The 60,948-nt window shown below is 36.2% G+C and overlaps 2 protein-coding genes across 4 annotated transcripts in view; both read right to left on the bottom strand.

Annotated features, from left to right (window-relative positions):
• Nucleotides 1-3,659: 3,659 nt before the first annotated feature.
• Nucleotides 3,660-37,234, bottom strand: LOC106051360 (beta-1,4-galactosyltransferase 4-like). Its single transcript, XM_056036075.1, has 8 exons — nt 36,506-37,234; nt 16,258-16,497; nt 14,884-15,116; nt 13,227-13,414; nt 10,067-10,189; nt 9,402-9,506; nt 6,268-6,415; nt 3,660-4,916 (listed from the first exon to the last, which is right to left on the bottom strand). The coding sequence occupies exons 1-8, from the start codon at nt 36,783-36,785 to the stop codon at nt 4,854-4,856; spliced, it is 1,380 nt and encodes a 459-aa protein (XP_055892050.1). The 5' UTR covers nt 36,786-37,234; the 3' UTR covers nt 3,660-4,853.
• Nucleotides 37,235-54,852: 17,618 nt separating this feature from the next.
• The window catches only part of LOC106068703 (beta-1,4-galactosyltransferase 2-like), a 24,604-nt gene continuing 18,508 nt past the window's right edge, over nt 54,853-60,948 (bottom strand). For 2 of the 3 annotated variants that reach the window (XM_013228166.2, XM_056036958.1), the window contains one exon: nt 54,853-54,991. In XM_013228166.2, coding sequence (XP_013083620.2) covers nt 54,935-54,991 — 57 coding nt within the window. In that variant the 3' untranslated portion in view covers nt 54,853-54,934. Of the gene's footprint in view, nt 54,992-60,547 lie in introns of those variants that run through there. The other variant, XM_013228176.2, reaches the window with a different exon arrangement.

The following is a 60,948-nucleotide window of genomic DNA, read 5'->3' as shown; positions in this document are numbered from 1 at the left end:
CTGTTGTATTGGTGTAGGCACTGAGTGACTTTGTTGTATTGGTGTAGGCACTGAGTGACTCTGTTGTATTGGTGTAGGCACTGAGTGACTCTGTTGTATTGGTGTAGGCACTGAGTGACTCTGTTGTATTGGTGTAGGCACTGAGTGACTCTGTTGTATTGGTGTAGGCACTGAGTGACTCTGTTGTATTGGTGTAGGCACTGAGTGACTCTGTTGTATTGGTGTAGGCACTGAGTGACTCTATTGTATTGGTGTAGGCACTGAGTGACTCTGTTGTATTGGTGTAGGCACTGAGTGACTCTATTGTATTGGTGTAGGCACTGAGTGACTCTGTTGTATTGGTGTAGGCACTGAGGGACTCTATTGTATTGGTGTAGGCACTGAGTGACTCTGTTGTATTGGTGTAGGCACTGAGTGACTCTGTTGTATTGTTGTAGGCACTGAGTGACTCTGTTGTATTGTTGTAGGCACTGAGTGACTGTTGTATTGGTGTAGGCACTGAGTGACTTTGTTGTATTGGTGTAGGCACTGAGTGACTCTGTTGTATTGGTGTAGGCACTGAGTGACTCTATTGTATTGGTGTAGGCACTGAGTGACTCTGTTGTATTGGTGTAGGCACTGAGTGACTCTATTGTATTGGTGTAGGCACTGAGTGACTCTGTTGTATTGGTGTAGGCACTGAGTGACTCTGTTGTATTGGTGTAGGCACTGAGTGACTCTGTTGTATTGGTGTAGGCACTGAGTGACTCTATTGTATTGGTGTAGGCACTGAGTGACTCTATTGTATTGGTGTAGGCACTGAGTGACTCTGTTGTATTGGTGTAGGCACTGAGTGACTCTGTTGTATTGGTGTAGGCACTGAGTGACTCTGTTGTATTGGTGTAGGCACTGAGTGACTCTGATAAAGAAGTTGTTATTGTATTTGTGTGGGCACTAAATGACTCTATTTTGTTTCTGTGGGCACTATATGACTATTTTGTATGTGTGGCCACTGAATGACTAACAAGAAAATAATTATTGTATTTGTGTGGGCATTGACGGACTTTATTGTCCATTAAACACATTCAGTCAGTATAATTTTGTAATTAAATAATAGACAAAAATATAATACCACATATTAATAACATATAGATGGTTTTGATGATAATACTTTGTTTACATAAAATATCATAGGTTAGAATTCAGACAATTCATGAAGACCAGATAGAAGGCAACTCAATTGATATGAGGCGTATCTTGGGTAAAACAAAATAAAAAAGTACACAAAGTCAAATTTAAACGTGGTTTTTTGTTTTTTTTTTTGATCAACTCTTCGGATTCATTTTGAACTTGGGTTTAGGAGACGCATCTCTCCACGCCACCATCTTGTTATGGTCATATATAGATTTATTTGTTTGGCCTTTAGGGATACTGTTATAAAAAAATAATCATCTTGAAACACGCGACCGTAATTATTGTATGCAGTCAAATGTAGGTCAGGTCAAGTAGGTCAGGCGAAGAGGCGGACATGTTTATTTTAACAAAATACAAAATTGTAAATTTATCTTTGAGCTCATGGCTGGAATGTGTCGTTTCAAACTGTAGCAGAAGATATACTGAAAAAGATTTTTTATTACTCTTTTCAAAGCAAAATTGAATTAAAAAATATAACTAATTTGCATTTAAATGTGATGTAGGCCCTAGCCGATTAGATAAAATATTCACTATAATTTTTTTTATTATGCCAAAGGAGAAGCGATACGCATTCCAATAATAATAATAATAATAATAATAATAATAATAATAGCAGATGAACAACAAGGTTGCATTGAAGAGTCGATGGGCTGTAAAGTACAGCTAACTATAGATGGTATTATATTGCATCAAGCTAATAGAAGAAAGAGAAATTTACACATGTGTTACATCGACTACAAAAAAGCTTTCGATTCAGTTCCGCATGATTGGCTATTAAAAACCCTGGACATCAATAGAATCAACCCAAGAATAAAACAACTATTGAAAGTCTGTATGGATAATTGGAAGATAAACCTGCACCTAAATCGTGATAAACTAGGTTCTGTGCACATAAGAAGAGGTATATACCAGGGTGACTCACTATCTCCACTCTGGTTCTGCCTAGCGATTAATCCTCTATCTACATTACTCCAAGACTCTACAAACGGTTTTAGGGTTGACACTAAATGTACAAAATGTGTGTCCCACTTATTATACATGGATGATCTAAAGCTATATGGAGAAACCGAGCAAAAATTACACACCTTAATCAAAACGGTAAAATGCTTTAGTGACGATATCTGTATGTCTTTTGGCCATGATAAGTGTGGCATCATAAGCATTAAAAAGGGCAAGGCAACGAACACCAACATTGAATTTGAAGGCATCGAGGAATTGAACTCCGCCTCTATTTATAAATATCTTGGAATAAACCAGAATGCCAAGATAAACCATAAGAAATTAAAAGAGGACTTTCTTGGCAAATATAGGCAAAGAGTTAATAAAATCCTCAACACCAAACTGTCTGGCAGTAATCTCATCACTGCAATTAACAGCTGGGCCGTCCCTGTGCTCCTTTACACGTTCGGTGTGATCAAATGGACTGACACCGACCTACATGACATTGACAGACTCACTAGAAAATTACTAACCAAGTTTCGATGTCTACACCCCAAGTCCTCCACCATAAGGTTATACCTGCCCAGGAAGGATGGGGGTCGTGGATTGCAGAACATCTTCAAATTGTGTAAGATGCAAGTTTTAAAAATACGATCAAAACTGCTCGCCTCCAGCAATAAATTAGTTTCCTTCCTACGGAAATACGACTCCGATGCAACCCCTCTGAACCTACACAATGCTGATGACAATATCGGTTTGGACGACGTAGGGCATGAGATTCGCCAATGGGAAGAAAAAACACTCCAAATTTCCGGCTTCATTACATGGGGACAACATCGACAAGGCTGCTTCCTTAACATGGCTCAAAGCAGGTCATCTCTACCCTGAAACAGAAGGCTTTGTTACAGCAATACAGGACAGAGTAATCAGGACAAAAAATTACGAGAAGCATATCCTGAAACTCAATGTTGTCGACAAATGCCGAAAATGTGGAAATGTGGGCGAGTCGATTGAACACATTATGGCAGGATGTCCAGCCCTATCAGAATCAGCCTACCTAGGTCGCCATAACCAAGTTGCAAAGTTAATACACCAACACCTGGCTTTGACGTACAAATTGATCGGTAAGGACACTCCCCCTTATTATAAATACTCTCCGCAAGAGGTTCTCGAGTCTACTGAACATCTGCTGTACTGGGATAGGCCTATTCTGACCGACAAAACGGTAGATTTCAATCGCCCGGACCTGCTGTTCATCGATAAAAAAGAAAAAACCGCTACCATTATCGATATCGCCGTACCACTGTCTCATAATTTAAGAAAAACTGAGATAGAAAAACAAAGAAAATATGGGAACCTAGGCTTGGAGATTAAGCGTCTATGGAAATTGTCCAAAATAACAATATACCCCATTGTTATATCAACCGAGGGGATAATAACAACTGACCTCACAGACACCTTCAAGGCCCTTAACATTCCTAGGAACATCTTCGTTGCCTGTCAGAAGGCGGTACTGCTGCAGACCTGCCACATCACCAGAAAATTCCTCAGTGGAAACTGTTAAAGGGACTACGATGAATTTTGTTTCTCTTTAGCGAAACTCGACCCTGGCAGCGCCAGAGAATGACTACTCGTTCATTTCTAACATAATAATAATAATAATTTTATAAAGCGCTGTTAACAAACAAAATGTAGGCTCAAGGCGCTGTGATAACATTACAAACATAACAGAGATGAGAAATGAAATTTTGTTATGAAAATAGATTTAAAAAAAAAACACTCAGCGTTCGTTAAAAACTTAAGCTTTTTTCTTTTTTACAAAGCTTATATTAACTCACTCTGTCTGTCTGTATGTCTGTCTGTCTCTCTATGTCCGTCTTCCTAGCCAAATGTTTGTACACGTTAATTAATAAATAAATACAAAATCAATGTTAGTCATACAAGGTCTACACTTAACCAATGTTTGCCTCAAGTCTCACTGGGGTTTCAGGGAAAGAGTCTTAGAAAGTAGACAGTTAAAATAAAATGAAGTACATTAGCAGGGTTGAATTTAGTTTTTTTGTTTTAGCTATAAGTCCCTCTTAAATTCAACATAAAGCCGTTTATCTTTTGCTCTTTTTTTCAGCATAATTGAATTAAAATATCGCTTGAACCTTTTGTTGGGGCCACCAAGCAAGTGGGAGCTCTAAGCTATAGTTTGTTATCTATAGATAAATCCAGCATTGTATATTATAAATTAAACTTATTAGCTCATAAACCAGATTTTCTCTATTAAGTGTATGTGAAGTCATGAGATAACAACTGACTTCACGTGGACTGAAATATGTGATCTGCAAAAAACTTTTCATAGTTGTCACAAGGTTTACACGAAAAATGACACGACTTTTGCAAAACGGGAATTACAGATTAAAAAAAAAACTATTTCTCGAGATTGTCACTCAGAAGTCCGGCGTTCTAAAGTGTGATAGTCGAAACCCCGTAGTACTTTAATAAAATAACATGAACAGTCTAGACATATTTGAACAGAATTTGATGGCAATTTGTTGGCATTGAAAAGGAAGTCACACATATCATTTACACTTTAGATCTACATGGAAGGTTGTAAGTATTGCAAATGGCTGAATGGTTAATTAACCATAGGAAAACAGGAACAAACACTTCTCCCTCGCAGCTCATTTAAGACTAATGATCGTTTAGCTCTTGCTCTCGGTCAGCTCTCACTCTCTAGAGTGTCTAGACGGTCAGCTCTCACTCTCTAGAGTGTCTATACTTGACAGAATGTCTTGGATAAAATCTGGGGCTTCCTGAAAGAAAAAAAGAAAACATGACTGCTAAAAGAGTCACCATGGTAACTGTGCTTTAGATATGTGCAGTGCTACCTGACACAAAGTATGAGAAGAGGACTGCTTACACGAATGAAGGGGGAAATGTTTCAATATACAATTCAGGAATGGAATTTAAAGCAGAAATGAATAAATCTCTAATTCTAATATTCAGACTGAAAAATATTTAAAAAAAAAGGAAAGTGAAAATAAGAAGAGCAGGAAGAGAGAAAAAGAATTAGGAGAGAAACATATAAGAAGAGAAAGGAGTAAGATGAAAGAAATTTAAAGAGAGTGTATGTGTGTATGTGTGACACAGAGAGAGAGAGAGAGAGAGACAGAGAGAGAGACTATTTAGAAAACATAAATATTAAACATTTTGTGCCACTAAATATAAGTATTTCGGCTTAACAAAAAGAACATGATAATTTTGGTTAGTTCACTTATTAGTTATTGCAACTGTATCCGAGAATGTATTTTTTAAGGACTACAACTGATCCTTTCCTTTTCATAAAGCCAACATACTCATGTTTAATAACACAAATACCACTGCTGATTACACTTAGTTGTTCTAGGTAAAAGTAAGTAATAACAAGTTTCACTTTTAGTCATTTTTCGTCTACCCCATGGGAACATTAGTGCGCCAAATTTCAAATACAACACATTTCTCGCCTTTACTACTACTACTACTACTACTACTACTACTACTACTACTACTACTACTACTACTACTACTACTACTACCGCTACCGCTACCGCTACCGCTACCGCTACCGCTACCGCTACCACTACCACTACCACTACCACTACCACTACCACTACCACTACCACTACTACTACTACTACTACTACCACTACCACTACTACTACTACTACCACTACTACTACCACTACTACTACCACTACCACTACTACTACTACTACTACTACTACTACTACTACTACTACTACTACTACTACTACTCTCTAATAATAATCTTTACTGTCTGTAAGAAAATTTGTCTTACAATTAGTGCATGACACCAAACAAAACATTATAACTATAAAAAAACAATATGTACATTCACTCCAGACTCACTCATAATTTACATGTGAAAAGTTCATATCAGATTGTTAATCATTGTTTTTATTTAATGATTTGATTGCTAGGGGAACAAAAGAGTTTTTGTGTATGTTTGTCTTTGATAAAAACAAACAAACAAACAAACAAAACTCCTCACAGCTCAGAACTTTCTTGAGGGAGTTGAGAAACGCTTCGATAAATATAGTAGGGCATATCTCTTTGTACTCATTGCTAGAAACCTACAGACATTTTTGTACAGTGCTTTCTTACCGACAATAGCCTGTCATTGTCAATGTCGACTGTAATAAGTGTGAAGAGAGCCATGTCTTTGATTGTTCTGTTATAGTGAATGCTATAGTGAATGCTGTTCAGTCCGTCCACTTCCTGGCGTACCCTTGCCAACTCGAGTAATTTGACTCTGCCAGTTAAAAATAAGTTGAAAAAAAGAAAACAAAGTAATTCACATAAACAAAGAAATACAAAAAAGTTGCATAAAAATATTAAACTTATTCAAGTTCAAAAATAGCAATAAAAAAAAAATAAAAAAAAATAGTAAATTGAATATTCATATTTTATTTATAATTGAAAAAAAAAAAACAACCTATATAGGAATCGAATCCAAAATATTTGCGTTAATAGCGCCTATAATGGATATCACACTTTTATCAACTCACTCTGTCTGTCTGTTTGTCTGTCTAGTGAAAATCTTGTACACGTTATTTCTCCCACTTCCCATTCTCGAATCAAAGTTGACACTTTGCACACTTATTCATTGAAGATGACATCAAATGAATCTCCGGGATACTCTAGTAACTTGTTTGACAGTTAAAAATGTTTCAAACTATTGAAAAAAATAACCAATTAATTAATCAATAAGTCATAATTAATTAATTTGGTTTTATATGGAAAATGTACTAAGCTAACGGGAGGTAAGTCTTGCAATAATGAGAAATATGGCAATGATTGAACAGTGCTCTCACCCACATTATAGCGCGAATGGAATTCTCCTCAACATGCATGGTAGCAGACGCATATAGGTCACATGACCAAGAGAGTAACTTGCGCAACTGTGTACAGTCATAAGTATGCCGATGTCAACTAGTTCCATTCCAAATAAAAGTCTACCAAGATGGCCAATAAAGCAATAAAACTACGTACATTGACTTGACAAAAGTTGCACTTTAAAAGATCAGGTCCACTGATAAGGTGTACAGTTTATCCTTTTTGGGCTGCAAACTTCTATTGAATTGCAAATTAATGGTTATATTTTGAGTCATTAGAAATTGATTGCACAATTGACTAGTGAAAATTGATGCAGTTACACTCAATATAAGCGAGGTTGTTGAAAAGTATTTTTTTTTTACAAAGCTTATATCAACTCAGTCTGTCTGTCTATCTGTCTGGTAAAAAGTTTGAATATATTGTTTTCTCCCATTTCCCATTCTCGGATCAAGTTAAAACTGCACAATTATTTATTGAACCTGACAAGACATGAATCAATAATTAAAAAAACAACAACTATTAGTTAATTAATTGTTGGTGATTAATTACTTTGTTTGATTTCGAAATGAGGGGAATAAATGCTAAATGAGAGTTGTTGATATATATAAATATGGATTTACTCCCGTTACTACGTTTCAATATTTTTTTTCTCCCATTTCCCATTCTCGTATCAAGTTGAAATTTTGCATAAATATTCATAGTTCAAACATTAACCAATAAGTTAATAATTTAGTAGGCTACTAATTATATATATATATATATATATATATATATATATATATATATATATATATATATATATATATATATATATATCAGAAACCATATACTTTTCTGATAAATGGTACTAATTAGCTGTTATTTTCTCTTAGATAAGCTTTTGTTTTAAAAAAGTATTATTTTTTCTATTGCTTGTAAAAAAAAAAGTTGTTAGTATTTAACTTGTAAATATAGCAAATGTATTAGTCTTTTGATTTAGTGGACATTTTTGAAGCCCCGAACATTCATATTGTTACGACTTTGCCATGCGCACCACCATCCAGGCTAGTGCAGAGATGCGCACTTCTAGTAACCAAACTAGAACAGGATGTTGACATGAAGAGACTAACGATTTCCGCCCAAGTAGAGAGCCAATATGGAGATGCTGTACTCAAGGCAGATGCCCCTTTGTGTTTGTCATGTCTCGGTGTAAATAAACGTCAATGTCCTCGTTGAGTTGCCTTACTTAAGTTATTACAATATGAAGATTTTTACGTGTCAGAATCTGGTGCTACCATCCTAAGAAAACTGAAAGTGGACTTTGCAAGGGGACTACAATGGATTTTGTTAGTATTTTACCCACGAAAAGACGTCAATAATTTAAATAATGATAAATAACTATATAGATCTATAACAAACAAACTATTCAAATGGCCTATAATTTATTTTTGCCTCTCTTCAAAGCCTCCACCCTAATAAAAACTCATCTGGCAACATTCGTTTGTGTTCATTTATTAACCCTCCCGTTTCCGCCCCGCCCCCCTGGCCAAAATGATATGAAAGTTGAATTTACAGCAATAAATATATGAATAGCTCTATAACAGTGGTTCCCAAACGTTATTTGCATGTTTTCCTGTATTCGGTAGACCCCCTGCTTAGCTACTATTTCATTTTTGCTGAAACATAAACTTCAAATGAGTTTTTACAATTGCTATATTTAACTCCTATCTTCCTGGAACCTGAAACCTACAAAGTGGTCGGAACCTGCATATACCGAGCTTGAAAAGGGAAGTAATGATTTTCCTAGAAATGTATATTGCTTAGAAAAGAATTTTTAGTAGCTCGTTGGTCACACTGGAAAACTCTAGTTTAACCGTTAAAATATTTTAAAATAAAAAAAAATTAAGCTTGTCTAAAGAACAGGAAAATATTTGACTATGCGTCTTCGTGTATTTCGCATCTAGGCATTATTCATTCAGGCGTTCAATAAATGTATGTTCAGATACATTCACTCTCATAGACCCATGTTAATATCTCATAGACTCCAATGGTCCATTGTACTCTCCTAGATTGATTATCAGTTGTCATAAACCCCTAGGAATCACTGCTCTATAAGCTCTGACTCGTAAATGTTTCCCAGTATGGTGCAACCTTCTTGCACGGACAAACAAAAGCAATAAACAAAAAGCCCTACCCCCCGGCACCATTCCCAGTACCAACAGACTTTCTGTCAAAATCACATGTCAGTTTATTTAATCGAGCATTACAGATGGTGTCACTTCTCATGTCACTTGTTATGTCCCTTGATAATGCCATTGTTCTCTACCTTGTTTTATTGTTTCCACCCTGCACAAGAAAATAGATTGAAAAAACAGTGAAGACAAAATGGTGAAGAGCAATGCAGGTCGTTATCGAAGACTTACCTGAAAGGATTGGGTTCGTTACCCTTGTCCCTGCTGTGGTTGACCATGTCGTATTTTGACAACTCGCCACTGTATCGGCTGATAAAGTAACCCTTGTTAGTGACCCTAGGATGAGATTACTGCATTATAAAACAGATAACATAACCCATCATAAGAATCTTTTTTGTTTTTAAAGGAAAGCGTGCACTTACAAGCTATGATTTAAGGAAAATATAACATAAAGGCAACGAAAGGTTATAGAGACTTAAATTTGCATATTATAAGAAATGTGAAAAGGGAAATAATAGATGTCCAGAAATTAATATTATTATTATAGAGTTAAGTACCCTTTTCAGACATTGTGATCTATAGGGCAGATGATGAAAAGGTCATCTGTTTCTATGAATGACTGTTAACGAAAGTGCCAGCACAACGACCAACGCCTTTACTTTCCAGAAGTAATGAAGTCTAACCCATCAAAGTTGGGTGCACCCAAGGACGTCCTTAAAGTCCCAAAGTTCAAGAACCCTTTCTTCACCGAGATTTGAACCTAATACTCCTCAGTTCACATACAATATAATTAGATTATCTATATAAATAATTATATTCCTAAAACAACGGAATGAAAAAATGCAATGTTTTTCTATCCAGTTGTTGCTGTAGGAACACTAAACATACAGACTTACCGCTCCAAGAGATCGTCATCCTCTCCGCCCCAACCAATGTAAAGGTTTGAGTTTCCGTTCACCTCAGAGTATTGTTTCATTGACAATCCAACAACACCTCCGAAATTTCCTTTATATGCCAAACTTGAGAAATAAATGGATTCATACATTGATGAAAAGAGATAATATTCATTGAGTAGATAAACATATTGCTATAGAGTGTACGCATGTTTATTATGTAACCACGAATAAAGGTGGGCGGATAGTTTGGTTGTGTAAGTTGAAGAGATTCTGATGAAATCACAGGGTGGTCTGTGAGTAGTTCAGCATAAAAATAAAGGTGTTAAAAGTTGAAGTGGAGAACAAGCGAAAAACAAGAGACAAAAAGACGTGAGACAGAAAGACATGAGACAAAAAGAGTGAGACAGAAAGACGTGAGACAGAGAGACGTGAGACAGAGAGACGTGAGGAAGAGAGACGTGAGACAGAGAGACGTGAGACAGAAAGACATGAGACAAAAAGAGTGAGACAGAGAGACGTGAGACAGAAAGACGTGAGACGTGAGACAGAAAGACATGAGACAAAAAGAGTGAGACAGAGAGACATGAGACAGAAATACGTGAGACAGAAGGACGTAAGATAGAAAGATGTGAGACAGAGAGACATTACACAGATAGACGTGAGATAGAGAGACATTAGACAGATAGACGTGAGACAGAGAGACATGAGACAGAGAGACGTGAGACAGAAAGACGTAAGACATAAAGACGTGAGACAGAAAGACGTGAGACAGAAATACGTGAGACAGAAGAACGTAAGATAGAAAGACGTGAGACAGAGAGACGTGAGACAGAAAGACGTGAGACAGAAAGACGTGAGACAGAAAGACGTGAGACAGAAAGACGTGAGACAGAGAGACGTGAGACAGAAAGACGTGAGACAGAAATACGTGAGACAGAAGAACGTAAGATAGAAAGACGTGAGACAGAGAGACATGAGACAGATAGACGTGAGACAGAAGGACTTGAGACAGAAAGACATGTGAGAAAAAGACGTGAGACAGAAAGACGTGAGACAGAAAGACGTGAGACAGAAGAACGTAAGATAGAAAGACGTGAGACAGAGAGACGTGAGACAGAAAGACGTGAGACAGAGAGACGTGAGACAGAAAGACGTGAGACAGAGAGACGTGAGACAGAAAGACGTGAGACAGAGAGACGTGAGATAGAAAGACGTGAGACAGAAGAACGTGAGTCAGAAAGACGTGAGACAGAAAGACGTGAGACAGAAAGACGTGAGACAGAAAGACGTGAGACAGAAATACGTGAGACAGAAGAACGTTAGATAGAAAGACGTGAGACAGAGAGACGTGAGACAGAAAGACGTGAGACAGAGAGACGTGAGACAGAACGACGTGAGACAGAGAGACGTGAGACAGAAAGACGTGAGACAGAGAGGCGTGAGACAGAAAGACGTGAGACAGAAGAACGTGAGACAGAAAGACGTGAGACAGAAAGACGTGAGACAGAAATACGTGAGACAGAAGAACGTAAGATAGAAAGACGTGAGACAGAGAGACGTGAGACAGAAAGACGTGAGACAGAGAGACGTGAGACAGAAAGACGTGAGACAGAGAGAGGTGAGACAGAAAGACGTGAGACAGAGAGGCGTGAGACAGAAAGACGTGAGACAGAGAGACATGAGACAGATAGACGCGAGACAGAAGGACGTGAGACAGAAAGACGTGTAGTTTTAATGAGTTAGAACATTTTTTAAGTATCACTTTAAACTTGTGTTTCTACATATCTGTATTGAAGTATATTTATAAATAAAAAGTTATATTCTAATTTCTTGAAAAAGAAGAGAAAGAGAGGGAGAGAGAGAGAGAAATGCAACAAAAAAAAAAAACAAACAGAAACAGTGAGAGATAGAGAGAGAGATTTAAAAAAAAAAATCTAACCAAATGCCATATTGCATTTTTATTTTAAAAGTCTTTTTTTTTCCCGAAGCCAATATCTTTTTTGTATCTTTTATTTTTTTTATGTATCGTTGCAAACTTTTTTTAAAAAAAGAGAACACTTTTTTTTACTGAACCCTCTAAATTCTGTTAATCTTGAAACACAAGAGAGCCCCAAGTTTACATTTTTTTAAAACATAGTCTGACTAACATTACACACTGGCTACGTCCGTTGATTTGTTTTCAGGTTTTGATTTATTATGGTCAGTGCATCTCCTCCTTTAAAAAAATAAATCAATGAACGGGCTACATTTTAATGATCCTTTAACATAATTTTTAGCCCGTGAACTATTGCATCTACTAGCTTTCTTAATCTTCTCTTTCACTCTCTGGAAGGCTTTTTTAGTTTTTATTATCCCTGCGCATCCAATGGTCTCTGACACAGACTTTTGACTTCATTTTGGAACAACCCGCACCATAATGCCCCTCCCAACAACACATACACACACACGCTTTTGGCCCATGAATTCTAGTATAACTTTTACTTATCCCCCCTCCCCTCCCGCCCTTCAACAACCACAAAAGTTAGTGCTACGTACAGTCTTTGACTTTACTTCGGGTTCTCAATTCAATCATTTTGAATAAGTCCTCTGATGCTTTCGACTGTAACCCCCACCCCCATCTGGGTTAAAGTCTTATAGTTGAATTTCTCTATCTGGGTTTAAGTCTTATAGTTGAATTTCTCTATCTGGGTTTAAGTCTTATAGTGTTATTTTTCTATCTGGGTTTGAGTCTTATAGTGTAATTTCTCTATCTGGGTGTTAAATCTTACAATGTAATTCCTCTAAAAGGGTTAAAATCTTACAGTGTAATTTCTCTATCCGGGTTAAGGTCTTACAGTGTCATTTCTTTATCTTTGTGTTAAGTCTTATAATAAAATTACTCTATCTGGGTTTGAGTTTTATATTACTGCTCTTAACGTTAAGTAAAGACTGTTTCAAACTAAATTAAGCTTACTACAGAGCTCCAACAAAAATCAATCGATACAGAAATGGGGTGAGACAGTTGACTTTTAAAATTTCGAGAGGAAGCCGTAGCTGCAAAACAAAGCTATCAATGAATATAAAGGCGATTGTTGAGAAGAATGACAATACCTTCTCTATTCATTAAAAAAAATCCCCAAGAAAACATAAAATCTTCAACATTTGATGTAATGGTTTTTACCTGTACGAAAATTTGTTGATGGCAACAGAGAAATGTCTGGGATTGTCTCCACACCTGTACAGATTCTTGTCATTCAATGGGACCAGGTCAACATCGTGGAAGATAAAACAGTCAAACTGACCTAACTTTAGGGCTTCTAAATAACCAATGTTTAGTAAAGCACCTTTATTAAAAATGGCTCCAGGAAGCTTGAAATATAATGTAAAAAAAATAAAGAATTAGAGATTTTCATCTTTGAAGGGAAGAAAATAATAATTTAACTTTATGTTGTGTATCAGTTTTACAGAAAGAAAAGACTTGCTGATAGGCATGTTTTGTCCAAGTGTCACGTGTTTATTATGTTTGTTTGGCTTGAAGATCTGATGATATAAACTTGTGACATATGCAGGTTCGGAGGTGCCTTAATTATAGTTCAAACACTTTAATATATAATGAAGTAACAAAGTGCTGATATGCTTTTATAGAGTTTAATTCTTTTAAACTCAAACTTGAAACAATAAATATATGTACAGTAGATATATGGTAGATAGATATAGGATACGGTAATAATGAATAACTATTTACTTTAAAATTAGTGACTTCTAAGTCTAACTTTCTAGCTCTCTCTCTCTCTCTCTCTCTCTCTCTCTCGTCCCAAGCTACTACTCCTCCTTCGATATCTTTCCTTAGAATAAAGAACTGTGACATCTCAATACCCATCCCTGACTCCTTGATCCGTTTACATTTATTTTCCTTATAATGTATTTTTTAAAATTTTAACCTACATTAATTATGTTTCCCTGCTGTAGCCTTGAACTAAGTATTAATCGGCGTCTTTCTGGCATCTAAGCAAGCGTGGGTATGCGTGACCTAGTTTGAGATAGGTACACTGTCCTCATTTTGTGAACAATAAGTTTTATAATTTTTTTGTACAGAATCAAATGATTTTTCGTTTATAGTTCAATTTTGTGTAATCTATCACGTCCCACAAGCCTTGTAATCTCTGATGGAATTTTACCAATATCTAGGTGAAGAACTGGCAAATGAGCCACGTTTACACTGAGATGTCTTTACGGAGACCAAGCCCTAAGTTTCTATAAAGTCCATTGGTTAAAGTGAATTTTTTAAAAATTCTATATCGCTTTTTGTTATTTGCCGATTTACCCATAGACTATATATTTATAGCCATTCATAAGCTTGGAAGACTTATCTTGTGTTTTTCATGAAAAAGGAAAACTTTTTTGGAGTCGTTACTAGAAGAGCAGAGCATTTTTTGCACTTAGTCACGAGCAAAACAGACCATTCTGTGACTGTTTTGGAAGTAAGGCTGTTAAAGATATAAGATCTGTGGCGTCCAACAATCTCCTTAAAGGATAAGTGCGTAGTTTGCCAGATCGGTTCTTCATTATTACATATTTTATGCTTTCTGTTATTGTTAATTGTTATTTTTTTCCATATTAATCCACCGTCTACTTCCTGGTAATGAAAATAAAAAACTAATAGAACTAGACGCCAAATAACAAAAGAAAAATAAAATATCCAATTATGAGGGACTAAAAAAAGTAATAATAAGATAAATAATGGTGTCTAGACTGACTTTATTAGTCTCCCACCCGTTATTGAGAAGAACGTTTTTTGAAATATTTCAGTCCTAAAAAAATGTATATTTATAATCCACCTGTTCAATTAGAAAGAATGTGACGTCAGCTTGTTGTCTGCTCAGAAATGGAATGAGATTGTTTAAGAGGAGCAACAAATGAGACTTGCGGTTTCTGAACGGGATTATGACAGCCAATCGTTGATGAGCTTGACAATCACGTGGACGGAAGCGGCCATTTTGGTGAAGATGTTTGAACGTCTGCACCATATGTCTGAAGGAGACTAAAGATGTGTCTGTTTGCGAAGGTCCAGCTGTGTGGAGGAGAAAATGTTGAGCTATAATTAAAACGGTAGACAAATGAAATGTGAGTTAGCTAGTAACAAACTATGGGAGTCAAATGTTATAGATGAAAGCATATAATATACAACATATACTCTAATGTTATATTGACTTTTCATTGACTTCATAAATCTATTAACGTTGTCTTCTTGCCTACCTAATTACCTACATAATTCGAATATATCAAACTCAATGTAAGAAAAGGTGAGTAGACATACGCGCATGCAGCCTTACAAGAAATGAATATAATGAAAAATCATAGACCATCATAAGATTCATATAGCACGAAATGATTCTAAACACTTTTTTAATTGTTTATTTATCAAATTTTTAGACAGTCGTCTATTTACAAAATAACGACAGTCGTCTATTTACAAAATAACGACTTCACGCGCATGCCTACTCACCACCCTCCATGTGGTGTCCCCACAGCTTGAGAAAAGCTGCAGTAGATCATGCACATTTGTAATGGGCTTGTTGTCCTAAGATCATCCTTGTAGTTAGCAAGGCGACTTATAGCCGGAAAAAAAAGTCAATTGTACGTTAGTCAGAAGAAATCGGTCCGTTCTGCCATAAAAAAAATAAGGTAGATTATAGAACCGCGTTGGTAAAGAGGTGTTAAATATTTACTATTTAAATCGATTGAGTTGCTAGAGTAGAAAGGTTCTGATTAGAAAATGAAGCAACGTCCCTTAAATTAATTCAATTTCTTAATTATAATATGTCATTTTCACCTTTTAATACTAAAATATAAGATTTGTACATAAAATAAAACCGATTTTTTGTTTTTTAAAGAACGACCACTTTTGCATTCCTCTTGTAAGCTCGTAGGTAACGTTTTAGACTTCTGTACCTACAACAAAAGAATAACAATAAGGCCCAAAATAAAATATGTAGATCTAGATGATTACATTAGATGTGCCCAGACATGTTTGGATATATGTATCTAGAGATAGGTTTTGATGTGTCAGATTTTGCCAAAATATATTTTTTTCCCACTAAGGTGTCACGTCAAAATTGGTGTGGACCGCAACCCCCCCCCAGTGACGCCACTGGATAGTGTAAAGCATATAAAACACTATTTAATGTCATGAATATAAAGCTATAGCCTACCTAATGTTGGAGGCAGCTTTGCACATGGCGAATGACCTCCACTCTCCTCCAGCTCTGGTAAGACAAACAAATCCATCATACTTTTATACTTTTTATGCTTTGTGGAAAGAAGTTTTTTCATTTGTTGTTTGCTCTGGTTCCGCAATGACATGACATCTAGGCTGACTTCGTCATAGTCCGTGCTCAATCTGGGCACTCGTAACACAGTCATGTCAACATCTCTATCACTTTTATTCACAACTGGAAAGAGACAAATAAAAAAAGATATTTGACAACTTAGCACCAAGAAATTTAGCTGAAAAATCTCAACGTAAAACACAAACATTGGGGAGGGTTAGGAAGAGAAATGGAAAATATTGCAACACATTTCAATGAGATAAACATAAGCAAAGTTTTACTTTCGACAATCGATTTCTAACGGCCTTCTCACTGATAGCTCAAGAAACTGGAATCCCCGGTCAAGGAATACACTGGAGAATAACCTGCTTCTGAGTAGTGGTGAGACCTGTATGACATTTGCTAAGTCTTCTGAACAGTAACAGCTTCCTGAAACCTATTAATGTGTTACATACGTATAGTATACTTTTATTACAAAGAGATTATAAATAAAATGACAATTATAGAAAGTAACTAATGGTAACAAAATATAATTGTACCCTAGAGACAAATTGGCAGCTACTATTTAAAACTCAAAAGCAATTCAATTTTTTTCAACATTCCTTTCATTCGAAAGCATTGCACCTGTGATTGAGAATAAATTTGAGACATGTTGGGCCAAGAAAAAGGGAGGAAATTTAATTTCGGTATATAATAAAAGCAAAGTTTAATATCGATATTCATAGAGCATTTTCATTAATTGAGTTAATTGTATGTCCATGTACGTAATATAAGGAATGTCAATAATCTATGAATTTTAAAAGGTTTAGGTAATTTTGTGTGAGCACGTTTTAGAATTGAAAATCAAATTTCTGAGCTCTTATGCCCATAGCACAAACTAATCTTTATTATTTAATTAACAAAAATGATCTTTCGATTTTTATTTTTATTTGATAAAGATGTCCAACAGTTTTTAACGTGATCTTGGTGATTAAGATTTCCACTTCGTTTATTTCTTTCATAAGAGTCAGGGCGCCATGAATTAATGGACAAGGAATATAAATAATTATGCAGTGATATGGATTGTTAAGTATATAAAGAACAGAGAGTGATGTAAATTTGGACTTAAAGGGAAACTCCGATGGTTTTGACATTTTTTGATATAATATATGTTTTGATTTACAGATAATGCATATATTTTTTTATATTTGCAATAATAACTTAGTAATTGATGTTTTTCCAACGTAATTTTCCTGCGCATCCAAAACAGTCAGACTTTCACCGGGTTTCTATGTGACGTCACATATACGTTTAATTTAATCTATTGACTTCTGTATAACGGGAAACCATACAGCAGCGTTTCTCAACCTTTTTAGCTTGACGACCACTTTTTACTATTCTCAACTATGCGGCGACCCCCAACAGTAAAATTATCCTCGTTTTTATATGCCTAAGTAACTGTGCTATTGCTAATGGTATAAAACGTAACGCAAATGTGAATGTGTTTTCACCATTTTAGGTTTAATTTCAAAACAATATGTCATTGCCGTCTATTCTTGAAATATATTTCTTCATATAATTGAATTCCAAAAAAAATACAATTTTATGGCGTGCATTTATTAACTTTTCTATTTCCCATTCACCATAGTAATGCTCCATACGTGTGTGACAGTTTCAAAAGTATGGAGGAGCGTGGACAGTGATCAGGGTAAGAGTAAACTACATAGCTACAATTGTTGCGACAGTTTGACATTGTTTCTGTTTCACCAGAGGAGGAATGCTTGTGACGGTCTTTGCAAGATCACAAAGAATGTCTTCTGCATCAAGTCTTTTTCTGTATTTAGCTCTACTTGAGAACTAACTGGCTGGTAAACCCACAAGTTACCCAAAAATAGAGTATTGACAATGAAAGAGAAGGGTGCAATACAGACAAATCGGGTGCAAACACCAAATCCAGATTTGTGTTACTGACATTAAAGTGAAATCATTTTTGGCTACAACTCTATTAATGAGTTCAATAAACTTTCTGTCTCCAGAACATCTTCAACTTTGACTGTGAATGGACATCTGACAAGTGCAATCGGTGTCAGATTTGGAAAATAAGATGAAATTTCGTCCGCAAGCATATTTCACATATTTATCATTTGGTTCCTTTATCAGGTTCAATGTGATGTTTCTCATAGAGAGTTGATACATTTGGCAACATGGACATAGTATTTTCGTGACAGTTTGTTTGTCAATGTGAAGTTTTATTCTGAAGGACCGGATTATTATCAAACAACTCGAGAGACATGTTTGTTGGAGTGAAGTTTTTCATTCATTCTTGTAATTCTTGTGGCTGTGTCTTCGTAACTAATATTTAATATTCGTCGATTTCGTGAGCTTTTGCGACTAATTCAGTAGCAGACGTTGAAATCTAAAACGTTATACTGGCAAACTTCATAAACCATCTGTTCAAACATCAGTAATAGTTTTCAACTTTTCCAAAAAATCATTTTTCTGATGTACATCTCGTGTTGTTCTCCTTTCAATTGGTTTGCAGATGACTCGTCATTTAGATCGTCACCATCTCTCTACCTAAGCGTACCTCTACATCACTTAGCCTCCATGTCTGCTTAGATGTTGAATATCAATAGAACGTTGAAGGTATTTAGGTTGCAGAGTACGTTACAAATAAAGCACAGGAATTTTTAAATTTCTGCTTATACTATAGAAGTAGAACCAAACCGTAAATAAATCAACGCAATATTTTCTGCCCTTAATGTTTCGTTTTCATGGGCTCTTCACATATGAAAATATTTCATTTCTTTTTCAACGAGAACCTATTGCTAGCTTAAATCTCTTTTCGCTATCGTCCTGACGTTAACATACAAATAATAACTACGATTCCACAGCGTAGCGCTCTGCTATTAATAAACTAGTACAAATTATGCATGCTTTGACAATTGATATGTTAAAGATCATTCTGATTTAGTTGTCTTTCTTCAACATCAACAGCAAAAAAATATATTAACTGCCATTGGAAAAACTTTGTACAGAGTAAAGTTTTAAAAGTTAGATAGAATAGATAGAGACAAAAAAATCCATATTTTCGATGTTCTTAGGCGACCCCTGGCAAATTGTCATTCGACCCCCAAGGGGATCGCGACCTACAGGTTGAGAACCCCTGCCATACAGCAAAGTTAACATTCTCGTAAAAGAAATATATCTTCGTCTATGCAGTTAGATCTAGGATCTTGTGTGCAAAGAAAAAAATGCGTATTAAAAGTAGATTTACATGCTTGACTAACCACGGCAGTGCCGGGCAGTCTGTATTTTCTCGCCAGACCACTCAACACACAACAAACACTATCGCTTGGTTGTCTTGTCATGACCGACTACACATAGTCTCGACTAGCCTTACACTGACCAGTTTGTTCGAATCAGTCAGACACACGATCTATTTACTTCTTGGGACAGGGAAAGGCTTAGATGAAAATGTTACTTTTTTTCTCGAGTTGGTTATCCAATGCTTTTTGGATCTATTTATACAAGTATATATATATAAATATATATCATGGACGTAGCCAGGATTTTTTTCTCCCCCCCCCCGCACCCCCCGCGAAAAAAAATGTTTTGTATGTATGTATGTATGTGTGTGTGTACATAATCTTTATTACATTCTGACCCTTCATTCTTTCGGAAGACGTTTATTGTGCCCTAGAATGGGTTCTTCCTGTAGTTAGTGAAAAAATTGTTGACTCCCCGCCATTGCCAGCAAGGGGGTCTGGGGGAGCGCTAGGAGCTCCCCCAGCGCGGGGCGGAGCCCTGCCTCCAAACACTATTTCTGGTATTGAATGCCAATAAAATGCATATTCTGAGGTATCTACAGTGCATTTTCCTGCTATTAAAAAGTCTTATTTCAAAAACCTATTGTGCTATTCTTACTGACTTATATCCTCCCGCGCCGTTCGGCACTTTTGCCGTCAAGCTGTTTCCACAAAAATCTGTCACTGGTAATGTCTGAAGCCTCTTCCCACCTGCTCTGAGGACCTCCATGAATGTGTGGCGACAAGTTGTACTAGGATGTCATCGCAACTCTTATTATGCGTAATTCATTTTGTCGGAGAACATGTCCCGCAAACCTCATGCGACGCTCTGTCACAATCTTACTAAGGGGTCGACTCCCAGTTCGGCATAGGATGTCCTTGATTTAGACCCGATCTCTATAATTGACTCCTAAAATCTCATCTTTGTTGAGCCACATTTAGTGTTTTTCAATTTCAGCAGATGATTATTCACTGCACTTTATTAATGGAGCCCCGCCACTGGTAGACATGTGTAACCTCTCTTGAATACGCTCTTGGAATTGACTGTAGTTTGCTTTAGATGTTATATCTAAAAGGGAAGTTTTATCGTCAGAATCATCTGTTGGGGGTTTTAAACTAAAACATCTCAGGACTTAGTTGTTGTTTTTTTTTATTCAAAACCCCATTTAGCTACGATCATAGAATTTGGTAACTGTAGTTCGCTTTAAAATAATATTAAAGATTGAGGTTTTCCACCTCAAAACGCTATGTAGGGGGATTTTAAACTCAAAACCATCTGGAGGAGAGAGTTATAACTCAAAACCCCCAATTGGCTTGGCTACGCTCAAATAATTTTAATGTGTAATTTGCTTTTTTTTACATTGAAGATGTATTTTTTAGCTTCAAACCCCGCTGGCGGGTGGTTTAAACTCAAAACCCCTTTGGCTAAGCTAATAGATTTATTTTAGAGTGTGTAATTTGTTTTTTTTTTTATGTATGAAGATGTATATTTTAGCTTTAAACTCCACTGGAGGGGATTTTAAACTTAAAACTGAGTCAAAACCCATTTAGCTACGCTCATAACATTTTGAGTGCATAATTTGTTGTTTTTTTTTCATATTGAAAAGGGGTTTATCGTAAATTTTGGAGGGGGTTTTAAAATCAAAATCTTCCTTAACTGTGCACTTGGAATTTGGGGATTGTCGTTTACATTTTCTTTGTTTTTGTTTTATGGAAGTGGGGGATTTAACTGCAAAAACCCCTGGTAGGGGTTTGAAACTCAAAATCCCCCGGTAGGGGGTTTTAAACTCAAAGCCCCCTTGGCTGCGCTGGGGCAAGTGATGGTTTAGTATTAAAATCTCACCTAAAATAAACAAAATCAAAGCAAAAAATCAGTCACTAAAGTTCGTCTCCCCCCCCCCTGGGGGATTTCATTTCGGGGGGGGGACTTAAACCCCCCGCCCCTGGCTACGCCCATGATATATATATATATATATATATATATATATATATATATATATATATATATATATATATATATATATATAATAGATCTGGACTAGGCCGTCACTAAGCCTAACAGCTACTGTAAGAATGAAGCGATACGATTGGTTAAATGTCGTTTCTCTTTCAGTATTGTTGAGGGAAGTGACGTATGAAATAGCTTAAAACAAAATTTCAAAGAATCCCGTTTTTTTTTAGATGTCAAGAATTTACTGACTAATTCATTAAATATAAATTTTTCTAAGCATTTAAATACAAAATGGTAAAATGTTTACTATTACAACTTTTCACGCAGAATTTAAATATGTCAATAACTTATATTTGAAAAATCTTCGGAGTTTCCTTTTAAACTTTAAACTAATAGGTCCTTATTCTGAGTAACTGTCTAGCAGCAGTTGAAACAAAGCTGGTATTCATAGCCAAGTGAATAGTTACCAGGAAGACTAAATATATTATGACAATGTCTTCGATTCTGAACATTAAGGATGAGTGCAGTTTTTCACATAACTACGCAAACCCAATAGCGACCTGCATATTTTTCCAGCATTTTTATGCAGACGAAACCGTTGTCCGCTGGCGGTAATCGTTCATGTCATTATCCAGCATTTTGCGGACATTCCTGCATGCAATTTTATCCGCATTTTTACTTGGGGGTTATTATAGTCTGTGATAGGTATTTTTATTGTGGAATGTGGATGGCGCAGATCAAAACCACTCTTTAGTCAAGAGCCAATCGCAGTGGCTCAGTAGTATGAGACGGCTGTAGATAGCAGATGGCTGTAGGTTTCCAACTCCTAGACTGGCTGCCGACCAAGGCTGTGGAGCCCAGTCCGCCTCTAAACCGCAAATATATTATACATATATATATTCGGACAGGAGGGACTATTTAGTCATGGTTGGCAAGAGAGAAAGAAAACTCTGATTCTGCTACGGGAATCAACCCTGAGAAAACAAATTAGGATCCAGTGACCCAAAGGGCATTCTTGCAATTAAAGTGCCACATCCTGGCAGAGCATCTGACGCCGCTGATCCCAAACTGTATCAATACTTGAACACATCATCTGCTTGGAGAACATCAGCTGCTTCGAGAGAGTGGCACTGCCAAGTGAGCGACATCGCTTCTACCATAGTTAATGCCCAGGCATTCATTACAATTCTAGGATATGACCCATTTTTGCTTCGTGACAGAAGAAAGCAATATATAAATTGTCTAAGGCTTTCTACTCCAAATCTAAAGTAAAACTAAACAAGGTTACAAAAGACAGTTTGTGTGGAAACACAAACTCAAAATCGGCCCCCGAAGTGGTCCACCCAGGCAGGCTTCAATATTTTCAGAAAGAACATCCGAATGAAATTATATCAAAGACAAATGAGAGATAAGAATGGAGAAAGAAGGTTAACAGATCTTGTGTAGTGCCCCAACGGTCCTGCAGATCAAAGGATAGGTGAAAGTGAATGTAAAGTTAGATGTGAACCTGGCCTAACTAGTTCCCCTTTCAGACCTTGTGGTCTATAGGGCAGATGATGTAAAGTTCATCTGATTTTGTGACCTACGGTTAACGAGGGTGTCATGTAGCCAGCACAACGACCAACCGCCTTTACTTTTCCCCAACTAATGTCAGGTACCCATTAGAGCTGAGTGGACTCAGAGGCGCCCAAAGATTCCAAAAGTTAAAAATCCCAGTCTTCACCAGGATTCGAACCGGGGACCCCAGGTTCGGAAGCCAAGCGCTTTACCGCTTAGCCACCGCGCCTCCCCTGGCCTAACTGATGTCTTATAATTGATCTAATTTTTTGAAAAGGTTCAATCTGTTATTCAAATCCTCAAAATAAAAATAAATAAATAGATTCTCTTACAATAATAAATAGGTTCATGAAAATGAAGTTTATAAGATTACTATTCGTTTTAAATTAGGTCTAACTTATAATGCATACTAATTAGCTTTTTCTCTTTAAAAAAATACTTGCATAACTGATTTTAAAAATTAGATTTTTCGCTTTCAGGAAAAAAAAGTAGCCGTTGCATCAGAACTTTGAATGGTCTAAAATATTGTGATGTCCGATTTTCAATATCTTTTCTAGTTTACGAGATCTAAACGGGACGGACGGACAGACGGTCAGACGGACAGACAGACAGACATTTCACACAAAACTAATAGCGTCTTTTCCCCTTTCGGGGGCCGCTAATAATGAAATAAAAGAAAACATTTTTATAAATTCAAGTTTGAAAACAATCTTTTGTTTTATCTACGAGTTAAGACGCCAAAACTCTGCTTGAGCAGGTATATTAATATAACACAGTAGTACAATGATAGTCATGAGATCTGCAGTTAGAGCTTCAAAGTACACGTGACACGTGACCACTATACTCTGAAACCATTGGTTCTTCGGCGTTTCTGATGACAAGTGTGTTCGTTGAAGTGACTTTATCTTGACAACTGACTTCCATTGAATGGACTGCAAAGGTGATCAAATTAAAACACTTCTGTTTGATTGAGAAAACAATTCAAGGGAAGAGATTGACACGAGATCATGAATTCAAACTTTATAATTGCAAACAACACACATTCATAAAAAAAGGCCAATTATGATTTTTTTTCCCTCCTATTTTACCATTACTAAGGCGAAAAAAAAAGATTTTTTTGTACCAAAAGACCAGTAAATAAATAAATAAAATGTATAAAAACAAACAAAAAAAGCTTATAACTTCTGGAGAGAGCAAGAGGTAAATGTTTAAAGAGAAAGCTGATTCTTTACATTCACACAGTCGAAGGATGAGAAAATTTTCTCTCGGCAAGTGTAGGTCCCGTGAAAACGAAATGCTCATTCTACGGCAAATGATACTTTAGTGCTACTTTTTTTTATACTAAGGTTCATCCAACTCTTATACCAGTCTTGGGAGACATGAGGTGAGTGTTACATCTAAATTAATAATCTGTTCTTGAAAGAAAAGCATCATGCTAACACTTAACATATCAAGAGTTAGGTAAAGTTAGGAAAAGGTTATAGTATTTAGTTGCTTGTTGTGTCTTGTCTTCCAAAAACTGGTTAATTTACATTTCTTTTCATGTTCCGCGCCCCTTTATGGTTCATTTATAAGTTAGCAGAAATAATACGCAAACATTCCACTTAACCTGTTTGAAGGTGTATTTGTCTGGATAATAAATGCAAATGAAGCTCCCCTCTCTTTGAATCCTTCTTTCTACGTGACCAGGACGCGGTGTAGACCAAATGAATCTTTAAAGTATTGAATTGATTTCTTGGAATCCCCATACGGTTCTTTCAAATCACTCCTAGGTAACAGGAAGTAAGCCTTGAACATTAAGCAGGAGCTAAACGCCATTCATATTATTTTGGGTTTTATCCTTTAATAACACTGGGCTACGATTTACAGCCATACAAATTTAATGTTAAAAATGTGTGGGGATAATATCCCGCAAATGCTGAACAAAAATCAATTATTGACACCACACGATACTACGATGGGGAATCGAAATGAAGAGGGGTAACGTAATGAAAATAGAAGAAGGGTGCGAGGGAATGGATGCAAGGCCAGAAAAAAAGAATTCCGCAAAGTGTGTGACCCTCACAGGGCATCGAGTCGGAAGTGGACACCCGATTTGTTTTTAGTCATTTAGTCATTAGATAGTCTTGGTCCACTGAAACGCTAGATGAAGCCGAAAGTTCCGGATTAGCGTTTGACGTGGTATTTACCGTCAGAGCAGAAGGGACTAATAAGGAAAAGGGGGGGGGGAGACTTTTGCATGTATTATTAAATCTGTCGAGTCGCTAATCTCACATAGGTCTTGCCACCACACAGACGGTATAAGTTAAAATATATAGTCACCGAATGTGACTTGCTTAGTCCACGCGAGTGTATCAAGACCAATTTCACTCCTCTTTGTTGACTATTACATTAGAGGTGAATCCATAAAAAGCAACGTTTCTTAAGTTGGACTGGTGTAAAGCATGAGCAAGTATTGATAAACAAAATGAAAGATCTAATTTCGAACGAAAAGCAGATGACTGTAAATAACCTTGAATCACCAGTTCAAGTGTATTCCTATTGTAATCACCAAGACTTCTCGTGGCAATATCAAAATCTATCGCTCGTTTAGAGTCATGCTTATTTTTTAATAGCGAAATATGACAAAATAATACAAAGTCTTGAGAGAAACAATTCTCAATGACATTGTTTTAAATAAGATATTGATATTCACTTAAATTATTGAATGTAACCCTATACACTAGGCTTCATAGGATCATGCGTGACGGTTGATAACATACGTGGAACATTCTTGAAGAACTGCTTGAACAGACAGATCATTTTTGGATTAATAAATCTTTAAAGATTGCAGAGATAAGCAACACAAAGAGTTTCTCGTTGTCTAAAGACGACGCTTTTGTTTGTTTGTGTATGTGGGGGTGGGGGGGGGGGAGAAATTACTTCATGAGTTATGAGTATAGTATTTGTTCTCTTCCGTAATAATCGATTATATTAAGGAATGCGTGAAGGTTTTTGGCCCATCTGCATTGGTTAAGGTAGCCCCTAAAAGCTTTTTAAATGACTTTATATAAAAAAAAGTAGGGGGAATGACCTGGATGCTGTAGCAACGCCACAGCTTATTATAAGTATTAAAAATAACCTTAGTGTAACTGTAAACGTTATATGTTCAGCAGTCGTAGAATGCTGGGTTCGTGCTTCCTGGAGTCACACTTGACACGTGACAAACATAGCTACTACAGATTGACTTAAGTCCGTTTCAGCTTTTAGGGGCTACTTTAACCCATGCAGAGGGCCAATTTAACCAGATATCCCTTTCTTTCTCCCCACCCCCTTCCCCATATCCCCGAAGGTTCCAGATAAGTTATTGAATCATAGCGTATTAAGAAAGCTAAAAGCATGAAATAGCGCTAAACAAAAACAATTGGTAAAAATAATGCTAAAAATATTTCTGATAAGACAGATTTATTGTTGTTGGTTTAGAATAGTCTAGATGTATTAAAAATTTAATTTAATTACATGACATCCAAACTAATTGACACTATTAGTATTACACTTCGTATTAGCTTTTTTTTTAAATTAGTATATTTTTTTGGTTGTATACATCGCTTCAGTGCAGTGGTCAGTCTTGGAAGGATTTTTTTTTCTAGAAACAGAATTTTGAAAGAAAGCGTAAGGTCGATAATTAACCTATTTACCTAAATATATTTGCAAGTAACCCTAGCAAGGGTTGCAGCTCATTGAACAGTATATAATTTTATAATTTGATCCAGGTTACACAGTCCGTAACATACCAAGTAACGAATATTTTTATTCTTAATCTTTTACAAGTCACATTTCTTATTCCATACGTTAGCACAATTTACTATAAGTTTCCCTTCTTACTCTGTGCTATAAGACCATGGAAAGGGTTGCCTGTATCAGCCAGGAAACCCAATGACTTAGAAGAGTCTCTAATTAACATGCATGACTAAATTAACACTGATACGCGTTGGATGTGATTATTATTAATTTTTTGGGATGAAATGTCTGTAATTTATAAGCAGGGTTGTGCCCGTCTTCGTGCGAAAACAAACACTTACGTCCATTTTTAAGTACTAGAGAAAAAATTACTAACTTATATTTCGGAGTTTTTTTTATTCTTTTATATAGATATATCATATATTTATTGTATAATATATAAAGATGCATGTGTAGATTGTGGAACACTTAATCATTTTATTAGCGATCCCACGAAAGGCGAATAGACGCTTTTAGTTTTGTGTGGTCTGTCTGTCCATCCGTTCGTCCCATTTAGATATCGTAAACTAGAAAGATAGTGAAAATCCGACATCATAATATTTTAGACCACTCAAAGTTCTTATGCAACGGCTACTTTTTTCTTTTCTTAAGGTGAAAATTTATTTTTTTAAAACCAATTATCAAGCAGTTTTTTTCATAAAATTACACCCCTTTTACAACTATTCACTATTAATAGTGAATAAGCCTCAAAGGCTATTTAGTAAGGGAGATTGGTATTTACCACATTTTTATCACATTTATGCAAATGGTTTTAGCGTTTTTGTAAAAATATGGTTCTAAAATTGTGTTACGAAGTTAAATTATCTCATTTCTGTAAACAACATATATTTACAATAAAAATGTTTTCTTTTATTTTTAAAGAGAAAAAATCTATTTGATATGCATACACGTGGAATTAAATTCAAAACAGTAATTAATAAGCAGCGTTTCATATTATAGACGTAAACCTATAATGCATCCATATACACCTGAAACACTTAAGGAAAAGGAAAAGATTTATTTATTGAGACCTGAGATGAAAGATTGGCACCTTACAAAACAATTAAATCATTTTTTTTCTTTACGAAATTGTTTTTTCTTGAGGGTTTGAATAAGAGATTGACCCTTTACAAAACAATTAGAACAATTAGATACTCATTATAAGACATCAGTTAGGCCCAGGTTCACATCAAACTTACTTTAACCTATCCCTTAGTCTGTTGAACCATTGGGGCACTACACAAGACCTGTCTATCGTCTTTCTTCATTTCTCTCTGTCCTTTTGCCTTGGATAGATTTTTAGAATTTTATTCATTGATGTTGTCTTCCCATCGCTTTCTCTGTCTTCCTCTTCATCTTCTTCCAGGTACTGTTCCCTAAAGAAAGGTCTTTGCGAGCCCTGAGGACCTTGTGATGTGGCCATAGAGTTTGAGTTTACGTTGAGGTCCAATTGCTGTATTAATCGTGTTTCTAATCTCTTCATTCATGATGCGGTCTTTGTAAGTGACACCTAAGATTTAACTATATCTTTATAAATATCAGTTCATCGAATACATACAAATATTAACAATCTATATATATATATATATATATATAATTCTCTTCGTCGCTCAAGAGTTTGGACGAGAAGAAGAAGTAAAGGAAAGATCACTTTCTTATTTCAACGGATAGTCACCTCACGAAAAAACAAGAGGAGGGGGAGAACAAGTATTCACCGGTCACTACGGATGGCTGCCAGGTCGTGCGGTTTGCGCGCTGGACTGTCGTTTGGATTTATCAAACCCTGACCGCTCCCATCCCCCTTCGTCCTTCAACTCTGAAGGAACATCCGAAACATGTAAAACATTTTACAAACAAACATTTTACAAACAATAAATAGCAGCGCCGGACTTAACCATTGTGACCAAGAAGTCATGGCAAGAGAACAAGTAATCAACTATGTATATTCACCCGTCACTAAATAGCAGGGCCGGACTTAATTATTGTTGGGCCCTATGCGTAACAGATTTCACGGGCCAAGTTTGGTTAGGGAAGCGGATAATAAATGAAATTTAAGAGTTTGTATTAGAAAATAAATTCGTCTTTGCATTTTATTCATTCTTTACTACGTACAGAACTACTTTACGAGCCTTGCATGTAGCAAAGTCATACAGTATTACCTTATTATTTTATGCTTTTAAGTATAACCAAAAATGTAGAACACTTCTTTCTTGATATCAGTACTAGCGCTGATAATCTAGCTATTACTGTTGATAGTAATGAGTAAGTATTAACAGTTAAATATGTAACAGGTCAGTGGAAATGGAAGAAAAACATCAATGTATAGATTGTCCGTTGTTTTCTAATGTGAAAAATACTGTTAAAAGTCTGTTAGATGCTAATAGTGACTCAGATGTCAATCCTGCGATCTTTTTAAACAAGATTCCCAAATTACGTAATAAAGCTCATAGGATTGTTTAACCTCATTATCTTGGCAGAGTATAGGAAAGTTGTTTGGAATACTAGAATGAAAATTGTTATAGTTTATAAAAATTCCCTTCCTAATAGCCTTGATATAATGTTTAGACAAATTGTAGACTTTCAACTAGAGAACTTTGGGGGAATGTAAATGGTGATAAGGTCAAGTGAAATTTGTGGTGTTGTATATTGGTGTGCTTGTGGGTAAATGTAAATTTATATAGGTATTTGTGTGAGCTTATGTATGAGGATAGTTTTAGGATATATATGTATGTATATTTTAGTATATTACAGAAGTGATTTTCTAATTGCAAATGTATCTGATTTTATGGATTTATTTATATAAAATAAATGTTGTGCTTGTATTATGATGCATTTATATGTGTTCTTGGGTAGATACCTATTTCGAAGGACTGCGCTCTCAGAAGTATTCATCACCTTGTTTTGAAGCCCTTTGTGTTATGAATAAGATAGCTACAAAAATACGGAAAAAAACTTAACAAGATTACAAAGAGAGTTTGTGTTACACAAACTCAGAGGCGGCCCCCGTCGAAGTCGGATCCCTGTCGGATCTGCATATTCGCAAATAATATTCAAGAGGTGATTTAATTTTGATGGTCAAAAGTAATAATGTTTCAAAGATTCATTTGCTGTAAACTTAAATTTTAATTAAATAAAAAAATTTAGATTAGTTTTAGTATATTAAAACATTGCAATATTGATCAAAACGTTTGGAAATGAAAATCTACACTTTTTCTTTACACTTTAAGTTTAGAAATTCAAATTCTACATCTTAATCTAGTCTATTTTAGTCTAAACTAGATCTAGAAATTCTAGATCTAGACTCTAAAATAATTTTAATTAGAATATAAATCCAGATCTAGATATACTGTAATAAAAATCTAGATCTAGTTTAAAAAATCTAGATTAGATCTAAATCAAGATATTCCTTTTTTAAACGCGAGTTACATAACGAGGCTTAATAAACATTACTATACCGAGTTCTTTTTTCATTTCATTTGAAGAATTAATTCCATATGACGTCAAAGGAAAAAAAACACTACGTCACACGGCCTAGTTAGACTAAAAATCGCATTCATCATTACGAGCCATTTATCGAGTGTTCATAGACTTTGGTGCACCGAGTGCGTTCTTTAAGCATTTCTTTTAAAGAATTCATTCCATATGACGTCAAAGGAAAAAAAACCACTACGTCACACGGCCTAGCTAGACTAAAAATCACCTTCATCATTACGAGCCATTTATCGAGTGTTCATAGACATTGGTGCACCGAGTGCGTTCTTTTAACATTACTTTTAAAGAATTGATTCCATATGACGTCAAAGGAAAAAAAACCACTACGTCACACGGCCTAGCTAGACTAAAAATCACCTTCATCATTACGAGCTATTTATCGAGTGTTCATAGACATTGGTGCACCGAGTGCGTTCTTTTAACATTACTTTTAAAGAATTGATTCCATATGACGTCAAAGGAAAAAAAAAACCACTACGTCACAATAGGCTAGTACCGGTACCCTAAAAATGTCTTTATTTACACGAGATATTTGACGAGGGTTCATATACATTGGTGCACTGAGTTCTAATAGAATTTATTTAAAGAGGATCAAAGCCGCATTGTTTTTGCGTTTTGTCTGTCAGTCGGTCTGTCCGTCATCTTGATATAAAAAAAAACAACTAAAAGTTATTAAAATTGATTAACCTTTATTTTACGTTTCAAAACATCGCAATAATTTTTAGGTATGAATACAATTGAAAAGTTTATATAATAGATTGTTCCGGATGTTTGTATAAATAGTAAAAGAAAAAGAGAATTTCAGATAAATGTAATACCGTTAATTAATTTTTTTGGATGGTCTCGTATAAAAATTAGATGTACTACAGCCATGTGGAGAGATTTTCATACCTTACTTTGGTGTTTGGATTCTGTTTTCCTTAAAAATCGGAACATAATATTAACGATAATTAGATTTTTTAATGTTTTAGGTAGAAAGTTAAATGTACTGTAAGAGAGTAGTGAGTTAAAATATTTTTCATAAAAATCCGAAAAAACATTATTTCGTAAATGAGAAGATTATTTGTTTATTAATTAGAAGAGAGGAGTTCAAACAATTATTTGGCGTTAGTAGATTTTTAAATAAATTCGGAAATTTCTGGCGACGATTTGTAAGAAACAAAATCCGGAACATTCTTTATCGATTACAAAACTTCTATGTTATGTTTTACAAGAAAATTAAATGTCTAAAAAGTAATTTTCAGTAATCAATTCTAGTAAATTACTTTTTTTTAAAGCCCTGAACAACCTATTGTCGATATTTTTAAAATTTGTTTAAAGATGAAAATACGGAACAATTTGATATTGATAACCAAATTATAGTGACGCATTGTCAAATTATATAAGTGTAATATTAGTAAATTATGCGATTTCAAACAATCATTAGGCATAATTCATGTTTTATAAAACAATATCCGGAACATTTATACACATAATGAAATATAAGTCAGTATAGAGATTTTGATTTAGCATTAATATGCTATTTACATAAAAAAGGAACAACATATTATTGATAATGTGTTTTTGAAACGTTTAAGAATGGAAATTGAATGTAATATAAATTAGAAGAGCAAACACACATTTGTTGGGGTTGATTAGTTTGATTAGCAAAAAAAAAAAAAAAATCCGGAACAATCAATTTTTAGATACTTAAAACTATTGAGATGATATGGGAGGAACATTAAAGGGTAAATCAGATTTTCAATAGCTTTTAGAGTTCTAGTTTTTTTAATCTAATCGTGACGGACAGACCGACCAACAGACAAAACGCACAAAAATAATCTTCTTTTATTCGGATGGGGGCAATAAACAAAAAATAAATAAAATCTGATTTTTTAAAAAAGTTTAAGGAATTGGTTTAGCACCTGAACATGTTGCGACGTTACGCTACTGCACGAAAATCGCTGCATAAAAAGTCCATTTAAAAAAATGTGCGTGATATTTACATACAAAGTGCATTATTAGCCTTTATAAACAAACAGAAATGTTTTCTTTTAATTTTAGCAGCTAGTTGACCAGAAAAAACATCTTTAACTATTATTTATATTTGTTGTAAACATTTCCTGTACATTTTAAAAATATATTTGACTTTGTGATACTGAAAATACACAAAAATTGTCCATCTTTGTTAGCATATTGTGACATTGCCTCCCTTACATTTACGTAATTGTTTTAGAATTGGTGTATTTTTATGAAAAAATCGCTTGCATAATTAATTTTATAAATTAAACGGTTTGCTTTTAGAAAACCAAAAGTAGCCGTTGCACCTAAACTTTTCAAGCCGCATTTAATGATGAAATAATATTTTTCATATCTCTTCTAGTTTTCGAGATCTGAGTGTGACAGACGGACAGACGGACAGACGGACATTTTGCACAAACCTAATAGCAGCTTTTTCTCCTTACGGGGGCCGCTAAAAAGAGGAAAACAATGTGTGTTTAATAGTTTGTATATATTAATATGTATATAGGGTATGTGTGAATGATTATGCATGTGTTAATGTGTAAGTATTGATGTTTTTTCACTTGTATTCTCAGTTAGTTATCTATTAGTTGTTGATATGCTAATCTTTGTATCATATTTCTGACTATGATGGTTTCAATATATTATTTAGTATATCTTTGCTTTTAAATTATACATTTTATTATTATTATTATAATTTTGTAAAGTAAGGAATTTGATCACAAGGAGGCGATGCATGGTAATAAATTATATTTTTTAAAATTTGCCTTTGTGTGAGATTTACAATCAAGGTTGGAAAGGCACGGGGAGCTTTGTTTGTTATCTTTTCAGTCTGTGGTGATTCTAACAGAACTCCAGGACCTCTCGGTGTCAACTGGTGGAGATTAGTTGTCCTGGGGTTTCATTGGGAAAAAAAATCTCGCCAGACCTGACATACTAGGAATCATAATGTACTTAAATCTAGTCCACTAAAGTCCTCAGGAGCACACTGCAATGCTGTTTAGTCTTAATCTTGGTTCGATGACAAGTTAATCTATGAAAACCAGTGCCGCTCTCTTATTTTGTGAAGGACGTACAGACCATACAAAAACTAATAGCGTCTATTCCCCTTTCGGGGGGCCGCTAAAAAATGCGTATCTTTTAGCAACTGAATGGTTCGATAGCCGAATGGATTCAAAATTTTTTATATTTTTTAATTTTTAAAAATTATATTTGAAGTTTAATAATGGATTCATTCACTTTTTTAAAAATATTTTTAAAATGTTTTCTTGTTCTTATGCTATACAAATTTCCTATTCTGTATATTCTGTATAAGCGTCCAAAAACACGAGTCAGTTCTCTGCTATAATAATTTAGTGACAATGATGATTCGAATTAATATATTATGTCATGTAACAACGGAATAAAAAAATAATTAAATTCTTTAGTTTAGTACCGAGATCATTCGCCAGAGTCATTTATTATTTTATTAGCTGTGGCGTAGCTAAGGTGGGGGAGGGGCGTCCAAATTCGAAAGTACCCCCGGGCCCCCACTTAACGGTGGCCTCCAAATGAATGCCCGATTTATTTTTTTACATTCAATATTAAATATTACGCGACTGCCATGTTATCTAGCTATTCACGTGGAGTCAAAACTACTAGACAGCCTTGATCTAGAGCTAGATGGTGTTATAGATGCCTTTGCTGGACAGAAAGCACGACGTGAGGCGATATGAATTGAGATTTGTCACTTGTGCATTATATCGCCAATAAACGACGTTAAAATTCATTAAAACAGTTTAAATGATTATTTCTTGTTAGTTTAACTTATATAATGTACCAATCGGAATTTAGACATATTTATTAAGTACATTATCTCATGTCATGATGTCGAATGTCAAAATGCAGGGGCCCCTAAAAAGGTCCAGACCGCAAATCTGTAGAAACGCCACAGTTTATTATAAGTATTAAAAATAACCTTAGTGTAACTGTAAACGTTATATGTTCAGCAGTCGTAGAATGCTGGGTTCGTGCTTCCTGGAGTCACACTTGACACGTGACAAACATAGCTACTACAGATTGACTTAAGTCCGTTTCAGCAGACGAAATATAAAGTTTATTTCATAAAAATAATAATACTGCACTCCTTGTTGGTTACATAATCCAATAAGAAACAAAGTCACATCCACATAACAGCGGTATCAAATTTATCCAACATGTCAAACTCTCAAAAATAGACTTCAAGTAACGTCCGCATCAAAGCGGGTAATAAATGCTTAATAATAATAATAGTACAGAATAATAACTACTAGAAATACATGTCTCAAGTGACCACTGGCTTCGACTGCCCAAAAGATACTTCTTAACTCAAAATTACTACTTGACTCTCCAAGTCACTACTGTCCATACTGGTCCAAAGGATACAACTTGACTTACTTGACTGAACTAAAAGTCAATTTTTATTCATTCTACTTCCTGTTTCTATTTAAGAGTTTCACGTGTCTTTTTACCGTCTTAACCCGAGGTGAACATTTAACAGGCAATGGCAACCGAGACTGTGACTTTAACGTTTTGGCCGACCCCAAAATTTGGCCACTTGAATGCAATACACACATCACACAATAGGTAGCGGCGGTCCTGTTAATAAGATAAGATAACCTAAGCAGTTGAATACTGCGACATCGCTGGGAGGTTTTCGAGTCGCTGCATGTGACACACATCATTGAAGCGGACACTATGGTAGAAAATCAAGACAAAGTAGCTGAGTCTGTTGGTTTGTCCATTCTTCATGTTTGGTTCCTCAAAACGAAAATCCGTAGTCACACTTATCTTGATTGTAATCGAACTAAATGCGATTGGTTTAATGGTTTATCATTCAGCGTGTGCATATAAAAACAAAGTCAACAAAGATTTTTTAAATTTGTACACACAATCTTTTCTTTTAAACAAAATCAGTTTATGATAATAATGGAATCCTTACTCGTCATATAAGAGTTACTTTTGTGAGTGAGACTTAGATCAGAGTTTTGTTATACAGTGTGTAAAAACGACTGTTTGTAAGGACATCTAAGAGTTTGCTTTACACGAAATCCTTTTCTCATTAAAGCTTCATGACCTGGGATCACTGACAACCTGTGCACCAGGTACTGCTAGTGGCATGTCTGATTCTGGCCAGCGTGAAGATTACATGATATTTATACATGTAGAATTAGAGACGGACAATATAGAATTGACACTGTACACATACTAATATTAAATAACACGACGGACAGACAGGCGACACAAACATAATAGCGATTTTCATCACTCTGAGGCCACTAAAAGTCAAACAAACTAGAAGGTAGTACTTTGTCGTACTCATGCATTGCGTCACACACATACAAGTGCACAAATCAAATTAAGTACTGTGTTAATATGCAATGAAAGTATGCCTACATATCACAAACAACAGAAGTTACAGCCTACATATCACAAACAACAGAAGTTACAGCCTACATATCACAAACAAGAGTAGCTACAGCCTACATATTACAAACAAGAGTAGCTACAGCCTACATATTACAAACATGAGAAGCTACAGCCTACATATCCTAAACAAGAGAAGCTACAGCCTACATAACACAAACAAGAGAATATAGAGCCTATATGTCACAAACAAGAGAAATTAGAGTCTACATATCAGAAACAAGAGAAATTAGAGCCTACATATCACAAAGAAGAGAATATAGAGCCTACATGTCACAAACAAGAGAAATTAGAGCCTAGATATCACAAAGAAGAGTAGTAACTACTTAAATATCACAAACAAGAGAAGCTATTGCCTATTTACTTACCACAAACAAGAGAAGCTATTGCCTATTTATTTACCACAAACAAGAGAAGCTATTGCCTATTTACTTACCACAAACAAGAGAAGCTATTGCCTATTTACTTACCACAAAATAGAGAAGCTATTGCCTATTTACTTACCACAAACAAGTGAAGCTATTGCCTATTTACTTACCACAAACAAGAGAAGCTATTGCCTATTTACTTACCACAAACAAGTGAAGCTATTGCCTATTTACTTATCACAAACAAGAGAAGCTATTGCCTATTTACTTACCACAAACCAGAGAAGTTACAGTCTTCTTGGCGATGAAAGTGACACCTAGACTCATCACTGCGAAAAAAAGTAGTCCAGCTATCAACACCGCTCGAGCAGCAGCCAGAGAAAGACAGTTTTTGATCTTGGTCATGGGCCAACTCTTACAAGCAATTCTCTGAAACAAACTGGAGCAAAGTCCTAGAGAATTGCACTTCGTTCTGTGAGCAATGTTGGAAGAAATCCTAACGAAGCCGTGTCTTGCTAGTGAAGTCATCCTTCGTAAACCACGTCCATCCATGGTGACAGAATACACGGAGTTTCAACTACGTAACTTATGAAAACACAAGAACTATGCCTAGTAATTAATATTCAGTGTCCAAAAAGGACACAATGCTTTTCGATTGTTTGACTTCATTCAAACATGTTTAATGCGATGAAATCGCTTCACTTAAATCACAGTACGGTACAAGAAAAAAAATATATGAATAAGCACAGCCTACTAACATTTCAAAATGTCACCTATCCATATTATTTTTTTAAACTACATACTGAAAAGTATTATGATTTAAAACTTGTAATTACTATCTTCTTGCTTTCCTTCTTGATTGATAAAACTAAACGAAGTAAACATTTCTACATGTATCCTCTGGAATTACAGTAGAAGTCGTTTGTGACACGGTTGTATTCTGAACATGGCAACAAGTTAAGTCTCGGGTGAGACATTGATCTTCAGGTTTCTTCGCTGACACCTCCCCTCTCTCTCTCTCTCTCTCTCTCTCTCTCTTCCGCATCCAGCACACAGTTTATGAAAAAAATGTGCAGGTTAAAAGAATAAAAGACGCTGCTAGGTTTGGTCTCATCGCTTGGTCAACGAACCGTAACAATGTTTTGATGACAAGAAGGGGGATAGACTTCTTATGTTGTTTTTTGCCAAGGACTGACACTGAAAAAACCAGTTACCTAGACCACATTCTTGGATGCCCCCCGTACAAACCTATCACGTGATAGTCGAGTATGGACGCTCATTCCTTCAGATTAGTTGACATACACGTAAGGAGCTCATCAATTAGTCAGCCGTGAACTAGAATCTTCTAACACGGAGAACTGAGGGAAAGGGGGGGGGTGCCCTCTTATTAAGAAGCATTGACTTACCTCCATGGTGTGACACTAGTGACGCGGCTGGTGTGTATCACTACAGTGTATGAGACTAAGTAGACAGATAACCGACTGTGTTGGAAACGGGTTATTGTAAACCATTACATTGGACATTAATGTTTTGGTCTATAGTTGAAAAAGAAATTCACTTTCTAGAAACCAAAAGTTCATAACTAGAAAGAATTGCTGACATATGGATCTAGTATAATTGAAGTCCTGCTATACTGATTTAAATCCAGCGTTTGAATATTTTTATTGAATATACTTATTGTTTCAGCATTTCAGCATAACTTTATAAGCACTGTTGAATTCGGTTAATGAGACCATATCAAGACATAATCGTTTAAGTTTTAATGTAATGCAGGTCCGATTAAAAGACCATGCCCTACGTTACAAGACGTAGCGTGTTATAATTTATGTAACATATCAAATGTTTGTCACACTTTATTGTAAGATCTACACGTATAGCGGACGTACAAACAAGAGCTACTGTTGTGAGATATACACGTATAGCGGAGGTACAAACAAGAGCTACTGTTGTGAGATATACACGTCGGACGTACAAACAAGAGCTACTGTTGTGAGATATACACGTATAGCGGACGTACAAACAAGAGCTACTGTTGTGAGATCTACACGTATAGCGGACGTACAAACAAGAGCTACTGTTGTGAGATATACACGTCGGACGTACAAACAAGAGCTACTGTTGTGAGATATACACGTCGGACGTACAAACAAGAGCTACTGTTGTGAGATCTACACGTAGAGCGGACGTACAAACAAGAGCTACTGTTGTGAGATATACACGTCGGACGTACAAACAAGAGCTACTGTTGTGAGATCTACACGTATAGCGGACGTACAAACAAGAGCTACTGTTGTGAGATCTACACGTATAGCGGACGTACAAACAAGAGCTACTGTTGTGAGATCTACACGTATAGCGGACGTACAAACAAGAGCTTCTGTTGTGAGATCTACACGTATAGCGGGCGTACAAACAAGAGCTACTGTTGTGAGATATACACGTCGGACGTACAAACAAGAGCTACTGTTGTGAGATCTACACGTCGGACGTACAAACAAGAGCTACTGTTGTGAGATATACACGTAGAGCGGACGTACAAACAAGAGCTACTGTTGTGAGATATACACGTCGGACGTACAAACAAGAGCGACTGTTGTGAGATCTACACGTAGAGCGGACGTACAAACAAGAGCTACTGTTGTGAGATATACACGTCGGACGTACAAACAAGAGCGACTGTTGTGAGATCTACACGTAGAGCGGACGTACAAACAAGAGCTACTGTTGTGAGATATACACGTCGGACGTACAAACAAGAGCGACTGTTGTGAGATATACACATAGAGCGGACGTACAAACAAGAGCTACTGTTGCTATGAACTTTGTTGAGGGAAAACAAATGAGCAAACAGGTTTTTCAAAATCATCTACAAAACAGTATAGGACGTAGCTAGACCTCGTCAACATGCAAAACAGTTTAGGTGTCAGCTAGACCTCGTCAACATGCAAAACAGTTTAGGGGTCAGCTAGACCTCGTCAACATGCAAAACAGTTTAGGGGTCAGCTAGACCTCGTCAACATGCAAAACAGTTTAGGGGTCAGCTAGACCTCGTCAACATGCAAAACAGTTTAGGGGTCAGCTAGACCTCGTCAACATGCAAAACAGTTTAGGGGTCAGCTAGACCTCGTCAACATGCAAAACAGTTTAGGGGTCAGCTAGATCTCGTCAACATGCAAAACAGTTTAGGGGTCAGCTAGATCTCGTCAACATGCAAAACAGTTTAGGGGTCAGCTAGACCTCGTCAACATGCAAAACAGTTTAGGGGTCAGCTAGACCTCGTTAACATGCAAAACTAACATTGCATTGTCACTCCAAAAATCCATTTATCATTATTTATCTTTTCTTTCAGTGCAGTCATGTAATGCAAGCAACAATTTCTAGCGTCTTATTCTTTAGTTTTAGCGTAGCATTGAAGCTCGTTGTCAATGGATGAAAATTCGTAATTTTCAACCTGTCAAAGTTCCTCATTTCTAGCTCGTGGATTATTTTTCTTATTCGCGGTCCGATTTGGCGGAATGTCGGCCCAAATAAGTGGATTACATTTACATGTACATACAAGAATATTTGTTTCTGAACTTAGAGATTTGGTCAGAATAAGCGACTGATCTTATACCGTTTGTCCAATTAGCCCAATTCATTAGCCACATACATTTAATTAAAGTATTTTGCAGGACTTGATTTTGTTATTTAATGATTTTTTTTAACGTTCGGATTACATGAGTGCACAGTTGACTGAAAATATTTGTTCTCAGTACTGTAACTGTTACAATTGACCAACCAGTGTATAAGTTTGGACAAAACGAGGGCAAGAAAACTAAGCAAGTATTTTATTGAGATATTAATTGGTTCCTTATTTAAAAAACCTTTCGTGACGAGGCTTTCGTGCTGAGTCCTTCGCAGAACATTAAAGTAAGTGGGCAGTTTGTTTTAGGGTCTTCTTGTCCCCGTACTAGTTATAGTCTAAGCCCGGACCTGAACATATTCTTCTCTCTTAAAACAGAGCTTCCGTTCGTGCAAGACGCGACACTCGCTGTGAATGTCGTCTGCTGTTAAGGAAACAGTGCTCTCTACAGTAGTGGCTCTCCACAGTAGGGCTCTCTACAGAAGCGGATCTCTACAGTAGGGCTCTCTACAGTAGCGGCTCTCCACAGTAGGGCTCTCCACAGTAGGGCTCTCTACAGTAGGGCTCTCTACAGAAGCGGCTCTCTACAGTAGGGCTCTCTACAGTAGCGGCTCTCCACAGTAGGGCTCTCCACAGTAGGGCTCTCTACAGAAGCGGCTCTCTACAGTAGGGCTCTCTACAGTAGCTGCTCTCCACACTAGGGCTCTCTACAGTAGCTGCTCTCTACAGTAGCGGCTCTCCAAAGTAGGGCTCTCTACAGAAGCGGATCTCTACAGAAGCGGATCTCCACAGTAGGGCTCTCTACAGAAGCGGATCTCTACAGTAGCGGCTCTCCACAGTAGCGGCTCTCCACAGTAGGGCTCTCTGCAGAAGCGGATCTCTACAGTAGGGCTCTCTACAGTAGCGGCTCTCTACAGTAGCGGCTCTCCACAGTAGGGCTCTCTTCAGAAGCGGCTCTCTACAGTAGGGCTCTCTTCAGAAGCGGCTCTCTACAGTAGGGCTCTCTACAGAAGCGGCTCTCTACAGTATTGCTCTCCACAGTAGCGGCTCTCTACAGAAGCGGCTCTCTACTGTAGGGCTCTCTACAGTAGCGGCTCTCTACAGAAGGGCTCTCTACAGTAGCGACTCTCTACAGTAGCTGCATAGTGTATAATAGTTTTCTCAATTTTTCGCTCCTCCGTCAGACTAAGCCCTAGTGGTCAGAAAAGATTTCGTAGATAAAGACATTTTTTTTTGGGGGGGGGGGGGCTAACAAAGAATTCTCTTCATTTCTGTAATGTAGTCAACTAGTTAACAGAGCTGGCTCCTAAGCTAAGAAACTAACAGTCGATCCACTATTGAATAGTCGACTGCGCCATATGTCTTCATACTGAAACTTGGTAGAAACTAGAAGCACATTGGTCCGTTAAATTGAGCATGTGACCAATTGTTTTCATTTTTTTTTAACGAAAGTTGCATTTTGACTTGGCAGTCCAATTGAGCTTTATGATATAAAAAAAATATCAAATATCTGCAGTCAGTGGAACACTTTTTCTTGTTACAACACAAGATAAATGGATTTGTTTACACTGTATGTACTATTCTGTTCTCAGTGTTAAAATTTTTAGCGGCCCGCGGCAGGGGAAAAGACGCTATTAGTTTTGTGTAGAATGTCTGTCCGTCCGTCCCGTTTAGATCTCGTAAACTAGAAAAGATAGTGAAAATCCAACATCATAATATTTTAGTCCATTCAAAGTTTTGATGCAACGGCTACTTTTTCTTTTCTAAAAGCGAAAAATCTAATTTTTAAAATCACTTATGCATGCAGTTTAATTCATAAAAATACACCACTTCTACAACTATTCACTATTAATAGTAACAAACACTAGAGGTTTTTAATACAGGACCACCACACCTACCCTATTTTTAACACATTTATGTAAATGGTTTTAGACTTTTTGTTAAAAAAATATTTTTTTACAATTGTATTGCTACGTTATGTAAATTCTGTCCTACTAACTACTACATTTACCCCAAAAATAATGTTTACTTTTTTTTTTAAGAGAAAAAAATCTGTTTAGTATGCATATAAGTTGGACATAATTTAAAACAACAATGAATAATTAGGTTTGCGCTAATTAATTGACATAGATATAACAGGATGCACATGACAGAAAAAAAAAGGCAATTAATTACTGGTAAATCATTATTTTGTTGAATAGCAAGAAGGGAAACTAATACTTCAGTATTCACAGATATGACTACATTTGTTGGGTTTAGCCCCCTTAAATAATTGTTAACGCTATTTCCCCCTCACGCATTCTCCGATTAAGTTGATTCTTTAAAGAATTATTTATTGCACATATCAAAACATGAATCAATCAACAAAAATACCCAATTAGTCAATTGATTATTGGTAATTAATTTATTTTAATACCGAATAAGGGAAATAACTTGTACATTATTGGTAGATATAGTTTTTTGAACGGAATTTAGATAAACTTAGTTTTTTTTTAAAAGCATTTTTATACTTTGCTTGTTTAACCCATTATTATTATTATTATTATTATTGACATCAGTTGCTAGATATCTTCCGTTAAATTATAAAGCTTCATGCATCATACTCAGAGCAGGGTTATAGATGGAGGACCTGTGCAGGAAATTTGTGGAGGGCACACGCTTCGATATCAACTCTACTCATAATATTAATAAAAAAAAAAGAATGTCATGTTTGGGAAGAAAAAATGTATAATAATTATTAAATTAATATTAATGTGTTTATTATTTTATATATATATATTGAAATGTGGCAGCCCTCAGGGGTAAAATTCTTTACAGTTGCACAGTCTTGCATTGTCGTAAATCTGGCGGTGGCCATACAATAACTTAACAAGCAAAAAAATAAATAAATAAAAACAAAACCAAAACATAGCTTCTCTAAGGGGAAGAATGCCACACTTACAACTATATCTCTAAATAATGAAGACGTTGTTTTTTTTCCTTTTTCCATACCAAACAAAATAATTAATTTCCAATTATTAATTGACTAATTGTTTTGCTTTTTATAAAAATAGACTTATGTTTTGTTAGGTAGAATATTTAATTGTTTAAAGTTTCAACTTAATCAGAGAATGGGCGAGAGAGATATAACTTATATTTTAGGGGATGAAACCCGGCATATTTATCTATATCTGTGAATACTGAAAGCTAAATTTCCCTTTTTGGTATTAAACAAAATAATTGAGAACCAGTTAATAATTGATTATATGGTATTTTTTTAATGTTTCATGTATTGTCTACTTCAATGCATAATTGTTCAAAGTTTCAAGTTGATCCGATAATGGGGGTGGGAGATATTACGTGTTCAAACTTGTTACCAGATAGACAGAGTTGATATAAGCTTTGTAAAAACCTACAGAAAATGTCCTCCTTGGGGGGTTCTCGGTGCCCTCTTCAAATAGGACAAAACTTGTTAAGAAAAAAAGGAGCTTTGTTTTTTGTGTTTGTGTATTGATAAAACACAAAAGGGGGGGGGGGGAGTTCTACACAAGTGAGACGGGGGGGGGGGGAGATATACTGGGAAACAACAAAGGCTAATAGTCTGTGTATCAAACAGCACTAGTATCAATCAGACGATCTTAAGTAAGCTTATAATGAGAGAAGAATGGATAGCTTATACACTCCAGTGGTCGATTGGCTAAGATAAAAGAAAGAAGTAGAACAATGGCGCTCCACAGTCAAGCTTTGTTGAAGAATTGAACTCGGTGTCCTGCTGCGAGCAATGTTTAGAGGGAAAAAACAACAACACACGATGACCTGAACGTAGTGAAATGTGAGTCACGTGGCTTGGAATGGAAGTAAGCCTTACAGGCGTTCCGTTTAATGTTGCAAAGACAATGCTACAATGATATATGTATATGTATAGAGTATAGAGTGTGGACAGAATTGAAACATGAAGTAGGAGTGTAGTACAAGTAGAAGCAAGTCGTTTCGTGTTCAGAACTGAAATATAGTCTAAACAGTAGGGGCGTGCAAGTTGAACTAAGTGTGGCTGAATCTATTTCTTTAGTCATTCACGAATCTTTGGAAACTTGCTTCGAGATCGCGCGCTATGTCATGTTCCTTGCCTTTTTTAAAATCTCTTTCTCATGCTCCGTTTCTTTCTTTCTCTGTTTCTCTTTTTTTCAGTACCTCTCTTTCTCCGTATCTCTTTTTTCTCTTTCTATCGCTCTTTTTCCTCTGCTATTTTCCCGCTATCTTTTTCAAGAACCGTTAACCCTCCCCCCCTCTCTTTCTCTCTGTTTCTCTCTATCCCTCTCTCTTTATCTTTCTCTCTTTCTCTTCCTTTCTTTTTCTCTCTTCCTCTTCATTTCTTTCTCTCTCTTCCTCTTGCTCACTTATGCTCTCTCTCTTCCTCTCTCTCTCTCTTTCTTTCTCTCTCTTTCTCAGACACGACAGCTCACACACGTAAAAAAATAAACCAGCACATTTTTAATGGCAAACTAAGGTTTCATATTGTTAATGGTAAACTAAGGTTTCAGATTGTTAATAGCAAACTATGGTCTCAGATTGTCAATAGTAAAGAGGTTTCAGGTTGTCAATAGTAGACTAAGATTTCCGATTGTTAATGGTAAACTAAGGTTTCAGGTTGTTAATGGTAAACTAAGGTTTCAGGTTGTTAATGGTAAACTAAGGTTTCAGGTTGTTAATGGTAAACTAAGGTTTCAGATTGTCAATGGTAGACAAAGATTTCTAATTGTCAATGGTTAACTAAGGTTTCAGAATTGGCAATGATAAACCACTAGCGGATCCAGAACTTTTGAGTGGGGGGGGGGGGGGGCGATATATATATATATATATATATGTGTATATGAGAAATAAAAAAAAGCAGTATTTCTCAACTTTCTGAGAAGAAAAAAATCCAGACATGTTGAGCCCTTTCTATTGATAGCTCTGGGGTCTGGGTGAGCGCTGTAAGGCTACTTAGTGGGGTTCGGGGCGAAGCCCCGACGCCAAAATCGTTTTTTTTTTCATTCTTCACTGTAGAAACGCATTCTCCTGACATTTACAGCTCATTATTTATCAGTGGGGTTCGGGGCAAAGCCCCGACGCCAAAAGCGTTTTCTTGCATATTTCACTGCTGAAACGCATTCTCCTGACATCTATAGTTCATTATTCATCCTATTAATCCTATTAAAAAATGACCGTTTCAATGTTTTACTTGAAAAAATATTCTAATATGAATTAGAAAGGCCCAAACAACATTACAAATAAAACGATTTGAAGATACCCCACGTATTTAGATTTAGGCTTTCAAGATCGCCGACGAAAAAAAAAATTAGAATAATAATTTTTTTAAAAAAAAGCTCATTTGTAAGTGATACATTTTGTTCAATAAGCATGTTAGTAAATTTGTTTCGTTACAGAACTATAATTCAAAGCTCTACCAAAAAATTTCGGAAGTGGAAGGAGAAATTAAGTGGACCAGTTAGACTCTACTCTAAATTTGTTTGCATTTTTAGGATTGAAACATAAATTATGAGCTATAGTCCCAAATTTATTTAACTAGAAAAATAGCAGATTGAGTAAAGGTTAAAAAAAGGCGATTAAGAAAAGAATATTTGGGTTCAGAACTCATCTCAATCGTTACTCTTATACTGAAAAATTTCGTATGAATTCTAAATTTTCCAAAGCAAAGTCTTTCTTTAAAAAATTATGATAAATTTATGTGAAATTACATAAACTCTGTCGCCATATTTGACTATTCTGTTTTAAAACATCATGCTTTCGTCTGGAAAGGGGAGGGGTGGTAGAATGAAAACGATTAATCCTCGCCCCATTTTATAATTTCTGTTAATGATTGCATTTGGCATTAAAGAATAGGGGTTGTGCGACTCGAATTTAATTTATAGCACATATAAAGTCTATTAGTGACAGATTTTACTAACAATTTTGAAAAAGTATTGGTTTGTCCGATGGGCGGAAGGCGATTGCATGTATCTCCCCTCCCACCTTGTACAACCCTTTTTCATTTTATATTCACTAATGATAAAATTTGAGATTAGAGTGTGCAACATAATATACAAATGGGTTCACATATCAATACGTAGCTTATATTATATAGATATTCAACTAATTTTGTTCATAAACTATGATTTACCCATAAAAGTAGGACCGCCCCCCCCCCACACACACACTTAAAGGGTTTAGGTGGGATGTATTGGCCCCCCCCCCTTCCAATCGGAAAACAATGGAACGGCAAATATAAAGATCGGTTAGCAAGCTGTGATTTCTACAAATTTAATGGACCGCCCCCCCCCACTCGAAAGTTTATGGGGGGGGGCGGAATTGATGCCACCCCCCCCCCCTCCCGACCCCACCAAATCGGCCAAAATGCCTGAAAGGGGGGGGGCGAAATAATCTAAAAATATGTTGAAATATAAATAATTAGCATATATTATTAAAATAAGTAATAAATTCGTATACAAATTGTGTGAATTCTATACTAAAATTCGTCCTCCCCCCCCCTGGGGGGGGGTTCAGCCGAGTGGGGGGGTGGCCAGATTGTTTAAGTCATATTTCATGGTACACACAAAGTAATAGCTCATGCTACACACATTTAAAGTCTATGATATACACACATTCATTGTTTATGGTACACACATGTATAGTTGATGCTATACACGCATAATGGTTCATGACAAACACGCATTCATAATTCATGCTTAACATATTCCCAGTTCCTTGCACAAACATAGTCCCAGGTCCTGCACAAATATTCCCAGTTCCTGCACACATATTCCCATCTTATGCTACTCAAAAGGTGATAGTTAATCATCTATATGATTAAAAAATGATTTTGAATTCTTAATTGACATCTCCTCGATTAAAGAACAACAACTGAAAACAAAATACACTAAATAAACACGTACATTGCCCCAATGACATAAAAATATATTTCCCCTTTTATTAAGCCGATTACTGTTTCGTAAAAGCGATTTAATAACCATTGAGGAAGTGCTACGAAGAGCAGGGTGCCAGGATATCCGCTGCAGGGCCGGTCTTAGGGCACTGCAACCTATGCGGCCGCAGTAAGCCCCGTACTTTCATTAGGCCCCGAGCTAATTCTATTTGTGTAAATTATTAAATTAAACCATTCTAACTTATAACAGGGTTCCCTTGGTCTGGAACTCCTGGAAATCTACTGAAATTGTAAAGTATACGAGTCATGAAAATCTTCTGAAATTATTAAAATTTCCTCAAAACTCAATAAAAATGTCCTGAAAAATAGACACAAAATCTTAATTTTCACTTATTATCCTTATCCCTAACCAGATTAAGCCCCGCGCAATCCGTTTCGCATAGGGCCCTGTAATCTGTTTGGCCGGCCCTGATCCTCTGTGTTATCAGCAGCTGGCTTGGCCACGTTCGTAGAATGCCAGTAGGTCGACTTCCACAAGATATTCTGTAAGGCGATCTAATATAAGGCAGGAGAGCCTCTTGTAGCCCACTTTACGGTATACGGATGTATGCAAACGCGACCTGGAGCTCTTCAAAATCGACACTAGCAGCAGGGGAAAAGTGGCACTGGTTAGATCCACATGGAGAGCGAGCCTAAAGGAAGGGTCCCGGATTGCAAATGCCATACACAACAGCAGCAGAAAGAAGGGTGAAAATGCAACGGCGCCTGGTGATTACATATGCCCAACCTGTGACCTCGGCTGTGTATCAAGGATTGGCCTCTTTAGTCACACAAAAAGTGGCAAAGTGAAAAGATCTTCTCTCGAGACGTAAAATGCCACAGAAGAGCGATTATTGTACTTTTACTAACTAACGAATGATAGATTTAAATAAAATGCTTTATTATTTTACCCTCCTCCCGAAGTCAGAGTATAAAAGATTCTATTGATAGGTTTATAGATTTAGGCTTAGAAGACGGTGGGCTTAACGTTCCTGAATCTCTATCAATCTATTAAACTCTTTAAGGAATAGGATCTACATGCGGAAATATCCTAGGACATGGTTAGTTCAAGATAAAGATTGTCTAATCCTCTAGACATTATTTTATACTAGAGTTTTCCCAAGTCACTAACTGTCAAATTTCTAGGAAAATCTTTATAGCCTTTAAATCATATAATATAATATTGTTACGTATTTCTGAATCTTCTGGCTAAATGTACTAGTAGACACACAAATAAAAACACTGCAAAGAACTTGACGACTCAACTTTCAGCTTCATATAACTTTAATGACTATTAACTCTAACATTACTGTAACATGTAGCGTAGAAGACTGTACAATATCTGTCAGTTTACAGTTAGCTATACTTCGTTGCACTGCATCTCTTCACTTTGTTGCAATTCCTCTCTTCTCAACTTGCATCGAGCCGTATTCCACAGAACAGACCAACGACACACTTCCCAGTGTCGCTCCAGGTCTCCAAAACTGAACCAAGTCGTACTCAAGTCTACCGAATCAGAGCCGCACACGTCTTACATCGACTGTATCGACTGTAACGGCTCAAGTCCACTGTAGTTCGCTGTATAGACTTTAACGACAGTAGTCCACTCCAGTTAACTCTACCCTAGTTAACTTGCATCGAGTCGTACACATTTCTCTTCCACAGAGCCGCACACGTCTTACATAGTCTGTATCGACTGTAACGGCTCACTCACGACTTCATACGACAGACTTTCACATTAACTTTCAGGCTTATATAGAGTCCCTAATCGCTTCTCCAAAGTTGCACAAACACTCCTAGTATCCTCTGGAATAACATGTCAGGAAACGTCACATCCTGTCTTTATTTATACACGTAGATTCCAGAAAACACTCGCTGCAGTGTCATCAAGTCGGGGTCACACGTAGTGACCTTTATCTGTCACTGTTCATTAGTAACTGTCCCCCTACTTAGATCTGTTCGTCCCCTGGAACAACACGTGTGGACATGTCACATCCTGTCTTTGTTTGTACATGTAGATTCCAGGGAACACTAGCTGCTGTGTCATCTCGCCGGGGTCATACGTTGACCTCTACCTATCACTGTTCATTTGTAACAATATAATAGTAATCATAAATTGGTGGCCTACTGACTATGCTATAAGTCGCCTTATAACTTTATTTGCAACCTTTGGATCATTAATCCATCCAAAGATATTTTCCTCTTCTATATCATTCCATCCTACCCAAACTTTTCGCCTTTTAGTTTTAGCGGCTCCGGAAAGGGAAAAACTAGTACTTTTGTGTGGCTTTGTCTGTCCGTCCGTCCCGTTTAGATCTCGTAAACTAGAAAAGATATTAATAATCTGACACAATGATATTAGACCATTCAAAGTTCTGATGCAACGGCTACTTTTTGCTTTTCTGAAAACGAAAAATTTAATTTTTAAAATCAACTATGCAAGCAGTTTGTTCATCACAAATACACAATTTTTACAACTATTCACTATTAATAGTAAAAAAAAAACCACAGTAGCCTCTTTAATAAGGGGAAGTGTGTTAATATTAGAAGATATTACGTCATTGTTTGTTGTTTGTGTTTTATGCGAAAGCAAAGAATCGGACGGAAATAAAAGTTAGTTATATATGTCTACCTTGATCAAGACAGTCTCGTTATTATCATTATTAATTAGTAACGTCTACAGTCATTTATTATTAATCTGTGACTACAGAACATGGTGTCAGATTTGTTTTCAGATCTTGTGTCAGATCTGGTGATAGATTAGGTGTCAAATCTAGTGTCACATTGCTTTAAAGTGCTGGTAACAGGTAGATTTAGATCTAGTGGTTTCTAAATTGCTAAAAGTACATTTTATTTGTGGTGTCGTTAGTTCATGTTGTTAGATCTAGATCTAGACATAGAATCTAGAATCTGTACGAATAATGGAATTATTCGATCCTCCTAAACCGTTGTCACTAGACGGTAATCTATCTGAAAGATGGAAAAAATGGAGACAAAGTTTTGAACTGTTTATGGTCGCCACTGAAAAAAATACGAAGCCCGAGCCAGTGAAGAAAGCTTTATTGTTACACCTGATCGGTGAACCCGCTCGAGACATCTACAATACTTTTCAAGTATGTGAAGATGAGACTGTAGACAAAGTAATTGAAAGGTTTCAGAATCATTTTTTGCCTAAGTCCAACACTGTGTATGACAGATTTAAATTCTTTTCAAGAAAGCAGAAAGACGGAGAAACGTTTGAACAGTATTATACTGAGTTAAAGAATTTGGCAAAAGAATGCAAGTTTGACAACCTTCGAGATGAACTCATCAGAGATCGATTGGTATGTGGCAAACACTCGGATCGAGTGAGAGAGAGACTTCTGAGAGATGTAGACTTAACTTTAGAGAAAGCAGCAAGCATAATTCGTGCTGACGAGCATACCCAGAACCAAATGATAGATATGAAAGGACTACATGTGGATGCTGCTAATAAATTAAAGAAGAAAGAAGATAGAAAGCCAGTCAAAACCTCACAGGAAAATATGGCAAAGAATCATGTAACAAGTTTCATTAGAGATTGCAGATCTTGTGGTGGATCTCACAGAAAATACAATTGCCCAGCATTCGGACAGACATGCCGAAAATGTAAAAAAAGAAATCATTTCGCTGTAAAATGTCGGCCGAAACACTTCAAGGCTGTTGATTTACTGGAAGATGAAAGTCAGTCAAGCCAAGTAAATGAGTTGTGGTTTGAGGCAATTGGTACTGACAACAATGTCAAAGTTTGGATGGTTGATGTCAATATTATGGGAAAAATAGTCAAAATGAAGATTGACACAGGAGCACAAGCTTATGTGATATCAGAGTCAACGTGGAACATTTTAGAAACTGATACTCAGTTAAAGAATTCAAATACTACCCTACGAGTATTGGGGGATGAAGCATTAGAAATGAAGGGAGTTGCATCGGTCACATTTAAAGTCGGTGATGTAGAAGTTAAAGATTATCTGTACGTGATCAAGAAAAGTATAAATCCTATACTAGGTCTGAAGACATCTATTGCTTTAAAACTAATTGAGGCAAAGAGAAATGTCGAAGTACACGATGTCAAGCAACAAAATGAAGTTTCACGAGTGTTGATGAAAAAATATACTCAAGTATTCGAAGGACTCGGTACATACAAAATGAAATATCACATTAAACTGACGTCAGATGCAAAGCCAGTTATTCAATGTGCGCGCAGAGTTGCACCATCACTCTATGAAGAATTGAAAAGAAAACTCACACAAATGCAACAAGATGGAGTGATCACAGAAGTTGATGAACCAACAGAATGGGTTCATAACTTGGTTATAGCAAAGAAGAAAGATAATTCTTTGAGGTTGTGTTTAGATCCCCGAGAACTGAATAAATATATAATGAGAGAACATTTCACTATACCAACATTTGATCAAATCAATAGTTCACTGGGAGCAGCAAAAGTGTTTAGTATACTTGATCAAAAGGATGCATATTGGCAAGTGGAGTTGGATGAACCAAGCTCTTATTTATGTACATTCAATACTCCGTTTGGAAGATACAGATTCTTGAGAATGCCTTTTGGTATATCCTCAGCTAGTGAAGTATTACAGAAACGTGCTTATCAAGTATTCGGAGACATACCAGGTGTACATATCATGTCAGATGACATGCTGATTGCAGCAAAAGATGAAAAAGAACATGATCAAATTTTTGAAAAGGTTCTGGAGAGAGCTAGAAAGAACAATGTTAAGTTCAACAAGAACAAGATACAATATAAACTTTCTGGTGTTAATTATCTCGGAAGACAAATTGGAGCAGATGGTATTCGTCCATATCCAGCTAAAATCAAAGCAATAATGGAGATGCCAGCACCAACAGATCGAACAGGAATTCAAATACTGCTAGGGATGTTGAACTTTCTGTCAAGTTTCATTCCAAACATGTCAACAATTACCAGTCCATTGCGTGAATTGCTAAAGAAGGATGTATTGTGGCAGTGGAATGCAGAGCAAGAAAATGCTTTCCAACTAATAAAGAAAACACTTAGTGAAGCTCCAGTTCTGCAATTGTTTAACCCTGAAAAGCCAGTTACTATTCAGTGTGACGCTTCTTCTAAAGGGTTGGGAGCATGTTTAATGCAAGACGACAAACCAGTTGCGTAAACGTCAAAATCATTGACAGAAACAGAGTGCAGATATGCACAAATAGAAAAGGAAATGTTAGCTATAGTGTTTGCAGCTGAACATTTTCACCATTATATTTTTGGAAGAACTGTGACTGTACAATCAGATCACAAACCTTTGCAAACTATTGTGACTAAGCCTTTACATAAGATTTCACCAAGACTTCAGTTGATGATGTTAAGACTGTTGAGATATCAATTAACAGTAACTTACACTCCAGGTTCAAAAATGCAAATAGCTGATACGTTATCGCGTGCGTACATCAATGGTCAAGAACAATCAAATTCAAATGATGACATGGTTATGAGAATTCATAGCGCAACAGCACAGTTTCCGGGAAGTGATCAGAAGATTATTGAAATTAGAAGGAAAACTGAATCTGATGCTAAATTAAAACTTGTAATGAATTATGTCAGAGAAGGTTGGCCAAAGATAAAAACTCAAGTTCATGAAACAGTGAAAGTGTATTGGTCATTTAAAAGAATTCATGAAGAGAATGGAATATTGTTTTATGAGAACAGAATTATAATTCCTTCAAGTATGAGAAATGAAATTCTCGACAAGTTGCACACAGGTCATTTTGGTCTTGAGAAAACCAGATCGAAGGCAAGACAGAGTGTGTTTTGGCCAGGATTGTCTAAAGATATTTTTTCGACAATAATGAAATGCTCAACATGTGCAACGTTCAAAAGAAATAATGTGAAGGAAAAATTGCTACCTCATGCTGTACCAGACAGACCATGGAAAAAGGTTGCGACAGATTTGTTTGAATGGCGAAACAATGACTATTTGCTAGTTGTGGACTATTTCTCCAAATATCCTGAAATAAAACGACTAGAGAACAAAACAGCAGAATGTGTTATCAGGGCAATGAAAGGTATTTTTGCTAGACATGGCATACCAGAAGAAATAGTGAACGACAATATGCCATTCAATAGCTATCAATATAGAGAGTTTGCTTCTGAATGGGGTTTCAAGATAACAACATCAAGTCCCAGATACCCTCAATCAAATGGACAAAGTGAGGTGTATGTTGGTATCGTAAAGCAGATATTCAACAAAGCATACAAAAGTGGGAAAGATCCATATCTCGCTATGCTCGAGTATAGAAATACTCCGATAAGCGGACTGCTTTATTCGCCATCACAACTGCTGATGAGTAGAAGACTCAGGGACATCATTCCAACTGATCCCAAACTATTGAAACCATCGGTAGCTGAAAATGCAGAGACATTACTCAACAAACGACAGAGGAAAAGCAAAGTGAGGTACGATGCAAAAGCAAGGTTACCTAAAGACTACTCTGTCGGGGAGAAGGGGAGAGTTCGTCTAGGACAAACATGGCAGAAAGCAGTCGTCATTAAGAAACATCCATCACCCAGATCTTACATCATAAAGACAAATGATGGGAAAACATACAGACGAAATCAACGGTGTTTAAACAAGAGCTACGAAGAAGACATCTCTGGGTACTATGACACAGACGAAGACAATGAACAGCAAACTGTTAGAACAAAAGAAACAGACAATTATAAACCAACATCTAGAGAAATTGCTGTGCCGGTCAAGACAACCAGAAGTGGTCGAGTTGTCAAAATTCCTTGTAAATATAAGTGTTAAGAACTTTAAAAGGAAGGATGTGATGATAGCTTCAAAAGGAAGGATGTGTTAATATTAGAAGATATTACGTCATTGTTTTTTGTTTATGTTTTATGCGAAAGCAAAGAATCGGACGGAAATAAAAGTTAGTTATATATGTCTACCTTGATCAAGACAGTCTCGTTATTATCATTATTAATTAGTAACGTCTACAGTAATTTATTATTAATCTGTGACTACAGAACAGGAAGTATACATATACCATATTTTAAAAACATTTATGAAAACCTTTTTAGCTTTTGTCAAAATTTTTTTTTACAATTTTATTAGTAAGTTATATAAGTTCTGTCATACTAACTAATACATTTACAAAACAATGTATACTTTTATTTTTAAAGAGAAAAAGTGTATTTAGAAAACATATAAGTGGAGCATAAATTAAAACAACCAACAATGAATACGTTTATATTATCACGTGAACTTTAGAGAGACAATAAACATGTGCAGCACTGAAATAAAGGAAAGGGAGATTTTTTTATATTTTTTTTAAGGTATTTTTTTTTCTTGAGGCTTTGAATAAGAGATTGACCCTTTACAGAACAATAAGATTAATTAGATAATCATTGTATGACACTAGTTAGGCCAGGTTCACATTGAACTTCTCCTTCACTTTCACCTTTCCCTTGGTCTGCTGGTCCGTTGGGGCACCACACAAGATCTGTCAACCTTCTTTCTTCATTCTTCTCTGATATTTGCCTTTGATAGAATTTTATTCTGATATTCTTTATGAAAATATTGAAACTTGATATTTTACCTGCCTGGGTGGACCACTTCAGGGGCCGATTCTGAGTTTGTGTTTCCACACAAATTGTCTTCGTAACCTTGTTTTTACTAAAATTGAAACCTTAAATGTATTAATGCCGCTGTGTCACTCTCTCTCATATGACTTGGTACTAACACCTACTTTCTCTATGTGTTTCTCTCTCTCTCTCTCTTTCTCTTACCCTATTATATATTTTTATAACCCTGCCTAGCCGGAACCTTCGATGTTGGATCACGGCTAAGAATGCACTTTGTATGTAAATATCATGTAAATATCATGTAAATATCATGTAAATATCATGTAAATATCATGTAAATATCATGTACATTTTTTAAAATGGACTCTGAAACAAAATCATTTTCGTAAAAATATATATAAACTAACAGAAGAAATTTACAATTAGTAATCTAAGAAAAATGGATAACTTGAAAATAAAATGTACATAAATTATAAATTATAAAGCCGTGTGAATGATACATTACTATGTACACATTAAATATAGGCTACTGTGTGTGTAAATGTGTGTGGACATCAGTCTTGCTTCTCTGTTGTAGTCGCCATTATATTTTGTATGTACTCAGGAGCAGCCTGTGGATCAAACAGAAGATATACAGCTTAAAGTAATATTCGTAAATTTAGTAGACCTGCCAGTGGCGAAGTTAGAGGGGGGGGGAGAGGGAGGAGGTGAGAATTTAAAAATCCCCCCGGAGCCCACTTAAAGGGGCCTCCTCAAATGAGTGTTCCAAAGTGTTTTTAACATTAAATATTAAATACAAACTGGGCCCCGCGAAATCCGTTTCGGATCCACAATGGTTAAGTCCGGCCCTGCTATTTAGTGACGGATGAATACTACTTGTTCTCCCCTCTCATTTTTTTCATTTTTTAACATGTGATAACTCTAGTTCAACTTGCAGAAATAAAAGAGTGATCTTTCCATTACTTCTTGGTGTCCAAACTGTTGAGCCATGAAGAGAATTATATATAGATTACGCAAAATGCAGGGGCCCACAAAGAGGTCAAGCCCACGGGACCCAAATGAATTCCTATCTACGCCACTGCCACCTATTCAAGTCTCACTAATAGCTCACACTTTTTCATGATTAGAGATTCGAATAGTTTATTATGACAACTTTTCAGAATACTATCGATCTTTCATTTTTCACACATAAACTCGTGCTACGTAGCAACACATTTTATCAGTATTTTAGACAGCTCACCTAATGAATAATTGAATTAATTAACAGTCATTTTTGTTTACGCTATGTGGAAAGAAGAACGAAATTAGCGGACATTTAATTTGACATCCACAGATACGTTATTTATAGATCTAGAAGATGTCGTGATCTATATATTTATTTTTGTCAATTTGTTAACTAAGTTGGTTAGGTCATCGGGCTAAAAATGCGAATGTCTTCGGTTCGATTCCCAAAGGGGTAACTTTTGTCCTCCTTTTTTTAAACAACAAAAACTATGTTTAGTTTACTGTATAATTTGAACAGAAATTATACAAGTAGGCCTATTACTTGTTATGGTCTCAATCACTGCAAACAATCATCGATTCTAACAGAATAGATCCTCTACGGCTTTACTGTGCACTACGGTTGAAGAATTTCGAGAGGCACCTCGTTACGGGAAGGATATGGCCCGCCGGCCGCAGTTTGGGCATAGCAGCTTTTTAGATTGTAATAAGTTTATTTACAACTGAATCGATGAAGTTGCAAGAGCCAACATGAATGGACAAAACTTGAAATGATTGTCTGATAAATACTTTCAATTTGATATTTTATAGGCGAACTTTTTTATTGCCAGGCAACCATGATGGGTATTACGTGTTAATTAGGGGAAAATAAAGATTATAAACTTACGCCTTAACATTACAATCATGAACATTTTGAAAATACCAATTTCTGCCAGTCCAGAATGATAATAGGAAGGTAGGTAAATCTTAACGTTAGGACTAGGTCATAATCATCTATACTATAAAGTAGAATGTGAGGTATATGTATGTTACTTATAGACATCAAAACCGCTTGACCAATCTTGATAAAACTTGGCAGGAATGTTTCTTAGGTACCAACTTAGACCTTAGTGTATGTATTGTAGCCCTAAAACAAACTTAAGACCCTAAAAAAAAAAAAATTTCCGACTCTATTACAGTTATAGTATTTTATGGATCTAGGCCATGTCTACAATGTTGACATAAAAAAGATCGAAAGGATTTAGACCTAGATCTAATTTTTAGAAATACACTTTGCGCAATTATTTTTTTTTTTTGACACATGAAAATACAAAAGAAGATCCATTGATTTTATTATATAATAAAATTAACCTTCAATTTTGTGTTTCAAAAGCATTTTTAAAATTTATTAGTTCGTTATATCTGTGACTGCAGATTTCCTGACAAACATTCTTTCATTAGACACTACCGTAATGAATCGCTTACTAAAAATTAATTCTTTTAATTGTTTACTTTATAATCCCATCCCTAGATCTAAAACTCTAATTCAACTCTAAGATGATAAAACTTCTCTTAGCACAGATAGTTTTATACTTAAACACATGAACATACTAATTATAGTCCATTCATTTCATATTTTGATCAAATAAATATTCAAATTTGGTTTTCTAAAGCATTTTTAATAGACTGCATTCGTTTACGTAAGCTGCGAAGCCGGGTTGAGATAGGCCTAGATCTATATTCATTCATGAATCGTGTACTAAAAATTATTTCGTTTAATTGTTCACTTTATAATCCCATTCATTTAACAAAGCTATCGCTCTTTTCGTTTTTAATAGATATGAATGTATCGGCTTCGGGTAAACCCATTTTCGCAAAACTAATTTTATTTTTGTAGCGAAAGAGAAATAACGTGAAAGGATCATTAGCTACGTTTAACATACATCTAAATCCAATCAACTAGATTAGTAAACACAAACTTAGACCCGCAGGCCGCGGGTAATGCCAGGCTAGTAGACATATAAATATATATGTCAATGGTCTTGATATAAAAGCTTATTTGGAAAAGATTTTTTTATAAATTTCAACAAAAAAAAACTTTAAAAAAAAAATTAAAAAATCCTACTTTATGAAGCTGTTGACTTTTTGTAACAGCAAATCTTTTACTCTTTCTACAAGTGAATGATCAATTGAAAACAAAAATAGAACATTGATCAAAGGGATACAAACATATAAAAAGAAGTAATTCTGGTAGCTGGAGTTGAACTTGAGTAGTGTACCTTGTTATCAATTGCATTTGATTCCGGTTAATGGTATCAGTGGTTAAACGGACCAGTCGATTATTCGGATCAGACCCTAAAGTAAATAATAAGTCCTATTACATGAACCATTTGCTGATAGCTAATTCAGATTTAAATTTCGTTTATCGGAATAAAACATATGCAAGCTAATAGGAAGTCTCGTGACAAAAAGGATTCAAATGAGTAAGCTGTCATTCCGTTTTGCTTGAAGAAAGTCTATCTCTACTTCGTTCTTTTCTTCCTTGTGGGGGAAGAAGAAAGAAGGTCTCTCTCTCTATCTAACCATTGCAGTCTTAGTAAATAATGGGGAAGGGGGGCAGGATTCCTCCCATTACACTAATCAATACCCGGGCCAAGGGTCGGCACACTTTTGACTGGGTAAACCTCAAAAATGATTGCAAATCTCATCAAGTGGGCGTCTTTGTCGAATTGTAAAGCGCTTGGCTTTTGAACAGAGCGGTGAAAACTGATATTTGATACGGAATTTTTAAGACGACTCATGAGTCCATCCATTACTAATGAGTAGCCTACCTGACTTACATTGGGTCAGTAAAATCGGTTGGTCGTTATGCTGACCACACGACACCTTTATTAACTGTCGACCACAGAAAGTTTCCCCATAGATCGCAATGGTATGTAGGGGGTAGCTTTAGCCCCTTTACCTCATTATTAAAAGATCATGGCGGGACCACAGACCTATATATATTATATCTAGACTGGAAAACAGAAACAGATTCTTTTCCGCTGTTGACCGATTCACAGACCTATATATAGATTGTTATGTACGTAACTCTTTTTCAAGTTGTTATGGAAGTTGCCGCGAATCTAGGAAAATCGATGTTCAATTACCAGATCTAGATCTAAACATTAAATTATATGTTACATAGGGTTGAGGCGCTACCCCTCCTAGATAACCCATACACCTCTAGTGGACAGGAAGTCGTGCCCTCTTTTTGAGGGTAGCTTGGCTCACTCTTGGACCCCACTCGGTACCCAACTCTCACTTGTGGCTCCCAGAAGCTGTAGCATGCTCAGCGGCCACACCCTGGAAACGGCTTTGACTGGCCGGCTGAACCAGGTAGAGGGTATCTTACGTATCCGTGGCACTCAGTACACTGAGGTTCTGTCAAACCTAGCATGGGAAGTCTGGACTTGGCGTGGCACTCAGTACACTGAGGTTCTGTCAAACCTAGCATGGGAAGTCTGGACTTGGCATGGCACTCAGTACACTGAGGTTCTGTCAAACCTAGCATGGGAAGTCTGGACTTGGCGTGGCACTCAGTACACTGAGGTTCTGTCAAACCTAGCATGGGAAGTCTGGACTTGGCGTGGCACTCAGTACACTGAGGTTCTGTCAAACCTAGCATGGGAAGTCTGGACTTGGCGTGGCACTCAGTACACTGAGGTTCTGTCAAACCTAGCATGGGAAGTCTGGACTTGGCGGCCTGTGCGTAACGTCACAAAACTAGACAAATCGGACAGAAAGGCAAATACCAGCACAGTGCTGTGGAGCACTCTAGAGCAGGACAAGACAAATAGAAAGTCTCTGGTCATCCACTGCATCCAAACTCGTCCCTGGACGTCTTGACCAAATCTTGCTTCCGGAAAAGGATGGGCTTTAAGGCGAAAGAGTGAGGTCGACGTGTTGCACGAATCCTCCTCACTTAAATAAAAATTCCATCGCAAGTCACTAGTCACCCCCCCCCTATATACATAGGGTTGGAAAAAAAAACACTTTGGTTCTTACAACTACTTTACAAAACTGTAACGTATATGTGCGTTATTGGTCAGTAAGATGTAGAATCGTGCGTTACTATCAATGTGTCGCGAATGCTGTAGAATTCTAGGTTCGTTCGTCCTGGAGATACACGGCTGATGCACGTGACAAGCATAAATAGTACAGATTGACTTCAATTCCATTTTAGCAGACAAATATGAGATTTATTCAACAATACTGCAACTTCATAGTAGTTACACAAAGATAATCCAATAACTAGGAATATAACATCGGCATAACCCTGAATACAAAATACTAAAAGTCCTCTAGAATACAAATAACGTCCGCATCACAGCGGGTAACTGTGACGATCACACTTGGTGGGGATTATATTATCAAACTTGATAACTCAATGAAGTGAAGAAACATCTCTGTATTTTCTTCCAAACTTCCTTAGTAATACTTCTTCAACTTTCACATAAAATTAATTTCTCAATTCAATAACAACTTGACTTGATACTTCATAAATAAAACTTAAAGATACATGAAACTTCACTTAGTATAACTTCAACTTCAACTAATAAAACTTTAATGGACCCGCTAATATAACAAAACTTATAACTATTACTGATCGAGGACTAAGCGATAACTAAGCGAGGACTAAGCGAGGACTATCGCTCTACAAGAACTACTACTATGCAAGGACCCCGTCTAACTGACTTTCCCCCAATTTATACTTTCTTTGATCGTACGTTCCAGAATCATGGAACCTTCTCAAATAATTATTTTAGTAACTTTGACCTTCTAGAAGCTGACGTGTGCTATTTTTTTTCTTAACCCTTTCTTTGATTGGATACCTAAAATTAACTTGTTTACGCTGGACACTTGCACTGGTTTGAACTCGCTTCTAGAAACTGGTCGAAATAGGTCACAGACTCGACTCGTGACAGTAACAATAAACTTCAATAATACGAATAGAACGAAAGTACAGAAAACTACTAAAATACGTTTACTGTCTCTAATGACTTCAAGTGACTACTCTCAACTGAACTAAGGTTACTACTGACTAAAAGTCAATTTAGTCATCCTTACTTCCTCTTTCTATATCAGAGGTTTCAGGTGCCTTTCACCATCTTGACCAAAGGTGAACATATAACAGACAATGTCAAGCGAGACTGTGACAAAAACAATGCCTTGTTTCAGCTTTTTTTTTGACGTTTTTTCACATTTTTTTTTGTTGTGTTAAATTATTATCCAGTCTAGATATAATATAGGCCTATAAGGGTCTGTGGGCGGGACACAAAACTATGTAACGAAAGATGAAGCGCAAGTCAGTTTGTAGTTCAAATATGTAAAAGGATATCAACGTGATTCAAATACGTATCAACTTAGAGACGTAGTCTGTTGTGGCTTTGGGTATATATACACACATAATTTACGGATTTTTTAAATCTACATCCTCTTTTGTGTTATGTATATAGTGTTATATATACACCGTTATGGTATCTGATACCAAAATGAAACAGGTACATATTTATTCGATTTTTCAACTAAACATCTATGGTCTTTA

This window comes from Biomphalaria glabrata, chromosome 7 (genome assembly GCF_947242115.1).
Source record: "Biomphalaria glabrata chromosome 7, xgBioGlab47.1, whole genome shotgun sequence".
NCBI lineage: Eukaryota > Metazoa > Mollusca > Gastropoda > Planorbidae > Biomphalaria > Biomphalaria glabrata.
The sequence above is the reverse complement of the archived record's forward strand: the minus strand, read 5'-3'. Positions and strand labels throughout refer to the sequence as shown.

What these genes read in the sequence shown, in the direction of transcription:
- LOC106051360 (XM_056036075.1), bottom strand. Translation starts at nt 36,785, where the DNA reads ATGGATGGACGTGGTTTACGAAGGATGACTTCACTAGCAAGACACGGC. An exon ending in AAAGCTGCCTCCAACATTAG is followed by an intron (nt 15,117 to 16,257) that starts GTAGGCTATAGC and finishes TCCTCCACACAG; the next exon opens with CTGGACCTTCGCAAACAGAC. An exon ending in ACAATGACAGGCTATTGTCG is followed by an intron (nt 4,917 to 6,267) that starts GTAAGAAAGCAC and finishes TTTTTCTTTCAG; the next exon opens with GAAGCCCCAGATTTTATCCA.